The sequence below is a fragment of the Coregonus lavaretus genome (genome assembly GCF_964263955.1).
Source record: "Coregonus lavaretus genome assembly, chromosome: 19".
Lineage (NCBI taxonomy): Eukaryota > Metazoa > Chordata > Actinopteri > Salmoniformes > Salmonidae > Coregonus > Coregonus lavaretus.
Genome location: NC_140006.1, coordinates 37,003,865 through 37,075,953, shown reverse-complemented (window position 1 = coordinate 37,075,953; position 72,089 = coordinate 37,003,865). Strand labels below are relative to the sequence as shown.

The 72,089-nt window shown below is 43.7% G+C and overlaps 2 protein-coding genes and 1 long non-coding RNA gene across 3 annotated transcripts; all 3 read left to right on the top strand.

Annotated features, from left to right (window-relative positions):
* The first annotated feature begins 16,229 nt into the window (after positions 1–16,229).
* LOC311147037 (small ribosomal subunit protein eS28) lies at positions 16,230–20,002 on the top strand. The gene is made up of 4 exons (XM_084183644.1): positions 16,230–16,301; positions 16,585–16,632; positions 18,808–18,930; positions 19,879–20,002. The coding sequence occupies exons 1-3, from the start codon at positions 16,263–16,265 to the stop codon at positions 18,928–18,930; spliced, it is 210 nt and encodes a 69-aa protein (XP_084039770.1). The 5' UTR covers positions 16,230–16,262; the 3' UTR covers positions 19,879–20,002.
* A 29,350-nt stretch (positions 20,003–49,352) lies between these two features.
* On the top strand, positions 49,353–57,352 carry LOC311146796 (angiopoietin-related protein 4-like). The gene is made up of 7 exons (XM_084183384.1): positions 49,353–49,999; positions 51,075–51,185; positions 51,297–51,387; positions 54,382–54,495; positions 54,932–55,027; positions 55,511–55,789; positions 55,938–57,352. Exons 1-7 carry the CDS (start codon positions 49,478–49,480, stop codon positions 56,120–56,122), a joined length of 1,398 nt encoding a protein of 465 aa, XP_084039510.1. The 5' UTR covers positions 49,353–49,477; the 3' UTR covers positions 56,123–57,352.
* Positions 57,353–65,687: 8,335 nt separating this feature from the next.
* On the top strand, positions 65,688–67,075 carry LOC311146489. The gene is made up of 2 exons (XR_014614685.1): positions 65,688–66,139; positions 66,501–67,075. It is a non-coding gene; the product is annotated as an uncharacterized lncRNA (long non-coding RNA).
* Positions 67,076–72,089: the final 5,014 nt, after the last annotated feature.

The following is a 72,089-nucleotide window of genomic DNA, read 5'->3' as shown; positions in this document are numbered from 1 at the left end:
ACACACGACAGACAAAAATCAATAACACACAACACCTGACAAACACAACGAAAACTAAATAGGACACTAATGACACTAAATGAAAACAGGTGTGACAACAATCAGACAAAAGCAAACGAACATGAAACATACAACGGTGGCAGCTAGTATTCCGGAGACAACGAACGCCGAAGCCTGCCCGAACAAGGGAGAGAGGCAGCCTCGGCCGAAACCGTGACAGTACCCCCCCTTGACGCGCGGCTCCAGACGTGCGCCGACTCCGGCCTCGGGGACGACCCGGAGGACGCGGAGCAGGGTGCGTCGGGTGCCCACGATGGAATTCCGTCAGGAGAGACGGGTCCAAAATGTCTCTCCTCGGCACCCAGCACCGCTCCTCCGGACCGTACCCCTCCCACTCCACTAGATACTGGAGACCCCCCATCCGACGTCTCGAATCCAAGATGGACCTCACGGAGTACGCCGGTGCCCCCTCGATGTCCAATGGGGGCGGAGGAGTCTCCCTGATCTCACTTTCTTGGAGTGGGCCAGCTACCACCGGCCTGAGAAGGGACACATGGAACGAGGGGTTAATACTTTTATATTCAACAGGTAGCTGTAATTTATAACACACCTCGTTCAACCTTCCCAGGACTTTAAATGGCCCTACAAACCGCCGACCCAGTTTCCGACAGGGCAGGCGGAGGGGCAGGTTCCTGGTAGAGAGCCAGACTCGATCACCAGGTGCGTACACCGGTCCCTCACTGCGGTGGAGATCGGCGCTCGCCTTATGACGTCGGAGGGCCCGCTGCAGGTGGACGTGTGCAGCGTTCCATGTCTCCTCCGAGCGCCTCGCCCACTCATCCACCGCAGGAGCCTCGATCTGGCTCTGCTGCCAGGGTGCCAGAACCGGCTGGTAACCTAACACACATTGGAAAGGGGTTAGGTTAGTGGAGGAATGGCGTAGGGAATTCTGGGCCATTTCGGCCCAGGGAACGTACCTTGCCCACTCCTCCGGCCGGTCCTGGCAGTATGTTCTAAGAAACCTGCCCACATCCTGGTTTACACGTTCCACCTGCCCATTACTCTCCGGGTGGTAACCCGAGGTGAGGCTCACCGAGACCCCCAACCGCTCCATAAAGGCCCTCCAGACTCTGGAGGTAAATTGGGGACCTCGATCAGACACAATATCCTCGGGTACCCCGTAGTGCCGGAACACATGGGTGAATAGGGCTTCGGCAGTTTGCAGGGCGGTAGGAAGGCCCGGCATGGGGAGCAAACGACAGGCCTTAGAAAACCGGTCCACAACGACCAGTATAGCGGTATTCCCCTGTGAAGGAGGAAGGTCAGTAAGGAAATCCACCGAGAGGTGGGACCATGGTCGTTGTGGCACGGGCAGGGGTAGTAACTTACCCCTAGGCAGATGTCTAGGCGCCTTACACTGGGCGCACACCGAGCAGGAGGAAACATAAACCCTCACATCCCTTGCCAACGTGGGCCACCAGTACTTGGCACTAAGACAGTGCACTGTCCGGCCGATACCCGGATGTCCAGAGGAGGGTGACGTGTGAGCCCAATAGATCAATCGATCCCGAACCTCGAGCGGAACGTACTTCCGACCCTCCGGGCACTGTGGTGGACTAGGGTCGGTGCGTAACGCCCGCTCGAGCTCAGCATCGACCTCCCACACTACCGGTGCCACCAGACACGACTCCGGCAGTATGGGAGTGGGCTCCACGGACCTCTCCTCCGTGTCATACCGCCGAGACAGCGCATCTGCCTTACCGTTCTGGGACCCAGGGATGTACGTGATCTTAAACGTAAACCGGGTCAAAAACATATTCCATCTAGCCTGCCGAGGGTTTAGCCTCCTCGCTGCCCGGATGTACTCCAGGTTACGGTGGTCCGTCAAAATGAGGAAAGGGTGTTGAGCCCCCTCAAGCCAGTGCCTCCACACCTTTAGGGCCTGTACCACGGCTAACAGCTCCCTGTCCCCTACGTCATAGTTTCGCTCCGCCGGACTGAGCTTCTTGGAATAAAAAGCACAGGGGCGGAGTTTAGGTGGCGCGCCTGATCTTTGTGAAAGCACGGCTCCTATACCGGCCTCAGACGCGTCCACCTCTACCTGAAATGGTAAAGAGGGATCCGGATGCGCCAGCACTGGAGCCGAGGTAAACAGGTCCTTCAGCCTCCCGAATGCCCTGTCCGCCTCGGCAGACCACTGCAGACGCACCGGGCCCCCCTTCAAGAGAGACGTGATGGGAGCTGCCACCTGTCCAAAACCCCGGATAAACCTCCGGTAGTAATTCGCAAACCCCAAAAACTGCTGCACCTCCTTCACAGTGGTTGGTGTTTGCCAATTACGCACGGCTGACACCCGGTCTACCTCCATCTTCACCCCTGACGCAGACAACTGATACCCCAAAAAGGAGACCGACTCCTGGAAAAACAGACACTTCTCTGCCTTAACATACAGGTCGTGCTCCACCAGCCTCCGCAACACTCTGCGCACCAGGGCCACATGCTCGACACGGGTAGGCGAGTACACGAGAATGTCATCTATGTACACCACGACCCCCTGCCCCTGCATGTCCCTGAAGATCTCATCCACGAATGATTGGAAAACTGACGGAGCGTTCATCAACCCGTATGGCATGACAAGATACTCGTAATGGCCCGAGGTGGTACTAAAGGCTGTCTTCCATTCATCGCCCTCCCTGATGCGCACCAAGTTGTACGCGCTCCTGAGATCTAATTTAGTGAAGAAACGCGCCCCATGCAAGGACTCAGTCATGGTCGCAATCAGCGGGAGTGGATAACTGTACTTCACCGTGATCTGATTGAGACCACGGTAATCGATGCATGGGCGCAAACCACCATCCTTCTTCTTCACAAAAAAGAAACTCGAGGATGCAGGGGAAGTGGAAGGCCGTATGTATCCTTGTCTCAGAGATTCGTCTATGTAAGTCTCCATAGCTTTCTTCTCCTCCTGAGACAGAGGATACACATGGCTCCGTGGGAGCGCAGCTCCTGCCTGGAGGTCTATCGCACAATCTCCCTGCCTATGGGGCGGCAACTGCGCTGCCCTCGACTTACTAAACGCAATAGCCAAATCCCCATACTCAGGGGGAACGTGCAATGCGGGCACCTGGTTTGGACTCTCCACCGAGGTAGCCCCTACGGAAACGCCTAAACATCTACCCACACACTGGGCAGACCACTCCATCAGAGCCCTCTCCTGCCACGAAATAGATGGGTTATGGGTACTCAACCAGGGCATGCCCAGCACCACCGGATACGCAGGAGAGTCAATCAGAAATAGCTGAATCATCTCCTGATGACCCCCCTGCGCACACATCCTAAGTGGCGCAGTGACCTCCCTGATCAAGCACGCACCCAACGGACGGCTATCTAGGGCATGAACGGGGAAAGGGACATCAACAGGAAGAAGGGGAATCCCTAAAGCTAAACAAAATTTCTTATCAATAAAATTCCCAGCCGCGCCTGAATCTACCAGCGCCTTATGCTGGGAATGAGGTGCTACCTGTGGAAAACTCACAGGCAACAGAAATGTGCAATAGAGAGCTCTGGGTGAGTGGGGCGCCTACTCACCTGGAAGGAATCCCCAGTGCGGGACCTGTCGTCCTCTCCCCTAGGAGGCCATCCCCAGCACCTAGCCGCGGTGTGTCCTCCCCGACCACAGTTGGTGCAGGGGATGGACCCCCTAGTAAGCCGACCCCTCCTCTCTCTAGCGCCAGCACCCCCGAGCTCCATGGGACACGGCTCGGAGGCGCTGGAGGGTGAAATGGACGGACCCCCCTCGGAACGTCCGCGGGTAGCTAGTAGGTTATCCAGCCTGATGGACATGTCGACCAACTGGTCGAACGAGAGGCTGGTGTCCCTACAAGCCAGCTCCCTACGGACGTCCTCTCGTAGACTACACCTGTAGTGATCGACGAGAGCCCGATCATTCCACCCTGCATCTGCCGCTAGAGTACGGAATTCGAGGGCGAACTCTTGCGCGCTCCTCCTCCCCTGCCGGAGGAAGACCAGACGCTCCCCCGCCGCTTTCCCCTCCGGGGGATGGTCAAACACCGCCCTGAAGCGGCGGGAGAACTCGTCGTACGTGATGGTGTCCGCGTCGATCTTCCTCCACTCCGCGTTGGCCCATTCCAATGCCTTCCCGGAAAGGCAGGAGATCAGGGCGGACACGCTCTCATGTCCCGAGGGCGCCGGGTGCACGGTGGCCAGGTACAGCTCCACCTGGAGAAGGAATCCCTGACACCCGGCCGCGGTTCCATCGTAGGACCTCGGGAGCGAGAGTCGGACTCCTCGGTGTTCCGGTGCTGGAATGGGCGGACTGCCCGATGGTGCTGGCAGGGAGGGTGGCGGTGGAGGCGTTCCCCAGCCTCGAATGGTGGTGATCACCTCCTGCAGTGCGGTCCCCATCTGCAGGATCTGGTCCCGAACCTGGTCCTCCAGCGTCGTCAGGGCTGCTGCGGCTCCTGCTGATTCCATTTTAAGGTGTGTTATTCTGTCACGCGTGCTGTAGGTGGGTGTAGTGGTGGAATCAAACGCAGGACACCGAAGTATAGTCCAACAGACTTTAGTAACTCTCCAACAAGGAAATTACGAGAACACTTGCCCGTAGGCGAAATAACGCACGAAGGCGAACAAAACAAATGCGCACTACACAGGTGCGTAAACACTCCACGCAGTGGAGGGAAGCTCAACCGAGCGAAATAGCGAACATCAGCCCTACACACGACAGACAAAAATCAATAACACACAACACCTGACAAACACAACGAGAACTAAATAGGACACTAATGACACTAAATGAAAACAGGTGTGACAACAATCAGACAAAAGCAAACGAACATGAAACATACAACGGTGGCAGCTAGTATTCCGGAGACAACGAACGCCGAAGCCTGCCCGAACAAGGGAGAGAGGCAGCCTCGGCCGAAACCGTGACACATGTTGTGTTCATATTTTTGTTCAGTATATACAGTGCTGCTTGAAAGTATGTGAACCCCGATTACAGATTTAGCTTTGCATTCATCTGGATGGGTAACACCAAACTGACCAGGTTTCCTATCTCTATTTATCAGAGTCCCGTCCAAACTCTTTCCTAACGATCTCTCCTTTGATTGGTTCATTCTACTTACCTACTTGATTTAACCAACGCAACATGGGGTTCACTTATTTTTGCACCTGCAAACAACAAACACAGAGTTACATATGGAATAAAAAAACGTACAGTCAATAACACAATATAAAATCTATATACAGTGTGTGCACATGTAGTAAGTTATGGAGGTAAGGCAATAAACAGCCATAGTGCAAAATAATTACAATTTAGTATTAACACTGGAGTGATAAATGTGCAGAAGATGATGTGCAAATAGAGATACTGGGGTGCAAATAAGCAAAATAAATAACAATGTAAATAACAATATGGGGATGAGGTAGTTGGGTGGGCTAATTAAAGATGGGCTGTGTACAGGTGCAGTGATCGGTAAGCTGCTCTGACAACAGATGCTTAAAGTTAGTGAGGGAGATAAGTGTATCCAGCTTCAGAGATTTTTGCAGTTCGTTCCAGTCATTTGCAGCAGAGAACTGGAAGGAATGGCGGCCAAAGGAGGTGTTGGCTTTGGGGATGACCAGTGAGATATACCTGCTGGAACGCATACTACGGCTGGGTGTTGCTATGGTGACCAATGATCTAAGATAAGGCAGGGATTTGCCTAGAAGTGATTTATAGATGACCTGGAGCCAGTGGGTTTGGCGACAAATATGTAGTGAGGGCCAGCCAATGAGAGCGTACAGGTCACAATGGTGGGTAGTATATGGGGCTTTGGTGACAAAACAGATGGCACTGTGATAGACTACATGCAATTTGCTGAGTAGAGTGTTGGAAGATATTTAGTAAATGACATCGCCGAAGTCAAGGATTGGTAGGATAGTCAGTTTTACGAGGGCATGTTTAGCAGCATGAGTGAAGGAGGCTTTGTTGCGAAATAGGAAGCCGATTCTAGATTTAACTTTGGATTGGAGAGGCTTAATGTGAGTCTGGAAGGAGAGTTTACGATCTAACCAGACACCTAGGTATTTGTAGTTGTCCACATATTCTAAGTCAGACCCGCCGAGAGTAGTGATTCTAGTCGGGCGGGCGGGTGCAAGCAGCGTTCGATTGAAGAGCATGCATTTAGTTTTACTAGCGATTAATAGCAGTTGGAGGCCACGGAAGGAGTGTTGTATGGCATTGAAGCTCGTTTGGAGGTTTGTTAACACAGTGTTCAATGAAGGGCCAGATGTATACAAAATGGTGTCGTCTGCGTAGAGGTGGATCTGAGAGTCAACAGCAGCAAGAGCGACATCATTGATATACACAGAGAATAGAGTCGGCCCTAGAATTGAACCCTGTGGCACCCCCATAGAGACTGCCAGAGGTCCAGACAACAGGCCATCCGATTTGACACATTGAACTCTATCTGAGAAGTAGTTGGTGAACCAGGCGAGGCAGTCATTTGAGAAACCAAGGTTATTTAGTCTGCCAATAAGAATGCGGTGATTGACAGAGTCAAAAGCCTTGGCCAGGTCGATGAAGACGGCTGCAGAGTACTGTCTTTTATCGATTGCGGTTATTATATCGTTTAGGACCTTGAGCGTGGCTGAGGTGCACCCATGACCAGCTCGGAAACCAGATTGCATAGCGGAGAAGGTACGGAGGGATTCTAAATGGTCGGTGATCTGTTTTTTAACTTGGCTTTCAAATACTTTTGAAAGGCAGGGCAGGATGGATATGGGTCTGTAACAGTTTGGATCTAGAGTGTCACCCCCTTTGAAGAGGGGGATGACCGCGGCAGCTTTCCAATCTCTGGGGATCTCAGACGATACGAAAGAGAGGTTGAACAGGCTAGTAATAGGGGTTGCGACAATTTCGGCGTCTAATTTCAGAAAGAAAGGGTCCAGATTGTCTAGCCCAGCTGATTTGTAGGGGTCCAGATTTAGCAGCTACAGTGGGGAAAAAAAATATTTAGTCAGCCACCAATTGTGCAAGTTCTCCCACTTAAAAAAATGAGAAAGGCCTGTAATTTTCATCATAGGTACACGTCAACTATGACAGACAAAATGAGGAAAAAAATATCCAGAAAATCACATTGTAGGATTCTTTATGAATTTATTTGCAAATTATGGTGGAAAATAAGTATTTGGTCAATAACAAAAGTTTCTCAATACTTTGTTATATACCCTTTGTTGGCAATGACACAGGTCAAACGTTTTCTGTAAGTCTTCACAAGGTTTTCACACACTGTTGCTGGTATTTTGGCCCATTCCTCCATGCAGATCTCCTCTAGAGCAGTGATGTTTTGGGGCTGTCGCTGGGCAACACGGACTTTCAACTCCCTCCAAAGATTTTCTATGGGGTTGAGATCTGGAGACTGGCTAGGCCACTCCAGGACCTTGAAATGCTTCTTATGAAGCCACTCCTTCGTTGCCCGGGCGGTGTGTTTGGGATCATTGTCATGCTGAAAGACCCAGCCACGTTTCATCTTCAATGCCCTTGCTGATAGAAGGAGGTTTTCACTCAAAATCTCACGATACATGGCCCCATTCATTCTTTCCTTTACACGGATCAGTCGTCCTGGTCCCTTTGCAGAAAAACAGCCCCAAAGCATGATGTTTCCACCCCCATGCTTCACAGTAGGTATGGTGTTCTTTGGATGCAACTCAGCATTCTTTGTCCTCCAAACACGACGAGTTGAGTTTTTACCAAAAAGTTATATTTTGGTTTCATCTGACCATATGACATTCTCCCAATCCTCTTCTGGATCATCCAAATGCACTCTAGCAAACTTCAGACGGGCCTGGACATGTACTGGCTTAAGCAGGGGGACACGTCTTGCACTGCAGGATTTGAGTCCCTGGCGGCGTAGTGTGTTACTGATGGTAGGCTTTGTTACTTTGGTCCCAGCTCTCTGCAGGTCATTCACTAGGTCCCCCCGTGTGTTTCTGGGATTTTTGGTCACCGTTCTTGTGATCATTTTGACCCCACGGGGTGAGATCTTGCGTGGAGCCCCAGATCGAGGGAGATTATCAGTGGTTTTGTATGTCTTCCATTTCCTAATAATTGCTCCCACAGTTGATTTCTTCAAACCAAGCTGCTTACCTATTGCAGATTCAGTCTTCCCAGCCTGGTGCAGGTCTACAATTTTGTTTCTGGTGTCCTTTGACAGCTCTTTGGTCTTGGCCATAGTGGAGTTTGGAGTGTGACTGTTTGAGGTTGTGGACAGGTGTCTTTTATACTGATAACAAGTTCAAACAAGTGCCATTAATACAGGTAACGAGTGGAGGACAGAGGAGCCTCTTAAAGAAGAAGTTACAGGTCTGTGAGAGACAGAAATCTTGCTTGTTTGTAGGTGACCAAATACTTATTTTCCACCATAATTTGCAAATAAATTCATTAAAAATCCTACAATGTAATTTTCAGGATATTTTTTCTCAATTTGTCTGTCATAGTTGACGTGTACCTATGATGAAAATAACAGGCCTCTCTCATCTTTTTAAGTGGGAGAACTTGCACAATTGGTGGCTGACTAAATACTTTTTTCCCCACTGTATTTCAGGACATCAGCTATCTGAATTTGGGTGAAGAAGAAGCAGGGGGGGGGGGGGGGGGGGGCATGAGCAAATTGCAGCGGAGGGTGCAGAGCTGGTGGCCGGGGTAGGGGTAGCCAGGTGGAACGCATGGCCAGCCGTAGCAAAATGCTTATTGAAATTCTCGATTATCGTAGATTTATCGGTGGTGACAGTGTTTCCTAGCCTCAGTGCAGTGGGTAGCTGGGAGGAGGTGCTCTTATTCTCCATGGACTTTACAGTGTCCCAATACTTTTTGGAGTTAGTGGTACAGGATGCACATTTCTGTTTGAAAAAGCTAGCCTTTGCTTTCCTAACTGCTTGTGTATATTGGATCCTGACTTCCCTGAAAAGTTGCATATCGCGGGGGCTCTTCGATGCTAATGCAGTACGCCACAGGATGTTTTTGTGCTGGTCAAGGGCAGTCAAGTCTGGGGTGAACCAGGGGCTATATTTGTTCTTAGTTCTGAATTTTTTGAATGGGGCATGCTTACTTTTGAAGAACATCCAGGTATCCTCTACTGACGGAATGAGATCAATATCCATCCAGGATACCCGGGCCAGGTCAATTAGAAAGGCCTGCTCGCTGAAGTGTTTTAGGGAGCGTTTGACAGAGATGAGGGGTGATCGTTTGACCGCGGACCCATTACGGACGCAGGCAATGAGGCAGTGATCGCTGAGATGCTGGTTGAAGACAGCGGAGGTGTATTTAGAGGGTAAATGAGTCAGGATGATATCTATGAGGGTGCCCATGTTAACGGATTTAGGATTGTACCTGGTAGGTTCCTTGATAATTTGTGTGAGATTGAGGGCATCTAGTTTAGATTGTAGGACGGCCGGGGTGTTAAGCATATCCCAGTTTAGGTCACCAAGCAATACGAACTCTGAGGATAGATGGGGGGCAATCAATTCACATATGGTGTTCAGGGCACAGCTGGGGGCTGAGGGGTGTCTGTAGCAAGCTGCAACAGTGAGAGACTTATTTCTGGAAAGGTGGATTTTTAGAAGTAGAAGCTCAAACTGTTTGGGCACAGACCTGGATAGTATGATAGAGCTCTGCAGGCTATCTCTACAGTAGATTGCAACTCCGCCCCCTTTGGCAGTTCTATCTAGACGGAAAATGTTGTAGTTGGGAATGGACATTTCAGAATCTTTGGTGGCCTTCCTAAACCAGGATTCAGACACTGCTAGAACATCAGGGCTGGCTGAGTGTGCTAACACAGTCAATAACTCAAACTTAGGGAGGAGGCTTCTGATGTTAATATGCAAGAAACCAAGGCTTTTGCGATTACAGAAGTCAACAAATTATAGCGCCTGGGGAGCAGGAGTGATACTGGGGGCTACAGGGCCTGGGTTAACATCTACATCACCAGAGGAACAGAGGAGGAATAGAATAAGGATACGGCTAAAGGCTTTAAGAACTGGTCTTCTAGTGCGTACAGAGAAGAGGGGCAGGTTTCCGGGCGTTGTAGAATTGATTCAGGGCATTATGTACAGACAAGAATATGGAAGGATATGAGTACAGTGGAGGTACACCTAAACATTGGGTAAATATGAAAGAGATAGCATCACTGGAGGTACCGATTGAGCCGGTCTCCGTGTGTATGGGGGGGTGGGACAAAGGAGCTCTCTGAGGGTGGTTGAGCTGAACTTGGGGCCCTACAGTGAAATTGTATAGTAAGAACTAACCCAAACCGCAAATGGCTAAGCATATTGACATGGGAGAGAGGCATAACGCAATCACAGGTGTTATTCGAGAGGGCTAAGACAACAACTGGTAATGGCGACGAAAGTTTGGGCTGAGGCTAAACAGATAAACAGGATGGGGTAACGTGTAAAGGAACAGTCCAGCAGGCATTAGCTGTGTAGCTGAGTGATCATAAGGTCCAGTGAACAGCACTAAGTAAGTCCGGGAGAAGATCGTAGGCTGAAAAGCACAGGCGAGCAGGAGGCACGGTTGTTGATTACGCGTGCTAGCGGGCCGGGGCTAGCAGATGGATCTTCGTGGTCGTCGCAACGGGAAGCCTGTTGAAACCACATCAGACGATTACGTTGGCAGACCTGTCGTGATGGATCAGTGGGGCTCCGTGTCAACACTAGGAGGTCCCGTCCGGTTGACAGAGAGGTAGATAGCCGGGAGATGGGCCTGGCTCGAGGCTAGCTCAAGGCTAACTGGGACTAGCTTCGGACAGTGGTGATTAGCCAACAACAACAACAGCCACTCGGATGCAGCTAGCTAGTTGTGATGATCCGGTGTTAAGGTCCAGTGATTCCGGCAGAAAATCCGATATGCTCTGGCTCGATAGCGCGATGTGCAGACTGTGCAGACTGGCCGATAATTGTCCAGGCTAGAGCTGGCTGGTAGGTAGTGCAGGCCACGGACAATGGTGAAGAACGCTAACGGTGGCTAATAGCAAGTAGCTAGTTGGCTGGCTAGCTGGCTAGTTTCAGCCAGAGGTTCTGGATAAAAGTAAATAATAAAATCCGTTCCACATTGGGTGAGGCGGGTTGCAGGAAAGTATATTTAGTTAACGGGTGGAAAGTGAGATTGAGAAATATATACGAAAATATATACGAAAAAGACAAACAGGACACCAGAACACTAGGACACTAGAAACAGGCTATTTACATGAGAACACTATAGAAAACACAAACGCACTGCTACGCCATCTTGGATTGTGGTCATCATTAAGGGAACCATGAATTCTGAGGTATACACAGGAGATTCTTGAACAGAACATCAAGTCATCAGTCAAGGAGCTAAAGCTGGGCCGAAAATGGGTCTTACAACAAGACAAAGACCCAAAGCATTCAAGCAAATCTACCAAAGAATGGCTCAGGAGAATTTTTTTTTTTTTTTTTTTCACCTTTATTTAACCAGGTAAGCCAGTTGAGAACAGGTTCTCATTTACAACTGCGACCTGGCCAAGATAAAGCAAAGTAGTGCAATAAAAAACAACACAGAGTTACATATGGGGTAAAAAACATAAAGTCAGAAATACAACAGAAAATATATATACAGTGTGTGCAAATGTAGCAAGTTATGGAGGTAAGGCAATAAATAGGCTATAGTGCAGAATAATTACAATAGTATTAACACTGGAATGCTAGATGTGCAAGAGATTATGTGCAAATAGAGATACTGGGGTGCAAAAGAGCAAAATAAATAACAATATAGGGATGAGGTAGTTGGGTGGGCTAATTTCAGATGGGCTGTGTACAGGTGCAGTGATCGGTAAGGTGCTCTGACAACTGATGCTTAAAGTTATTGAGGGAGATAAGAGTCTCCAGCTTCAGAGATTTTTGCAATTCGTTCCAGTCATTGGCAGCAGAGAACTGGAAGGAATGGCGGCCAAAGGAGGTGTTGGCTTTGGGAATGACCAGTGAGATATACCTGCTGGAGCGCAGACTACGGGTGGGTGCTGCTATGGTGACCAATGAGCTAAGATAAGGCGGGGATTTGCCTAGCAGTGATTTATAGATGGCCTGGAGCCAGTGGGTTTGACGACGAACATGTAGTGAGAAAGAAGATTTGTGTTTTGGATTGGCCAAGTCAAAGTCCTGACCTAAATCCAATTGAGATGCTGTGGCAGGACCTGAAGCGGGCAGTTCAAACCTCACTCAATTGGCTGAGTTCTGTAGGGAGGAGTGGGCAAAAAATCCCTCAAAACAGATGTCAGAGACTGATTACTGGCTAAAGGAGACGTTTAATCCAAGTTATCGCTGCTAATGGAGGTGCCACAAGCTATTGACTGAATGGGTTCACATATTTTTGCACACATCAAATCTGAGTTTCTGTTAAATAAACCACTTTTGTTAAATAAACAATGAAAATATATCATTTTTTTGTTTCTGTCATTTACTTGGAATGTCTTTATTACGAATTGGGGTTTAGATGAGGATTGTATTTTAATTTTAATATTTTATAGCAAAATAATGACCTGCCCTGTAGGGTTCACATACTTTCAAGCAGCACTGTATATATATATATATATATATACACTGAACAAAAATATAAACAACATTATTTGGATGGCGCCGGAGAAGATGGCTGCCGTTTTACAGCCCTCTAACCAATTGTACTATTATGTGTGTTTTTCCACGTTATTTGTAATTTATTTTGTACATAATGTTTCTGCTATCGTCTCTTATAACCAAAAAGAGCTTCTGGATATCAGGACAGCGATAACTTACCTCGTATTGGACTAAGATTTTTTCTTCAACGAGGCGGCCGTGAAGGATATCCTACAGACACCCGAAAAGGCCCAAATCCCCGTCATTCGCATGAGGAAGAGACGGAGATATCGTGGACGTAGGTTGGGGTGCCTTGTAAGGATCCGACGGCGAGCGAGTAAACTGCCTCTCCCATCAATCCTATTAGCCAATCTTCAATAATTTGAGAATAAATTGGATGACCTAAGATTACGGTTATCCTACCAACGGGACATTAAAAACTGTAATATCTTATGTTTCACTGAGTCGTGGCTGAAAGACGACATGGACAGCATACAGCTAGCGGGCTATACGCTACATCGGCAGGAAAGAACAGCTGACTCCAGTAAGACAAGGGGTGGCGGTCTGTGTATATTTGTAAACAACAGCTGGTGCACAAAATAAAATACCAAGGAAGTCTCTAGGTTTTGCTCGCCTGAGGTAGAGTATCTTATGATAAGCTGTAGACCACAATATTTACCAAGAGAGTTTTCATCTATATTTTTCATAGCTGTCTATTTACCACCACAAACCAATGCTGGCATTAAGATTGCACTGAATGAGCTGTATAAGGCCATAAGTCAACAGGAAAACGCTCATCCAGAGGCAGCGCTCCTAGTGGCCGGGGACTTTAATGCAGGGAAACTTAAATCCGTTCTACCTCATTTCTACCAGCATGTTAAATGTGCAGCCAGAGGAAAAAAAAACTCTAGACCACCTTTACTCCACACACAGAGACGTATACAAAGCTCTCCCTCGCCCTCCATTTGGCAAATCTGACCATAACTCTATCCTCCTGATTCCTGCTTATAAGCAAAAACTAAAGCAGGAAGCACCAGTGACTCGGTTAATAAAAAAGTGGTCAGATGACGCAGATGCTAAGCTACGGGACTGTTTTGCTAGCACAGACTGGAATATGTTCCGGGATTCTTTAGATAGCATTGAGGAGTACACCACATCAGTCACTGGCTTCATCAATAAGTGCATCGATGATGTCGTCCCCACAGTGACCGTACGTACATACCCCAACCAGAAGCCATGGATTACAGGAAACATCCGCACTGAGCTAAAGGTTAGAGCTGCCGCTTTCAAGGAGCGGGACTCTAACCCGGACGCTTATAAGAAATTTTGCTATGCCCTCCGACGAACCATCAAACAGGCAAAGAGTCAATACAGGACTAAGATTGATTCCATACACACACAAAGCTTACTTCTCTTAAATGTTGTGCACAAATTTGTTTACATTCCTGTTAGTGAGCATTTCTCCTTTGCCAATATAATCCATCCACCTGACAGGTGTGGCACATCAAGAAGCTGATTAAACAGCATGATCATTACACAAGTGCACCTTGTGCTGGGGACAATAAAAGGCCACTCTAAAATGTGCAGTTTTGTCACACAACACAATGCCACAGATGTCTCAAGTTTTGAGGGAGCGTGCAACTGGCATGCTGACTGCAAGAATGTCCACCAGAGCTGTTGCCAGAGAATGTAATGTTAATTTCTCTACCATAAGCCGCCTCCAATGTCATTTTAGAGAATTTGGCAGTACATCCAACCGGACTCACAACCCCAGACCACGTGTAACCATGCCAGCCCAGGACCTCCACATCCGGCTTCTTCACCTGCGGGATGGTCTGAGACGAGCCACCAGGACAGCTGATGAAACTGTGGGTTTGCACAACCAAAGAATTTCTGCACAAACTGTCAGAAACTGTCTCAGGGAAGCTCATCTGCATGCTCGTCGTCCTCACCAGGGTCTTGACCTGACTGCAGTTTGGCGTTGTAACCGACTTTAGTGGGCAAATGCTTAGTGGTCACTGGCACACTGGAGAAGTGTGCTGTTCACGGATGAATCCCGGTTTCAACTGTACCAGGCAGATGGCTGACAGCGTGTATGGCATCGTGTGGGCAAGCGGTTTGCTGATGTCAACTTTGGGAACAGGGTTCCCCATGGTGGCGGTGGGGTTATGGTATGGGCAGGCTTAAGCTATGGACAACAAACACAATTGCATTTTATCGATGGCAATTTGAATACACAGAGATACCGTGACGAGATCCCTGGGCCCATTGCCGTGCCATTCATCCACCGCCATCACCTCATGTTTCAGCATGATAATGCACGGCCCCATGTTGCAAGGATCTGTACACAATTCCTGGGAGCTGAAAATATCAAATTTCTTCCATGCCCTGCATACTCACAAGACAACAACACCTATTGAGCATGTTTGGGATGCTCTGGATCGACGTGTACGTCAGCATGTTCCATTTCCCGCCAATATCCAGCAACTTCACACAGCCATTAAAGAGGAGTGGGACAACATTCCACAGGCCTCAATCAACAGCCTGATCAACTCACTGCGAAGGAGATGTGTATTGCTGCATGAGGCAAATGGTGGTCACACCAGATACTGACTGGTTTTCTGATCCATGCCCCTAAAGTATCTGTGACGAACAGAGGAACAGATGCATATCTGTATTCCCAGTCATGTGAAATCCATAGATTATGGCTTAATTTATTTATTTAAATTGACTGATTTCCTTATATGAACTGTAACTCAGCAAAATCTTTGAAATTCTTGCATGTTGCGTTTATATTTTTGTTCAATGTATTTTTGCTCATAAAACTCAGGCCACATAAAATCACCTGCGGGACAAATTTGACCCGCGGGCCGCCAGTTGGGGTACCCTGATTTAGGGTAATAATGGGCTTATGTACCGATTACATTAGCATAACGTTCAAGCCAATATAGGCTATTACTGTTGTCCAGTAGTAGCCTAAACATTTTTATTGATAGACTGTATATTTGTAAGTGGCATTACAAGTGCATTTGTTATGTCTAGTCTTTAGAAATTCTACTTCCTATCGATGTAAAATACTCCACATAATGCTTTAATTCGTTTATCAGGCTTTGTCTTTGCGATTTTAAAATACAGCTATAAAACATGCAACTAGAATTAGAAATCAAAGGCAGTACATTGATTATTCAGATAATCAGAGATGGTTCATCCCAGTTCCCCACCCCCTATTTTACGGAGTGGAATGAACAGAGATAATCAAATATCTATGTTGCCGCTTTCAAGTAGTAGTCAAAACTCGGAAATGTCCGACCTGTTAACTAGTTGAGCTCAGCACATGTATTACTACAAAAAATTAGCACGTCGGAAATGTCAGAGTTTCCTAGTTCAGACTAGCACGTGAATGCGGCATGAATTAACCAGTTTACCGGAACCGGAAATGTACACTTCTTTTAAATAGGCGAGGTTTTTAATTCAGGGAGATGTATTTTTAAACGCAGGTCATGTAAAATATTAGATGAATAAAATATAAAGTGGGTAGATTTATTAAAAGTTAAAAATATTTTGGATTACAGTTTGAATATATACTGTACTCGCACCACGTGACTTCCTTTCCGGTCTAACCTGACAATATGGACGCCAGCCGCGTGCAGCCGATCAAGCTTGCTAGAGTAAGAAAACCTAATCCTTTGTGAAATATCTTAAATGAATGAATGTGTGAATTCGTAAATACGCATTGTTTAATTTGAGCTCATTTTTTGTTAAGTTACTGCCACGTTTATACTTGAACGGAGCATCGGGCCTCATTGCTCGGTGGCCTGCGCGTGCTGGAGGTGCTACAGCAGCCATTTGCTAGCTACTGTAGCTAACACTCCCTAACTGAAGAACAGACACTTTTTTACCCCCCTCCCGTTACCTCAGTTGTGTAATTGGCTGTTTCAATTTCTTCCCCAGGTCACCAAGGTGCTCGGGAGAACGGGTTCCCAGGGACAGTGTACCCAGGTATGTTACTACATTCTGAAAAAGCAAGCATTAACTAGTTAACGTGAGTTAAAGTATTGGCTTGTTAGCCAACCCAACCAGTTGAGAAGAATGTCGATGGCAAGTTAGCTAATGTGGTGATGCCTTATGCAGAAAACTAGTCCTTCAGCTCACATTCTGTAGTTATTCTGGCAATGACACATGCTAATGTCTAAGATTGTCATGTATAGATAGGCATGCGAGGTCACTAGTCGGACAGCTAGCAATGTAGCATGTCATGGTAAACCAAAGTATTGACAGATGTTGTGCATCTCATCCCTGAGAAACTATACTGAACAAAAAATATAAACGCAACATGTAAAGTGTTGGGCCCATGTTTCATGAACTGAAATAAAAGATCCCAGAAATGTACCATGCCCACAAAAAGCTTCTCGCAAATGTTGTGCACAAATTTGTTTACCACCCTGTTATTGAGCATTTCTCCTTTGCCAAGATAATGCTTCCACCTTCCAGGTGTGGCACATCAAGAAGCTGATTAAACAGCATTATCATTACACAGGTGCACCTTGTGCTGGGGACAAAAGGCCACTCTAAAATGTTTTTTCACAACACAATGCCACAGATGTCAAGTTGAGGGAGTGTGTAATTGGCATGCTGTTGTCAGAGAATTGAATGCTAATTTCTCTACCATAAGCGGTCTCAAACATCATTTTAGAGAATTTGGCTTTACGTCCAACAAGCCTCACAACCGCAGACCACGTGTAACCTCGACAGCCCAAGACCTCCACATCCAGCTTCTTCACCTTCGGGATGGTCTGAGACCAGCCGCCCAGACGGTTGATGAAACTTTAGGTTTGCGCAACCGAATAATTTCTGCGTAACTGTCAGAAACACACAGGGAAGCTCATCTACGTGCTCCTCGTCCTCACCAGGATCTTGACCTGACTGCGGTTTGGCGTCGTAACAGCCTTCAGTGGCCAAATGGTCACCTTCTATTGCCACTGGCACACTGTAGAACCAATCCCTGACAACCCATACTTCACAACATCTAAATGACAAATGAAGGAATAACCTTACTACTTCAGTCAAATGACCGTGAAACACACTCAGGACTTTCCCATTCTTGGCAATACAATGACGCATCGATCTTACTCTAGGTTGAGGAATACCCATCGCAAAAAGCAAATATGAACACAGATTTCTGCGTCTTTCACAAAGGGCTGTCGCACAGAACTGAACGTTCTTAGCATGGCACTTGCTTTACGTTTGGGCTCATATTGCATAAGTATCAACGTACAGTATTGGGATTTTTTAGACATGGTTAACTGCCACATTGTTTTCAAATGATTAATGTATTTTGACAAACATTTACATTTAGTGAACATTTTTGTATAGTTCTCGCATAGCGTCCATTGATTGTCGCGTCACCTAACACCCTAGTTACGTGGTCCTCTGTAGCTCAGCTGGTAGAGCACGGCGCTTGTAACGGTAGTGGGTTCGATCCCCGGGACCACCCATACAAAAAAAATTAAAATAATGTATGCACGCATGACTAAGTCACTTTGGATAAAAGCGTCTGCTAAATGGCATATTATATTATTATATTAAAACTGTAAACAAGTGTAGAGTCCGTGGATGTTGAATGTTCTAATGCAGGGGTTCCAAACTTTTTTGGCCCACGACCCCATTTTGATAACATTTTCATGACCCCACATGTTCATTATTATTTTATTATGTAATCAACAGCCAATGTTTACTTTTTAATGTGGGCTATGACAGTCTATTACAAATCAGTCTGACAGTATTTCAATCTGAATACAGTATGGTGTGAAGTGACTGAAATGCATCAAAGGTATTGGTATCAGGCAATGTTGTATGATCTGTGTTTCCACCCAGTCTGATTTAGTGCCTGGTCTTGTCCACTCGGTTCTAAGGGCTTGTGGGCATAGTAGAGGGAAACGTTACGTACTCGTTGCAAAGTCTTTCAGTGATAGGGTCATATTCTGTAGCTTAAACCGTTGAAAAGATGAGCTGCATTTGTAGGAATAAAACTGAAACCGCTGTTTATTTACGACTGCATCTAGCGGCTACCAGAGGTTACTGACTTAATCCCGGTTCTATGAACCAAGCGCAAATTCTCTCGTGACCCCTAGTTTGGGAAACCCTGTTCTAATGTATCCTGCCTGTCTCTTTCAGGTCCGTGTGGAGTTCATGGATGACAGCAACCGGTCCATCATCAGGAACGTGAAGGGGCCAGTCAGAGAAGGCGATGTGTTGACACTTCTGGAATCTGAAAGGGAAGCCAGGAGGCTGCGATAGGTGTGTACTATTGTCCATACAAAGCAGGGGCAGGCAACTAGATTCAGCCACAGGCCAATTTGTCAGACCAAATGGTCAGGTGGCCTAAACATAATTATTTTTACGCTGCAAATTGACGACAAGTAAGGCCGAAAAGATTTTGTATTTAAAAGAACAATCATTCATACCTTGGTTACATTGAAACACTATCGCATTGTCTTTTATTTTTGGTAATACTTTAAAACATTTTTTGCTTAATTCCTGTTAATTTTAATATTTTTCCACTTAACTTTATTTTAAACTGATTTTAAAATGTAAAGTATAGCAAGGGCCTTCAAATGTACTCCTAGAAAGCAGTTGTGTGCACATGGTTTTGCTTTAGCCTTATCACACCTGATTCAGTTAATCCAGGTGCAGTTGCGTAGAACCGGGTGTGTTGAAGTAGGACTGGAACAATCCTGCAGGAGTGGGTCCCATTCCTGAAGTATAATATTTTTGGTCGGCTTTTAGACTACCACCAGTGCAAGTACACTCACTGATGTCAGCTTCTGGTGGCAAGAACATTGCCTAAGGGAACTATAAACCAAGGCTGCTGGCCATGGCCCTCGAGGGAACTCAGAACGACTCACTACAACCACTATAAAATTACTGCTTTATAGTATGTAAATAATAATAATAAAATAATAATATGCCATTTAGCAGATGCTTTTATCCAAAGCGACTTAGTCATGCGTGCATACATTTTTGTGTATGGGTGGTCCCGGGGATCGAACCCACTACCCTGGCGTTACAAGCGCAGTGCTCTACCAGCTGAGCTACAGATGGTGTAGGTGGACTGGGAAATCATTCAGCTCTATTTCCATATGTATCATCTCAGGGACACGTTAATGAGGCCTTAGGTCTGTTATTTAGCTTTTTCAAAATGGTAGTTGTGTGTAAATTAATGAATTCTCACCTCTTTCCTTGCAGTGGCCAGGGAAGATGTGAGATGCCAAACCAACGCCTGTGGCGCTAACACCCCATCAGTTCACCTGCAATGGCCCCACATCTCACTTGTGCAAAGTTTATTAAATAAAATGTTGTTCAAGGTGAAGATTTGTTTTTCTGTTCAATGGCCGATGTGTGTAGACGTGTTCTGGACCAACTTTGAGATCTGTAGGTGGAAGTTTATTTTAATGTTGTTTTTGAATATGGTGTGGATGCCAACGCCTGTGATTGATTATCCTATTACAACATACAATTCACACCTAGTACTGCAAAAAAATATATATACAGGTGCCAAAGTAGAATTTGATTGTAATGCTTTGTCAGAAAAGGCAGCATACAGAAATACATGGTACAGGGGATGAAGTAGCAGCTGTCATCACTGGAACCATGTACTGTACATTGTCTCTGGAATGTGCTGCTGTGTTTGATTTTTCAAAATGAACCATGCCCCTGGTCAGTCCTGTAGATTTGAAAGGATTGGATTGGGTGAAATCTTCACCATATTGCTTACACCTATTTAATAGTTTCAGATCTACATGGGTAGGTAGGAGGGGAAAGGGCTGATTTCAGCCTGTACTTGCGACTATAGGGGAAAAACAGTGGACCAGTGCCACTAGAAATAGTGTTTCTTCATTGGATTGGAATATTTATGAAGTGGAATGTGATATCAGCTTGTACATCATGGAAGACTTTACTGTTTTAGTTAGGATTCGGTCAGGCTATAAAACTCAGCCAAACGTCCTTAGTGCGCCAATATCTAGCATGATTGTAGAGCAAGGGTAGCCTCGCAAGCCACCCTGATCTCGCAAGTTTACACGAATGCTTCACTGGACCCGTGCAGTGAACCATTCATGGAAGCGCGTGAGATCAGGGTGGCTTGTAAGGGTTCCATGATAGCCTTTACCTATCCTTTTACATCAGATCAAGGTTTCCTTCAGGGAAGGAAGGCTGTGTTAACGTAGGGCATTGGCCTACGAAAGGGGATATTCCTGATACCATACTACAGTATAGTGCTGACATTGGTGTGTCCCAATTGTGTTAACCGGCTGTAAGCGTACGAGTTATGCGCGTTTGGAGCAATTCTGGCTGTTTCCAAGGCTCAGCCAATCGTTGACATAACAGAATGCAGCACGCGACTGAAGAGAGAAGAGACAACCAACTTGCCAGTTACAGCATCAGCGCGCGCACTAGAAAGACAGCGGAGAGTGGAAAGGCAGTTTGCCAGTTACAGCAGCACGTCCCCAGAACTATAACGAAGAGGTAGGTGAGAAGGTGTTTAAGCGTACTTCATGAGCTGTAACCGAAAAACTGCCGTTTGGAAAGTTTGAGGTGAGAGACAGTGTGGTGGAAGTATTGTTAAGTATCTTGCTAGCTGTATCGAATTCTCGTTAGCTAGCCAGAGAAATGTTGAGCAACATTAGCCAACTTAACTGATCAAATAATTGAGTTTATGGTTTGAAAATTTGCTGACTAATAGTCAGACAGCTAACGTTACATCAGATGAGCTAACGTTAGTAACCTAACCAATTCGCTATAGTATTAACTGGTAGACGATTTACCGTTCCTCAAGTTATAACGCGCTAGTTGCTTACTGGACCCTGGCAATCTGAAATGTTAACTAGCTAACGAACTAACTACTATCTGTGAACTAATGTTTTCCCTCTACAGTATGTGGTTAATTTTCAGAATGGGAGAATTAGGTGAAAATGAGGCGTTGCTTGTTAAACAAGTGGATTCGGGGATCAAGTGTAGCTGCCTGGAGCTGGGCTTGGTTTAAGCTGGATGCCAGAGGTGAAGGGAAGACCACACTTTTTCAATACGGTGGATAAGAAGGGGTATGCCAGGTGTACTCTGCCTGAAAGAGATCAGTTATGCCAACAAAGGGTCTCATGCTCTGCTGCTGGCACATTGTAGAACAGATGTCCACAGGCAAAGTGTACAATGTAATAATATGCAGTGTAGCCCAAAGATATTGCCTTTGTTGTGTTGAATTTGACAGTAACACTTGTGAGTGAGGGGGGATTCTAGAATGTTTTGCTCAGTGAACATAATTTTTTGCACACGTAGTCTTGTGCACATAATCGATGTCTACTGTAGTGGCCACTATAATAGAGCAAAAATAGAATGCCTTTTTGTTTCATTCTATTTCTACTTGAAGATGTTTTCCCCCCCAAGTGCAGTATTTAGATGTGTGTGGTCACAAGCGTTCTATTATAAAGGCTGTCATGGCTAACTGCAATATTAGTGTATTGTTTTTTCTCAAGACTTGAGTGTAATTTGCAGTAATGTCTAGGCATCAAATAACATTGGATTGCTTTCTTAATTTTTTTTTAGCTGTGAGTTAGGTTCACATTAACCACTTTTTATTTTACACACAGAGACGGATCATGTAGATCATATTATTTGTTGTTTAATTACTTAAAACCTGCATTTCCCACAAGCAGGGATTTTTTTTGCATGTTTCAGTGCAACAAAAAAAAAGTGTCACCTTTTTGGGCCCTCACCAGTTTTCATCCCTGGGCCAGACGTGTTATATTTTTGCTTGCCCTTATAGCCCTTAGCCATACGCACATTTTGAGTTTCACTGCTCCAGAATCTTAAATAAAAAACTTTACGCCCAAATCTTATTTACTTTACTATAATTTCCCCAAACATTTATCCTACCCTTTATTCTTGAATGTTTATTGACAAACCACTATCATTGCAGAAGTTGACACCATATATTGCAGGTTGTTGTAGCAACATGAGTTGCCAAATAGTTATAACATGATGTCACAGAACTACCCTGTTGACTACCCTGTTGGTGCCGTTGGGGTTATTCATAATGTTGAAAGATCAAGTTCATGTTGAGTTAGCTTATGTCCAGTAGAGGGAAGCCTCATTCCTAGTTTAACTCCAGGAGGACTATTTTCAGTGTGGTCCGCAGATGGAATTTTGTTGACTGCCACAGGGTTATTTTTACACCAATTTGTTACATGAACAATCACTACCTTACAGAACTCATAAACTCCCTATTTGCAACATTTAGGGCCCGATTCAAGCAAACATTCAAAAGGCTGCAGAAAATACAACCTTTCATCAAAATGCAAGTGTGTTTTGGGTTGTTTCACACAGTAAACAGTGACTTACATAAGTTGTGAAGTGCACCAACATTATTTTTCAGCAGTGCAGGTTTGAATTCCAGTCTCAGTGGGCAGTTTGAGTGATCTCAAAGTATTCCTTTTGCTGTGTACCTTTTCAACACCTCTGGTTGGTTGGTGGTGAAAATGCTTTCTATTCTGTAGCAGCAACACTTACGTCTGACCTATTTCCAACAACTACTGTAGCTGGATGTACTGTTTGTGGTATCTATTATGTATTTTAAGACCAAAATTGCATATATTAATGCCATCTAAATGAAGCTTCAGTGACTATTGTTATTATGGTTCCTGATACTGTGACAAATGTCACATATTCCTTTAAATCATTTATGTCTGAACTCCGTTGTCTATCATTGCCTTTCATGCTTTTGTATGTCTCATTCATCTTATCTGATCAAATGTGATTTTGTTGTCTTCTGGTAAATAAGGATGATTATCTGATTCATTACTTTCATAATGTGAGCTCTTATGTACGTTTATCACAATGCTGTGTCTTGTTCAAGAGCGGGCATTTGGCGAATGTGGAAACCATTTTGAAAAGGATGACAGAAAGGACTTGACAGCGTAATTAACTATTTGCTGCTGTCTAGACTTGTACAGCAATGCACCTGTTCTGTGGATCAACAGCTCGACATAAACAACAATGACCTATTCCCAGTTTATACCCAGTGTCCTGGTGCAACTTGCACTCAGAAAGACTAAGTTGAAACCCAAAGTGATTTACTTCCAAACTATTACGGCCCCTCTCACTGGCATACATTTACAAATGGACTGGATCAACTTTTGGTGTTCATTCCTGAAGTAATATTTAAACTTACAAAACGACTAGGTTGTGTGAGTTTACCCCACTTTTAGGTTCACATATCATGGGGTCTTGAGTTATAATAATAATAATATGCCATTTAGCAGACGCTTTTATCCAAAGCGTGCATACATAAAAAAAAAAAAAAAAAATTTGTATGGGTGGTCCCGGGGATCGAACCCACTACCTTGGCGTTACAAGCGCCGTGCTCTACCAGCTGAGCTACTGAGTTCTCCCTAATCATGTGACCTGACCAGGAAAAAGAGCCATACGTTTCCCTAATCAGGTTATGGTAAATAAAAACTCAGGTCCTTAAAGACCCACTTCAGCCTCCCTAGTACCTTATTTATCAACCAAATTTACTTAACAGAAGGTGCATTTCAGTAGCTGGTGCAGGGTTCCTCATTAAATGGCCTTTCCTCTATTTTCCAAGGGGGGAGGCCGACGACAACAGAGTGCATCCATCAGGCCAACTCCTTGAATTGCCAACTCCTTAAAGATACAGTATGCAGAAAATCGTGGCGCGATTTCCTGGTTGCCAAAATTCGATTAATTTTTTTCTCTCAAAACAAGCAAGTATAGTGTAGAGAATGATTGTACCATCTAAACCGATGTGAAATATATTTTCAATAACAAACTATTGTATTTTCAGCTGTTTGAAGCTGGTGTACGAAACCGAAAGTAAAAGAAGCAAAAAAACGAAACAGAATTAGTGCACATAGAACAGATCTACCGCTTCTTAGACTTGCGTTCAATGAGAATGACAGATCTATGACACACATTTCTATGTGAATTTGGTCAGGTAGCCCAAAAAGTTACATACTGCAGCTTTACATTTCGCAATTGTGTCAAAAAATCTATATATATTTTACTCAAAATATATATATTTTTACTCTTAAGTATGTGTACTTTACTGTATTTATACTTGTAATATCTGTTTTCAACAGGAAAAGTTCTAAATAGCTGGAGTGAATCTTTAATAATGAAGTTTTGATCAATAAAACCATCTACAATTATTGAAACTACATCTATCAATTCTAGATTTACCTCAGAGAGGAAAACGGGCCAGGAACCAAAAGGTTGCTGGTTCGAATCCCCGAGCCGACTAGGTGTTAAATCTGTCGGTGCCCTTGAGCAAGGCACTTAAACCTAGTTGCTCTGGATAAGAGCATCTGCTAAATTACAAAAATAAATGCAAACATACTATATGTTACGAATTTGCTAAATGTATATGTTACAAATTCTATGTAGGTGGGTAACGTTAGCTAGCTGGCTAACGTTAGCTAAGCTAGGGGTTAGGGTTTACTTTAGGAGTTAGGTTAAAGGGTTAGCTAAATTTAAGGTTAGGGAAAGGGTTAGCTAGCATGCTAAGTAGTTGCAAAGTAGCTGCTAATTAGCTGAAGTTGTCCATGATGAGATTCGAACTTGCAACCTTTGGGTTGCTAGATGTCCGCTTTATACAAGTCATTTGTAGAAAGGGAATTAGAGGAATTGTTATGATCTTTCCTATGCTAAGTAGACTAAAGTTGTAGTTTAAAATGTATTGGACTGTAGGCTAGGGTTTCAGTCAAATAGCTACTGATTTGAAAACCGTGGCAGCCTACCTGTGTTGATTTCGATAATAGGCATATAGCTTAGGCAGGCTGCAGCTGGAAAACTCAAGAAACTCAGATTTCGAGAGAAAATACAACTGTTTATCATGGCTTTTCAACACAATTACGCTGGCATACGTTACACAGTGTATGTGAATTAACGCTTGCTACTCTCGCAGGCAAATTTCATGCTTTTGGCCGACGTCTTCCAGTGTGATTTGAGCTTTAGTCAACAAAATCTCCAAAAGGGGTGAAAACAACAAGGTGTCAGCTAACTTCTAATCACTCCACACCAATCCTATCTGAACTCCCCCCCACAACAGCTCCATATCAAGGCAACTCCCTGTTTGTCTACAGGCCTTCAGTACAGAGCAGGAGAAAAAACAGCTGGGTGACTTGTCTGGAGGGTATGTCATAGTCACATCACGACATCAACAATACAATGCCAACCGCAGTAGGTGGAAAACACCATGAAAACTGGGGCTGAGGTACTTGTTGAGACAAGTTATCTCATGAAGTAATGTTTACTGTGCTCTCTGTATATGAGGTTTGTACATTGAGGTACAACTCCTGTGTTATGCTGTTTTTCAATTAATTCAACATAACCGGTTGCCCAGGCTTCAACATAATTATAAGGCAATAGCAAACAAAAACAGCATAGACCCACACTCTGGCCCTAGATAAACCAACATTATACACCCTATTGTATCACAGACGTTTGGAGACTTAAAAGTAATGATGTACAAATTGTAAGACATTGTCTAATGGAGATTAATTGATGTAAAACTAGCATAATCCGACCAATAGATGGATACTACGCAAGGGGTGAAAAGCCCCCCCCAACCTACTTCTCGGGTTTCCTCCAAACATATGTTGATTACCTTGTTTGGAAGCCAGACAGGTGTGTATTAAGATTCATCAATGCTAAAATTGGATGCTGTGCCAATATCACACCCCATCAATTTTATTTTATTAATTTTTTATTTCACCTTTATTTAACCAGGTAAACCAGTTGAGAACAAGTTCTCATTTACAACTGCGACCTGGCCAAGATAAAGCAAAGCAGTGCGATAAAAACAACAACCAGAGTTACATATGGGGTAAAACAAAACAAAGTCAAAAATACAACAGAAATAAATATATATACAGTGTGTGCAAATGTAGCAAGTTATGGAGGTAAGGCAATAAATAGGCTATAGTGCAAAATAATTACAATTAGTATTAACACTGGAATGATAGATGTGCAAGAGATGATGTGCAAATAGAGATACTGGGGTACAAATGAGCAAAATAAATAACAATATAGGGATGAGGTAGTTGGGCGGGCTAATTTCAGATGGGCTGTGTACAGGTGCAGTGATCGGTAAGGTGCTCTGACAACTGATGCTTAAAGTTAGTGAGGGAGATAAGTGTCTCCAGCTTCAGAGATTTTTGCAATTTGTTCCAGTCATTGGCAGCAGAGAACTGGAAGGAATGGCGGCCAAAGGAGGTGTTGGCTTTGGGGATGACCAGTGAGATATACCTGCTGGAGCGCAGACTACGGGTGGGTGTTGCTATGGTGACCAATGAGCTAAGATAAGGCGGGGATTTGCCTAGCAGTGATTTATAGATGGCCTGGAGCCAGTGGGTTTGGCGACGAATATGTAGTGAGGACCAGCCAACAAGAGCGTACAGGTCACAGTGGTGGGTAGTATATGGGGCTTTGGAGACAAAACGGATGGCACTGTGATAGACTACATCCAATTTGCTGAGTAGAGTGTTGGAGGCTATTTTGTAAATGACATCGCCGAAGTCAAGGATCGGTAGGATAGTCAGTTTTACGAGGGCATGTTTGGCAGCATGAGTGAAGGAGGCTTTGTTGCGAAATAGGAAACCGATTCTAGATTTAACTTTGGATTGGAGATTCTTAATGTGAGTCTGGAAGGAGAGTTTACAGTCTAACCAGACACTTAGATATTTGTAGTTGTCCACATACTCTAGGTCAGACCCGTCGAGAGTAGTGATTCTAGTCGGGTGGGCGGGTGCAAGCAGCGTTCGGTTGAAGAGCATGCATTTAGTTTTACTAGTGTTTAAGAGCAGCTGGAGGCTACTGAAGGAGTGTTGTATGGCATTGAAGCTCGTTTGGAGGTTTGTTAACACAGTGTCCAATGAAGGGCCAGATGTATACAAAATGGTGTCGTCTGCATAGAGGTGGATCTGAGAGTCACCAGCAGCAAGAGCGACGTCATTGATATACACAGAGAAAAGAGTCGGCCCAAGAATTGAACCCTGTGGCACCCCCATAGAGACTGCCATAGGTCCAGACAACAGGCCCTCCGATTTGACACATTGAACTCTGTCTGAGAAGTAGTTGGTGAACCAGGCGAGGCAGTCATTTGAGAAACCAAGGCTATTTAGTCTGCCAATAAGAATGCGGTGGTTGACAGAGTCGAAAGCCTTGGCCAGGTCAATGAAAACGGCTGCACAGTACTGTCTATTATCGATCGCGGTTATAATATCGTTTAGGACCTTGAGCGTGGCTGAAGTGCACCCATGACCAGCTCGGAAACCGGATTGCATAGCGGAGAAGGTACGGTGGGATTCGAAATGGTCGGTGATCTGTTTGTTGACTTGGCTTTCAAAAACTTTTGAAAGGCAGGGCAGGATGGATATGGGTCTGTAACAGTTTGGATCTAGAGTGTCACCCCCTTTGAAGAGGGGGATGACCGCGGCAGCTTTCCAATCTCTGGGGATCTCAGACGTTACGAAAGAGAGGTTGAACAGGCTAGTAATAGGGGTTGCGACAATTTCGGCGGCTAGTTTTAGAAAGAAAGGGTCCAGATTGTCTAGCCCAGATGATTTGTAGGGGTCCAGATTTTGCAGCTCTTTCAGAACATCAGCTGTCTGGATTTGTGTGAAGGAGAAGCGGGGGGGGCATGGGAAAGTTGCAGCGGAGGGTGCAGAGCTGGTGGCCGGGGTAGTGGTAGCCAGGTGGAAAGCATGGCAAGCCGTAGCAAAATGCTTGTTGAAATTCTCGATTATTGTAGATTTATCGGTGGTGATAGTGTTTCCTAGCCTCAGTGCAGTGGGCAGCTGGGAGGAAGTGCTCTTATTTTCCATGGACTTTAGTGTCCCAAAACTTTTTGGAGTTAGTGCTACAGGATGCAAATTTCTGTTTGAAAAAGTTAGCCTTTGCTTTATTTGATGCTAATGCAGTACGCCACAGGATGTTTTTGTGCTGGTCAAGGGCAGTCAAGTCTGAGGAGAACCAGGGGCTATATCTGTTCTTAGTTCTGTATTTTTTGAATGGGGCATGTTTATTTAAGATTGAGAGGAAATTACTTTTAAAGAACAACCAGGCATCCTCTACTGACGGAATGAGATCTATATCCATCCAGGATACCTGGGCCAGGTCAATTAGGAAGGCCTGCTCGCTGAAGTGTTTTTGGGAGCGTTTGACAGTGATGAGGGGTGGTCGTTTGACCGCGGACCCGTTACGGACGCAGGCAATAAGGCAGTGATCGCTGAGATCCTGGTTGAAGACAGCGGAGGTGTATTTAGAGGGTAAGTTAGTCAGGATGATATCTATGAGGGTACCCATGTTTACGGATTTAGGGTTGTACCTGGTAGGTTCTTTGATAATTTGTGTGAGATTGAGGGCATCTAGTTTAGATTGTAGGATGGCCGGGGTGTTAAGCATATCCCAATTTAGGTCACCAAGCAGTACGAACTCTGAGGATAGATGGGGGGCAATCAATTCACATATGGTGTCCAGGGCACAGCTGGGGGCTGAGGGGGGTCTGTAGCAAGCGGCAACAGTGAGAGATTTATTTCTGGAAAGGTGGATTTTTAGAAGTAGTAGCTCAAACTGTTTGGGCACAGACCTGGATAGTGTGATAGAGCTCTGCAGGCTACCCCCTTTGGCAGTTCTATCTAGACGGAAAATGTTATAGTTGGGGATGGACATTTCAGAATTTTTGGTGGCCTTCCTAAGCCAGGATTCAGACACTGCTAGAACATCAGGGTTGGCGGAGTGTGCTAACGCAGTTAATAACTCAAACTTAGGAAGGAGGCTTCTGATATTTACGTGCAGAAAACCAAGACTTTTACGGTTACAGAAGTCAACAAATGATAGCTCCTGGGGAGTAGGAGTGATACTGGGGGCTGCAGGGCCTGGGTTAGCCTCTACATCACCAGAGGAACAGAGGAGGACTAGAATAAGGATACGACTAAAGGCTTTAAGAACTGGTCTTCTAGTGCGTTGGGTACATAGAATAAAGGGGGCAGTTCTCCGGGCGTTGTAGAAAAGATTCAGGGCATTATGTACAGAAAAGGATATGGAAGGATATGAGTACAGTTCAGGTAACCCTAAGCGTTGGGTAACAATGAAAGAGATAGCATCACTGGAGGCACCGATTGAGCCGGTCTCGGCGTGTATGGGGGGTGGAACAAAGGAACTATTTGAGGCAGTTTGAGAGGGACTAGGGGTTCTACAGTGAAATTGTATAATAAGAACTAACCCAAACAGCAATAGGCAAGGCATAATTGACATGGGAGAGAGGCATAAAGCAGTCACAGGTGTTATTAGAGAGAGCTAAGACAACAACTGGTAATAGCGATAACGTTTGGGCTGAGGCTAAACAGAATAAACAGGACAGGGTACCGTGTAAAGGAACAGTCCAGCAATGCTAAAATGTGACTCTGTGTTACTAGAGAAATTATATTTCCCCATTGCATACAGAGGACATTTGGGAAGAGGCATCTATGGAACTTGGCAGAGGCTTTGTCACCCTCATGCTGTGTAGCAGGACCTCCTGGGGAAGAGGGGCCTCTGATTTACTGCCCTGACAGTGACCCCGGTCAAGGTGCTCACATTTACTAATAGGGCCCTTAGGACTACAGAGAAAGGCCTTCAGACAATCACCTCCGAGGGAACTAGTGGACATTCACTGGTTCTCTAAACTGCAGTGCACCCTTAAGCACAGAGCATCCATTTCCTGCCACTAATTGCAGCACAACCTGGTTAAATTAAGCTCCAAGATGGAGTCCAAGTTCACACAGCTTGGGGGCATAAGCAAAGCACATTAAATAAGTAGAAAGACAAGCGAAACAGGCAGGATCACAAATTTCCATTGACACCATGTCATGCACAGGAACTTCCACATAAGGATGTGCTGAACTTTTACTAGCCCAGTAACCTGTAAATAACTTCAGCCTAAATCTGCCGACTTCGATCCTGTGTGCAGTAGATTAACAATTGTGTGTGACCATGTGAAGGACATTAAGAATGGGGGAGAGAAAATGTGTATGTCCTCAACATGTGACCATAATCTCTAGTGGACAGACTATGTACACATAAATGTTACCATAGATCTGTCATAATACAACGGGATGCGTGAGACAACTAGCACCATTAATTTCATTGCTTTGGACAAATCATGATTTTGCAGGTGTTAGCATCTTTTGAATTTCGGAAGGGGAGGGGACATTTTGCCCATAGACCTGTCCCTAACTTGCAAAGAAACAGGGTGAAGTTCTGGTTCCGATCCTCGTTCTATCTCTTCTCTTAATAAGTATGGACCCAGAAATTAATCGAGCATCTGACCAATTACGCAATACTTTAGTTCTGGATTAACCAAGGTTAGTGTGACCATGACACAGTAGGAATGAGGAAGAGCACTATAGGACTTCAGCACCAGCCACAGAAATAAATAATTTCCTCATAGCATTCAGACTTTTTGCTTCTCACTGGCTCATACAAATACCACGCAGATAGGTCAATGAAATGTAGAGCAATTTATTTGCAGTCCCCTACGTCGCATATGTTGGATCAGTTTCCTAGAATTCCCACTACTCAACAAAGTGGTAGTGCAAAGAGCAGGTGCAAAGAGTGACTGCCTGCTGGAACCACGAGGCAGGGTCAGACATGTTGCTGTTAGGCCTGTTTTCGTGCTATGGAGAGTGTAAAAAAGAGCCTCCCTTCTTTAGTAAACACTGCTGTGATGAAGCCGATGAACGGTGTCCTCTGTGCTGCCTGAAGCCAAAACCACTTAATTGCCATAACAGGGAGTTTGGAGCTGAACAAGAAGGACTCACTTTGTTTGGCATTCCAGCGACTGGGCAAAGCGTTGAAACTTTGTTATCAGCCACATTGCGGTCGTACTTGGTGTGGAGTGGCTTGAGTGTCAATGAGGAGAAATAACTGTCTGTTCATCAGAACTTCCAAAAAAAGCTTGTTTTCCTCTCAGTTGTTGTATTCCAGGCCTTGTGCTGAGGGTCCAAAAGGTTTGTTCACGCCAAAATAAAGCAAGAGAAAGTGGTTACTCGAATGCAATGGAAATTCAGCAATGAAATGTTAAGTGTATTATGTTCATAATCAATGTTGGACTTCATTTCGTACCAATCTAATGATTGTGCTAGGTCAAATAGCCAAGAGAGTTCAAGCAGGGATTGACGCGCAATGCTGTAATTTCATGACCTTAAAAAATATCGAAATACTGCAATAAAATGACATCATCCCAACAGCTGGGTCAATATTGGGCCTGAAAAAGCAAATATAATTTCACAATTTATGAGCGGACGTTCTGGGGAGTGTCATAGTGACCTTTCCAATTAGCATGGATACTCTGACATGTAACCACTGGTATATTAATTAAAACAGATATAAATTATGTAGGTCTACTGAAAAAACCACTCCACTGATCCTGACCTTATCCTTCCCATCCAAGCTAGATGCCCTCAACCTCACGCAAATTATCAACGAACCTACCAGGTACAACCCTAAATCCGTAAACATGGGTACCCTCATAGATATCATCCTGACTAACATACCCTCTAAATACACCTCAGCTGTCTTCAACCAGGATCTCAGCGATCACTGCCTTATTGCCTGCGTCCGTAACGGGTCCGCGGTCAAACGACCACCCCTCATCACTGTCAAACGCTCCCTAAAACACTTTAGCGAGCAGGCCTTCCTAATTGACCTGGCCCAGGTATCCTGGATGGATATAGATCTCATTCCGTCAGTAGAAGATGCCTGGTTGTTCCTTAAAAGTAATTTCCTCTCAATCTTAAATAAACATGCCCCATTCAAAAAATACAGAACTAAGAACCGATATAGCCCCTGGTTCTCCTCAGACTTGACTGCCCTTGACAAGCACAAAAACATCCTGTGGCGTACAGCATTAGCATCAAATAGCCCCCGCGATATGCAACTTTTCAGGGAAGTTAGGAACCAATATACACAAGCAGTCAGGAAAGCAAAGGCTAACTTTTTCAAACAGAAATTTGCATCCTGTAGCACTAACTCCAAAAAGTTTTGGGACACTGTAAAGTCCATGGAGAACAAGAGCACTTCCTCCCAGCTGCCCACTGCACTGAGGCTAGGAAACACTATCACCACTGATAAATCTACAATAATCGAGAATTTCAACAAGCATTTTGCTACAGCTGGCCATGCTTTCCATCTGGCTACCACTACCCCGGCCACCAACTCGGCACCCTCTGCTGCAACTTGCCCATGCCCCCCCCGCTTCTCCTTCACACAAATTCAGACAGCTGATGTTTTGAAAGCGCTGCAAAATCTGGACCCCTACAAATCAGCTGGGCTAGACAATCTGGACCCTTTCTTTCTAAAACTAGCCGCCGAAATTGTCGCAACCCCTATTACTAGTCTGTTCAACCTCTCTTTCATAACGTCTGAGATCCCCAGAGATTGGAAAGCTGCCGCGGTCATCCCCCTCTTCAAAGGGGGTGACACTCTAGATCCAAACTGCTACAGACCTATATCCATCCTGCCCTGCCTTTCGAAAGTATTTGAAAGCCAAGTTAACAAACAGATCACCGACCATTTCGAATACCACCGTACCTTCTCCGCTATGCAATCCGGTTTCCGAGCTGGTCATGGGTGCACTTCAGCCACGCTCAAGGTCCTAAACGATATTATAACCGCGATTGATAATAGACAGTACTGTGCAGCCGTCTTCATCGACCTGGCCAAGGCTTTCGACTCTGTCAACCACCGCATTCTTATTGGCAGACTAAATAGCCTTGGTTTCTCAAATGACTGCCTCGCCTGGTTCACCAACTACTTCTCAGATAGAGTTCAGTGTGTCAAATTGGAGGGCCTGTTGTCTGGACCTTGGCAGTCTCTATGGGGGTGCCACAGGGTTCAATTCTTGGGCCGACACTTTTCTCCGTGTATATCAATGATGTCGCTCTTGCTGCTGGTGACTCTCAGATCCACCTCTACGCAGACGACACCATTTTGTATACATCTGGCCCTTCATTGGACACTGTGTTAACAAACCTCCAAACGAGCTTCAATGCCATACAACAATCCTTCAGTAGCCTCCAACTGCTCTTAAACACTAGTAAAACTAAATGCATGCTTTTCAATCGAACGCTGCTGGCACCCGCCCACCCGACTAGAATCACCACTCTCGACGGGTCTGACCTAGAGTATGTGGACAACTACAAATACCTAGGTGTCTGGTTAGACTGTAAACTCAACTTCCAGACTCACATAAAGAATCTCCAATCCAAAGTTAAATCTAGAATCGGCTTCCTATTTCGCAACAAAGCCTCCTTCACTCATGCTGCCAAACATGCCCTCGTAAAACTGACTATCCTACCGATCCTTGACTTCGGCGATGTCATTTACAAAATAGCCTCCAACACTCTACTCAGCAAATTGGATGTAGTCTATCACAGTGCCATCCGTTTTGTCTCCAAAGCCCCATACACTACCCACCACTGTGACCTGTACGCTCTTGTTGGCTGGTCCTCACTACATGTTCGTCGTCAAACCCACTGGCTCCAGGCCATCTATAAATCACTGCTAGGCAAATCCCCGCCTTATCTTAGCTCATTGGTCACCATAGCAGCACCCACCCGTAGTCTGCGCTCCAGCAGGTATATCTCACTGGTCATTCCCAAAGCCAACACCTCCTTTGGCCGCCATTCCTTCCAGTTCTCTGCTGCCAATGACTGGAACGAATTGCAAAAATCTCTGAAGCTGGAGACTCTTATCTCCCTCAATAACTTTAAGCATCAGTTGTCAGAGCACCTTACCGATCACTGCACCTGTACACAGCCCATCTGAAATTAGCCCACCCAACTACCTCATCCCTATATTGTTATTTATTTTGCTCTTTTGCACCCCAGTATCTCTATTTGCACATAATCTCTTGCACATCTAGCATTCCAGTGTTAATACTATTGTAATTATTTTGCACTATAGCCTATTTATTGCCTTACCTCCATAACTTGCTACATTTGCACACACTGTATATATATTTTCTGTTGTATTTTTGACTTTATGTTTTTTACCCCATATGTAACTCTGTGTTGTTTTTATTGCACTGCTTTGCTTTATCTTGGCCAGGTCGCAGTTGTAAATGAGAACCTGTTCTCAACTGGCTTACCTGGTTAAATAAAGGTTAAATAAAAAAATAAAAATGTAACCGGTTTTTGTGTGTTCCTGATTCCTTTATTGGGTCTGAAACTAACACATAACGTTGCTGTTTTCCTGTTTGCGATTAAGGTTATTTCTTTCCATTAGAGATTAAGGGTGAGATCTACTACTAAGCATTTTCCACTGGGCAAAAACTATTAATTTGTTTCCAAGTTACTTCAACAAAACAATTAAATGTGATGACGTTGAAACAACGTGGAAAACTGATTGGATTTGCAAAAAGTCATCAATATAAGATCATTTTCATATTTTTTTCACCAAACGTTTAACCTAAACCCAGTGACAGGGTGGTATTTTTTGTTTAATTCACGCTAGTTGACAACTCAACCAAATGTAAATCAAAACTAAACATTGAACTGATTGTCTGTGCCCAGTGGATTGTGCCAGTGCAAAGGTTATTTACAGGTGGAAGCAAAGGAGACACCCTTTTTTTTTTTACACACAAAATTAATATTTATTTCACCTTTGATTTTTGCCTATTATGTTTTATTCCGTCTGGCTAGTATACCAGGTGCAGACTTTGAACTGGTCCTAACCTTTTGCAAATATGGTCAAGGGTCTCGCAGTAGATCTGATGACCTTAGACGAGAGCTTTCATATCATCCAAAATAGGTCCTGAGCAGGACCAATCCTCCAAGTGAATCACTCATGGGGAATTCTCTGTGCTTTTTTTTTTTTTTGTCATTTAGCAGACGCTCTTATCCAGAGCGACTTACAGGAGCATTTAGGGTTAAGTGCCTTGCTCAAGGGCACATCAACAGATCTTTCACCTAGTAGGCTCGGGGATTAGAACCAGCGACCTTTCGGTTACTGGCACAACGCTCTTAACCACTAAGCTACCTGCCGCCCAATCAATCAATCAATCAATCAATCAATCAATCAATCAATCAATCAATGAATGAATGAATGAATTTAGTCTGGTGAACTTTGCTCACTAACAGGGGACGTAAACAAATTTGTGCACAACATTTAAGAGAAATAAGGTTTTTGTGCGTTTGGAACATTTCTGCTAACTTTTATTTCAGCTCATGAAACATGGGACCAACACTTTACATGTTGCATTTATATTTTTGTTCATTCCAGATGCAATTTCCACCAGCTCAGCTATGTAGTTTAAGCTCAAGGTAGATAAAACAACCCTTCTATAACATGTCAGATCCAGGAAATGTTATGATTTGGTCTGTACTAAACAGTTAGGCCTGTCCCAAAATGCTGTCCCAAATAAACATAACATAACAATTCAAACACATGCTCTTTATTTACAGTTAGCAAATGGGTTTAGAAGGAGCCCAATTGAGCTCCAACTTTGACCCTGGGCCTGAAGTAAACAAGCTGTCGAGCCCTTCATAGAGTAGCCTGTACTTCATGTTGATTATACGGTTGTACATATTTTAGACTTAAATGTATTTATGTGGTGTATCATGTCCCCCCACGTTAAGATATTCGGCTTTATTGCAGGGTATTAACTCTGGAATGTCTCACATGTAAACCGCTTACTGTATGTTTACTAATTTTACTGTCCACAAAGATCACGTTGCCTAGTGCATCTATATCTATAGTATACAGTGGGGGAAAAAGTATTTAGTCAGCCACCAATTGTGCAAGTTCTCCCACTTAAAAAGATGAGAGAGGCCTGTAATTTTCATCATAGGTACATGTCAACTATGACAGACAAATTGAGAAAAAAAAATCCAGAAAATCACATTGTAGGATTTTTAATGAATTTATTTGCAAATTATGGTGGAAAATAAGTATTTGGTCACCTACAAACAAGCAAGATTTCTGGCTCTCACAGACCTGTAACTTCTTCTTTAAGAGGCTCCTCTGTCCTCCACTTGTTACCTGTATTAATGGCACCTGTTTGAACTTGTTATCAGTATAAAAGACACCTGTCCACAACCTCAAACAGTCACACTCCAAACTCCACTATGGCCAAGACCAAAGAGCTGTCAAAGGACACCAGAAACAAAATTGTAGACCTGCACCAGGCTGGGAAGACTGAATCTGCAATAGTTAAGCAGCTTGGTTTGAAGAAATCAACTGTGGGAGCAATTATTAGGAAATGGAAGACATACAAGATCACTGATAATCTCCCTCGAACTGGGGCTCCACGCAAGATCTCACCCCGTGGGGTCAAAATGATCAAAAGAACGGTGAGCAAAAATCCCAGAACCACACCTGCAGAGAGCTGGGACCAAAGTAACAAAGCCTACCATCAGTAACACACTACGCCGCCAGGGACTCAAATCCTGCAGTGCCAGACGTGTCCCCCTGCTTAAGCCAGTACATGTCTAGGCCCGTCTGAAGTTTGCTAGAGTGCATTTGGATGATCCAGAAGAGGATTGGGAGAATGTCATATGGTCAGATGAAACCAAAATAGAACTTTTTGGTAAAAACTCAACTCGTCGTGTTTGGAGGACAAAGAATGCTTAGTGACTGCTCTAGAGGAGCAGTCACACTGCTCTAGAGGAGATCTGCATGGAGGAATGGGCCAAAATACCAGCAACAGTGTGTGAAAACCTTGTGAAGACTTACAGAAAACATTTGACCTGTGTCATTGCCAACAAAGGGTATATAACAAAGTATTGAGAAACTTCTGTTATTGACCAAATACTTATTTTCCACCATAATTTGCAAATTAATTCATTAAAAATCCTACAATGTGATTTTCTGGATTTTTTTTCTTCTCATTTTGTCTGTCATAGTTGACGTGTACCTATGATGAAAATTACAGGCCTCTCATCTTTTTAAGTGGGAGAACTTGCACAATTGGTGGCTGACTAAATACTTTTTTTCCCCACTGTATGTGCAAGAAGCTGATACATGAAAAGACACCGACGTTTACATTTTACAGTACATTTACAGTAAATTAAATGTACAGTAAATGTGTCATTTAGCACAGGGTTTTTGCCCTAGCACTACACAGCTGATTCAAATAATCAAAAGCTTGATGATGAGGTTACTTGAATTAGCTGTGTAGTGCTAGGGCAAAAACCAAAATATGCACCCAAGGGGGGCCCCAGGACCAAGTTTGAGAAACCCTAATTTGGCAGCCACTCTTATCCAGAGCAACTAGGGTTAAGTGCCTTGCTCAAGGACACATCAACATATTTTTCACCTAGTCAACTCAGGGATTCAAACCAGCAGCCTTTCAGTTACTGGCCCAAAGCGCTTAACCGTTAGGCTACCTGTTTCTGCAAAACTTAAGTTAAAACACCCACACACTATCTACCGTCACTTCGTCTTGTAAGCATGTTTTCCAGTAAGCATGCCAGTAAACCCTGGGCATCCTGGCACTTGACACAACCAAGCTGAAAAACAGCTGTTGCCCATGCTTACTGGGGGTACCTCTGAGCGTGCAGGGTGCATGCTGCGTTGGCCCCTGTGCCATGTTCAGACGTGCCAAGCCTGTGCCATCCCTTAATGAATCAGCCAATGACATTGGAGGTGACCCTGGGACAGCGCATCGCTGCTGTGCACACACAGACATGGCATCCATTTGGCAGCCAAACATGACCTGAGCAAATACCACCAAGAGGGTCACAGGGCCGACATCCAGCCACGCGGCATGTTTGAGCGAGGTGGCGTGGGGTCCAAAAGGGGCGCCAGTTTAGTTTCAGAAATGCCTTCATTTTATAGTTTGCTATTTAGCTGGTCTATACTTAGAAATTACTTGGTAAAATGCATACTACCTAATAATGACCTAATAATTACTTTGTGCTATCTTACCAGAAAACGCATTCTGTCTTGTGATTTCAAAACCCTCCATAGATGCATTGGGTCAACATTTCTTTAACCGTTGAGCATCAAAATGTAAAGCTAATCATTCAGGAGTCAGAGTGCACATGCACTTTTTGGAATGATTTCAAACTTTTGTATGACTTTTATACAAAGAGTTGTAATCACTATTATGAATAATTATTATTCTCAACTAAGGTGTGTGAGGTGATGGTATGTAAGGACAGAGGAGGGCAGGCTGACCGGCACGTTCTGCTGAGGCACATGGCATAGTAAGCTGTGAAGGGTGGTATGGTACTATATTATTAAGATGTTGCACCGTTTTGGTATTTTGGAACGTTATAAGTATCGTCGTTTCTTTTTTACATAATTGTATGCAACATTATGTCAGTACTCCCAGAGTTTTTACAAGTATTGCGAACATAAATGTACTCTAATCCTCACATTTCCTATGTTAAAAACGGAAACGATATCCTATACGGTTAAGTTTGGATTATTCTGTTCACCTCTACAAGGTGTCGAAAGTGTTCGACAGGGATGTTGGCCCATGTTGACTCCAGTGTTTCCCACAGTTGTCAAGTTGGCTGGACGTCCTTTGGGTGGTGCACCATTCTTGATACACACAGGAAACTGTTGAGCGTGAAAAACTCAGCAGCGTTGCAGTTCTTAACACAAACCGGTGCACCTGGCACCTACTACCATACCCCGTTCAAAGGCACTTAAATATTTTGTCTTGCCCATTTACCCTCTGAATTGCACACATACAGTGGGGAAAAAAAGTATTTAGTCAGCCACCAATTGTGCAAGTTCTCCCACTTAAAAAGATGAGAGAGGCCTGTAATTTTCATCATAGGTACACGTCAACTATGACAGACAAAATGAGAAAAGAAATCCAGAAAATCACATTTTAGGATTTTTAATGAATTTATTTGCAAATTATGGTGGAAAATAAGTATTTGGTCAATAACAAAAGTTTCTCAATACTTTGTTATATACCCTTTGTTGGCAATGACACAGGTCAAACGTTTTCTGTAAGTCTTCACAAGGTTTTCACACACTGTTGCTGGTATTTTGGCCCATTCCTCCAAGCAGATCTCCTCTAGGGCAGTGATGTTTTGGGGCTGTCGCTGGGCAACACGGACTTTCAACTCCCTCCAAAGATTTTCTATGGAGTTGAGATCTGGAGACTGGCTAGGCCACTCCAGGACCTTGAAATGCTTCTTACGAAGCCACTCCTTCGTTGCCCGGGCGGTGTGTTTGGGATCATTGTCATGCTGAAAGACCCAGCCACGTTTCATCTTCAATGCCCTTGCTGATGGAAGGAGGCCCCATTCATTCTTTCCTTTACACGGATCAGTCGTCCTGGTCCCTTTGCAGAAAAACAGCCCAAAACCATGATGTTTCCACCCCATCTTCACAGTAGGTATGGTGTTCTTTGGATGCAACTCAGCATTCTTTGTCCTCCAAACACGACGAGTTGAGTTTTTACCAAAAAGTTATATTTTGGTTTCATCTGACCATATGACATTCTCCCAATCCTCTTCTGGATCATCCAAATGCACTCTAGCAAACTTCAGACGGGCCTGGACATGTACTGGCTTAAGCAGGGGGACACATCTGGCACTGCAGGATTTGAGTCCCTGGCGGCGTAGTGTGTTACTGATGGTAGGCTTTGTTACTTTGGTCCCAGCTCTCTGCAGGTCATTCACTAGGTTCCCCCTTGTGGTTCTGGGATTTTTGCTCACCGTTCTTGTGATCATTTTGACCCCACGGGGTGAGATCTTGCGTGGAGCCCCAGATCGAGGGAGATTATCAGTGGTCTTGTATGTCTTCCATTTCCTAATAATTGCTCCCACAGTTGATTTCTTCAAACCAAGCTGCTTACCTATTGCAGATTCAGTCTTCCCAGCCTGGTGCAGGTCTACAATTTTGTTTCTGGTGTCCTTTGACAGCTCTTTGGTCTTGGCCATAGTGGAGTTTGGAGTGTGACTGTTTGAGGTTGTGGACAGGTGTCTTTTTATACTGATAACAAGTTCAAACAGGTGCCATTAATACAGGTAACGAGTGGAGGACAGAGGAGCCTCTTAAAGAAGTTGTTAAAGGTCTGTGAGAGCCAGAAATCTTGCTTGTTTGCAGGTGACCAAATACTTATTTTCCACCATAATTTGCAAATAAATTCATTAAAAATCCTACAATGTGATTTTCTGGATTTTTTTTCCTCAATTTGTCTGTCATAGTTGACGTGTACCTATGATGAAAATTACAGGCCTCTCATCTTTTTAAGTGGGAGAACTTGCGCAATTGGTGGCTGACTAAGTACTTTTTTTCCCCACTGTACACAATGCATGCTCTGGATAAGAGCGTCTGCTAAATGACTAAAATGTCAATGTAAATGTCTCAATTGTCTCAAAGCTTAGAATCCTTCTTTAACCTGTCTCCTCCCCTTCATCTACACTGATTGAAGTAGATTTAACAAGTGACATCAATAAGGTATCATAGCTTTCACCTGGATTCACCTGTGTCATGGAAAGAGCAGGTGTTCTTAATGTGTTGGGGCTGTGAGGGGAACGGCACCTCCGTACCTTCAGGCTCTGATCAGTCCCTACACCCAAACGAGGGCATTGCGTTCATCCACCTCTGGCCTGCTGGCTCCCCTTCCTCTGCGGAAGCATAGTTCCCGCTCAGCCCAGTCAAAACTGTTCGCTGCTCTGGCACCCCAATGGTGGAACAAGCTCCCTCACGACAGCGGAGTCACTCACCACCTTCCGGAGACATTTGAAACCCCACCTCTTTAAGGAATACCTGGGATAGGATAAAGTAATCCTTCTACCCCCCCAAATTTTTTTTTTTTTAAATAAAAATAACAAATTTGTAAAGTGGTTATCCCACTAGCTATAGGGTGAATGCACCAATTTGTAATTCGCTCTGGATAAGAGCGTCTGCTAAATGACGTAAATGTAATGTAAATGTAAATGTGTTGTAAACTCAGTGTATATACTGTATATATTCTGTGACCTAGGTTACATCTTTAAACGGAGCATGTTACATGCCTCACATATGGACTTTAAGAGGAGGTGGTACATAAGAGGTTACAAAAGCAAATCTGAGAGGGATTTTGGCACAATGAACTCAAAGAAGCAGCGGTCAAACGTTGAAGAGCGAGCCTCTGAGGTGGGTTCCTACACACTGGGGACCGTTCCCGTCGAAGATAGACACAGGAAATCCTCTCTCTCGCCACTGCTGCTTGGGAGGTGCCGAGTACGCAGGAGTGATTCAATATTTCTCAGGATGAGGGGAAAACAAGTCCTGGCTTCGATGTGGTGTGGTATTTAGACTGAGGATAGAGAAGTAGGACAACCACGGATGTGGCCCCTCGGCCTCTTCCGAATTTTTGTGTACATTGGCATGGATTTCCACCACAAGAGGGCAGGAGTGTGTTTTTCCTTGCATGACCCTCCAACTTGGCTTACTCTAAGCTTAGCTCTGCACGTTTTCCTACACCTTCTTGTTTGAGAGAATATGTGGGAGATAAAAAAAAAAAGAGTAATAATAATAATTGATTGCATTTATATAGCGCCTTTCCACCTATAGTAGGTTCTCAAAGCGCTTTACATAGTAAGGTGGGAAACTCTTCCACCACCAATGTCTAGCACTCATTTGGGTGATGCATGGCAACCATTTTGTGCCAGAACACTCACCACACATCAGCTATCATGGTGGAGAGGTGAGGAGTGATATATGCCAATGACTAAGGCAGCGTTTACACAGGCAGCCCAATTGTGATATTTTTTTTTCACTAATTGGTATTTTGACTAATCAGATCATCTTTGAAAAATAACTTATGTGAAAAGATCTGATGTGCTTGGTCAAAAGACCAATTGGGGGGGGGGGATCACAATTGGGATGCCTGTGTAAACGCAGGCTCTGTGCTGTTTTTGTATTCCCAACACCACAAAATTAGCACTGACTCACCTGAACATTTCACATTTTAGTCATTTAGCAGACGCTCTTATCCAGAGCGACTTACAGTTAGTGAGTGCATACATTTTCATACTGGCCCCCCGTGGGAATTGAACCCACAACCTTGGTGTTGCAAGCGCCATGCTCTACCAACTGAGCTACACGGAACATCATGTGCCATTTGAACCTGAACAACAGTTTTGTAATCTCAGGATGTTTTCATTTACAAAATGAGCAAATGAGATCATCCGTTGATCTGATCCTGTATTAAACAACATAATAACATTATTGGGTAGTTATCCCATCAACAATGATGTCATACATCATACATGAAATACACTGAACAAAAATATAAACGCAACATGTAAAGTGTCGGGTCCCATGTTTCATGAGCTGAATTAAAAAATCCCAGACAGTTCTGTCACACAACACAATGCCACAGATGTCTCAGGTTTTGAGGGAGCGTGCAATTGGCACGCTGACTGCAGGAATGTCCACCAGAGCTGTTGCCAGAGAATGTCATGTTCATTTCTCTACCATAAACTGCCTCCAACGTCATTTTACATTTTAGAGAATTTGGCAGTACATCCAACCGTGGTGCTGAGGAGTAGTTCTGTCTGTAATAAAGCCCTTTTGTGGGGGAAAAAAAATTCTGATTGGGTGGGCCTGGCTGCCAAGTGGGTGGGCCTATGCCCACCCATGGCTGCACCCCTACCCAGTCATGTGCATTCCATAGATTAGGGCCTAATGAATTTACTTAAATTGACTGATTTCCTTATATGAACTGTAACTCAGTAAAATCTTTGAAATTGTTGCATGTTTATAAGATGCTGCCTGCCTCATAACATCCATACTTACCCGAATAGAGCAGAACAATCTTTAGCTGAACATGAGAATTGTCACGATCGTCTAAGGAGGAGGACCAATGCGCAGCGTTGAAGGTGAACATATTTATTTAGAGAATGATCACACGATCAAAACAACAGACGATAACGTGATGTCTACGGTTTAACACAAACCAAATAAGAACAAGAAACCACAAATAATGAATGCCTAACGGCTACCTAAGTATGACTCCCAATCAGAGACAACGAGCTACAGCCGTCTCTGATTGGGAGCCACCCTGGCCAACATAGATCTACAACAACTAGAACATAAACCAATGAAAACTCACACCCTGGCTCAACATACTAGAGTCCCCAGAGCCAGGGCGTGACAAGAATAATGTGACCAGAGAATAATTCAAGTTGACAGCTCAGATATCCAAACACATCCTTCTTTTCCCAACTGCCCATCCTTCTAATTACATGTACTCTGCCATACTTTCAATAACAGCAAAGAAGAGTGTAAACTACACAGTACATATTTTCCACGTCACACCCTCTTAATGAGCATCCAAGTGTTACGTAGCAACATTGGAAGTTAAGAGCAACCCCTGTGATATATTAATTAGAGGAGGACTCCCGTGATTACTAGACTCCCAAACTGTTCAATCACAAGACAGTCACGAGTCCGGTTGTTCAGCCACTGTGACTACTCATCCAGCATCAACACAGTCGGTCTGCTCCTCACCCGAATCCCATTCAAAACTCACCTTTCACTAAGCCCCAGAGCCACTGCATCCTAAGTACTGTGGAAGGAGATGTTGCGTCTCGTCGTCACGAGACAAACGGGTAACTGCCAAATTAAAGTAAACATATGACTAAATGAGGGATACAAAGTATATTGAAAACAGGTGCTTCCACACAGGTGTGGTTCCTGAGTTAATTAAGCTATTAACATCCCAATATGCTTAGGGTCATGTATAAAAATGCCCAGTTCCCCATTATTTTGGCTACCATGGCTAGAAGAAGAGATCTCAGTGACTGAAAGAGGGGTCTCAAAGGGGGTTTTAAGTGTGTGTGTGTGTGTTAGTCACCAGATCCCAACCCAATTGAACACTTATGGGAGATTCTGGAGTGGTGCAGAGACAATGTTTTCCACCACCATCAACAAAACAACAAATGATGGAATTTCTTATGGAAGAATGTCGCATCCCTTGTAGAATCTATGCCAAGGCGCATTGAAGCTGTTCTAGCGGCTCGTGGTGGGCCAACGCCCTGACACTTTATGACACTTTAAACCTGTTTTTTTGGTTTGTCATTATGGGGTATTGTGTGTAGATTGAGGGACAAAAATGATTTAATAAATTTTAGAATAAGGCTGTAACGTAACAAAATGTGGAAAAAGTCAAGGCGTCTGAATACGTTCCCAATGCACTGTACCTAGGCAGGACACTTCCTGACAATACAGCATTAGTCATCTGACAGACAATTAGGAGGATGAATCCATCCATTGAATATCAATTAATTAATTTAGTTACTCAATTCTAATTTAAGATGTTATTTTTGAACATTTTGTCCAGTTGTAAGGTTAAAAAAATACATATTTGTGTAAACATTGAGAAATAAAGATTAAACAAATAAAGACAATCTCATATCCATGGAAACTGGGGTCCACCATTTCAACATTCATTTTGAGCATGTGGTATATGTGAATGACTGTGGGGCTTCAGTGGGCCATACAGATGTTCTGCATTTAGAATCTAGGTAAAAGGTCATCATGCTGAGGGAGCGGCCATTTTGGAATTGAATAAGCAGCTGTAGGTGTGGTTCCGGTGATGATCAGTCACAGACGGTTGGAAGGCGCCAGATTCCCGTAGCCTCCAGCATCATTGACTTTGCATAGTTAAAACCCCTGTTTAGTCTGTCTCCTAGGAATGTCCTGATTATAACTATTGACGTAGACTATTGAGTCCTTCCTTCCTTGGTTTATATTTTGTATGCTGGTTCTCTTCCATAATGTAAATAATACTGAAATCAATAGAATCTTGTTTGGTTAGGGACAACAATGTTAAAGAGTAAGGTGATTCTTCCTGGAAACAACTTAAACATTACATTCTGACAGTCACTTATGATAAAAACAGGGCTTGAGGTATTAATTCAAAGTACATGTTTCATTGTGGAATGGTAATTAAACTGTAGGAACAAACTGTCGTTTCCAAGACAGGAAAGGTTGACTTATTGCAGCTGTCATTTGTCATTCCTCTCGCAATCACTGCCAAAAATATATTGGACCCAATATAAGAAACTAACTAAATATAGGCAATATAATAACAGGGGAAAACATCTGTAAAACATATTTAAAGCCAACATTTAACACTGAATGAATGACCCTTCTGTGGTTAGAACATTCTGTGATTCGTGACACAGTCCATCAGTCACATTCAGTGAAACACCTGCTTAATTTCTAAATAACCTTTTGCATTGCAGAACCACATGGTCAAACAGTAAGTAGTGGGCAACTTCCTCTCCCCTCTGGCTTCCAGAAAACCTGCCGTGTTTCAGATGTTAGCAGGCCCAGTCATGGCGCAGGGTGCGTGATCCAGCAGGAAGGGAGTGGAAGGCTTGGGGACCCTTCCAGTCCCCAAAAGCAGCGCTCTGTCCTTTACACCCCCAAATCCCCAGGACCCCTTTCCTCCTCACTCCATCGGTAATGTCCCAGAAGCACACGCACATTCCTTCCATTTTAAAATTAGTAACCAGTTAGTATTTTAGTTCAATTTGTGTTAACATTATTCAATATTACTAGTCTTGAGATACAGTATGACCGCACGTTTGTGGTTAGGCTACAATGTTCTTGCATGTTCCTGCCACAGACAAATAGTTGTCCGCTTTTCCGGCTCTTCAAAAGCCTTCAGCAACACATCTGTTTCCATTTCAACTAGTCTCTGTCAGTTACTCTGACCTTAATAAATACATCTTATTTGATAACTCATTTGGCGTAGGCAAATCGTACAAAAGCAAATTGTTTTTAAAATGTTATTTTGAGTAAATCTACATCCTTCCTAAGATTGGGCAACAAAAGCCTATTTTTTAGCTGAAAGAGATTGTTCTTTGACTGTCTTCATAAACTCCCTGAGCCTTAATCAAACTAATGGATGTTTGTTACATTTCAGCAACGTTAGTAATGATTCATGGTTCAGCTGCAGTGATTTTCCCTGCCAAGCACAGTAGGAAGTCTCCCGGTTACCTTTCACCTACTTAGCCTCTGGCGCAGACAAGAGAGGGTTAACTTATTTTCTTTGTGGTCTGGCCCCAGGTCATGAATCGCCTACGTGCTCCCCGTGCTCTCCGTGCTCCCCGGCACGGGTGTTACATCTGAATGTTGGGAATTGCCTTAAGGTGGGCATTTTCTGTGTGTGAACTTTCCCCTAATTCTCACACAGCTCCTACCTCACAGCAAGACTTAACAGAGGAGAACCTCAGGCCAAATCATACAGCACGTTCCTCCTGACGTCCAACACAGTGCCAATGACTTCACACAACCGGCTTCACTTTATCCCAGCCATACAATTAGGCTGGCTCAAATATATTTTTATCCGATAGTGTTTTCTCTGTACTTTGATGGATGTGTTTTCTAATAAGCACTCAAATCTACAAATCTACACATGCAATGATAATGAGTTTATTAAGAAGTACAGTCAGGTACATAATTATTGGCAAAACCTTAACAAGGCCCCCAGGACCAGTGGAAACAAAATAGCCCCATAACATCAAAGATCCATCACCATATTGTACTGTAGGTATGAGGTACTTCTCTGCATATGCTTCTGTTTTTTAATGCCAAACCCACCACTGGTGTGGCCAAAGAGATCTATTTTCATGTAATCTAACCATAGCACCGGCAGGAGTTTGATAAACGGCATTGGCACTTGGTTTGGAGCCACGTTTTTTTTAGCATACAATATAGCTCAGTATTTGTATTATACATTTTTTGCTAATCGTTATCAAGGGTGCCAATAATTATGGACCTGACTGTCCTTCATTAAACTAAGTACAATCAGTTATTTTTCTTTATGGAGGACGCAAGACAGAATCTTTATTCACACACTGGACACATTTTGTCAAATTAGCTAAGCACATTCATATGCAATGTAATATTTTGAGCTATTAAAGCCTTGGGTAAATGACTGCGGCCCACTGATTTATCAAAAAACATTTATCTTGTTCATTAAATTTTTTGTTAAACTTCTATTTTGACAGGGAGTCATGCTGAGACCAAGGTCTCTTTTACATAAGAGCGCTGTAGTTAAAAAAAGATTAACAAAAATATACACATCAATGCACTACGAAAAGCAAAAAAATAGATACATAAAACACAATCATAGAAAAAAACACATTCTTCAGTAAAAAGGTCCTCAATATGAATTGCTCTCGAGGCAACATCATCAAATTTTAGATTATTCCACAAGGTGCTAAAAAACTAAAAGCAGATTTACCTAACTCAGTGGAGATGGAGGGGATCTCCTGAGTTAGCCATCCCTGAGACCGGTCTGATAGCTCTGTAGGTTAACAATGAAGTGAGGTACGGCGGAAGTTTGTGTAAGAGGGCTTTATAAACAAAAATAGTGCAATTCATCAATCTACGAGACTTAAAATAGGGACAGCTTACTTTATGATACAGAAAGCATTGATGTGTACTGTGCGCTATTATAAACTGTGTCCACTGGCTTCAGTACAGTGGCAGCTGCATTCATATAGACCAGGGGTATTCAACTCTTACCCTATGAGGTCTAGAGCCTGCTGGTTTTCTGTTCTACCTGATCATTATTTGTACACCTGGTGTCCCAGGTCTAAATCAGTCCCTGATTAGAGGGAACAATGAAAAAATGGTGTGGAACTGGCTTCGAGGTCCAGAGTTGAGTATGAGGGATATAGACGATATTGCTATAACGAGCATGAATGTCGACTGAATGATTTGTTTTCTAATATTTAATGAAAGGCATGCCCTATTCCTCTAAAGGAAGCCCATTTTTATTCTTAACTTCTTAACTAACTCATCAATAGACACTGTATTTGCTTTTTTACCTTAAGTTTGTTTTTGTTGTTAAATCATAGCTTTTCGTCAATCCAGATGCCCAAATATGTATATGTGGGGACACGATCAATGTGGGCACCATCCAATGTACATATGCATAAATAATCAGATACATTTTTAAGCATTATGGAAAATAACATACACTTAGTTTTACCTGTAATAACTACCTAACCCCTTTATAGGAAGTAATGGTAACTTGTGTCATTGTTATTATGTTCAAGTCACACCATAACATTATCACACCATAACATTATTATAACATTATCACACCATAACATTATCACACCACAATATTATCATAACATTATCACACCATAACATTATCAACAACAAAGTTACGGATGTAAGTATCACTCGGCATAGGCTTTCCTATCTTGTTTGAAGTGATATCAACCATTTCTTTGTTACATCATTATGTTTATCACACAAAGTGAGTTAATCTATCCTTTACCGTACAGCTGTGTGATTGTCAATGTAAGTGCACTGACATGTCTGAACCCCTTTTCTGGGTACTGAATGATAGAAACGGTATAGTGATAGTAGAAACATTATAGTGACAGTAGCTAGATGTATTTGCACATAAAGCTGTCTTTTATTGTACGGCTGTGCATGTCAATGTGCAATAATTTGACTGAAATCTCTTTGATTACTGTATTCTACAGGTAGTGATGAAAACTGGCTTCATTGTTACATCATGTGCTCCCCTCTCACGCCTCCGCTTGACATAAAGAGTTAACTGAGCGGGGGAGAAACCTGAGAGCAGCTCTCCCCCCTCTGCTCGGCCAGCCAATCAGATCAGCCAGCCGGCTGGAGTTGAAGGGCTCTGAAAGTATAAAACCAAAGTGCTCTGCACAGAGCGGTAGGAGCTTGAGCTCAAGTAACGAACTGGGAAGAGAAGGGTGCTTCTGCAAACCACCTGACTGAAAAATTACCAAAGAACCCGAGCCAACGAACAAACAAAGGAAAGCAGGCAACAATGAAGAGAACACTAGCAACCGTGACTCTATGCCTGGTCATTCTGATGGCCACCGGCAACCCCTTCGAGAGGAGAGGAGGCTCGGCCGCGGGCAGGAAGGAGAAGAGGATGCAGTATGCGGCGTGGGACGACGTGAACGTGATCGCCCACGGCCTGCTCCAGCTGGGTCAGGGCCTCAAGGAGCATGTGGACAAAACCAAGGGCCAGATGAGAGACATCACTGCCAAGCTGAAGGTCTTCAACGGCACCGCGGCAGACCTGGGCAAGGAGAGCCAGAGGCTGCAGGCGGAGGGCGAGGCGTTGAAGGCCAGGGCCAGGGGGCTGGAGGACAGGGAGGTCCAGGTGCTCAACGAGACTGCTGAGCTGAGGGAGAAGACAGAGGAGATGCAGCAGGAGAGGAAGAGGGTGGATGAGAGGATAAACAAGCTGGAGGAGAAGATGGACGGCATGCTGCAGGGCGAGGGGCTGCCCGACATGGACACGGGCAACGCAGGCAACTACAGCCACGCAAGCATCATTCAGGTAAGGAGGGAATCCATGACTCTATTTGGTGATTCTTTGTGTTTGGAAAAAAAGCTAGGATACAATTGTGCATTTGGCGTGAAGGAAGGGAAGCAAATGACTTGAGATAAAAAAGTGATTACTGACAAGACAGACTGTAAGCGAACTGCTGCATGTCTACCCCTTCGTGAGCTTACTTCTCTGCAGTTGCCATTGTATCCATCAATTTCTGATTGCTTAAATTCTGATTGCTTCAGTTGTATGAAGGCATTACCATGCAATGCTTTTTGCAGTGAGCAGCCTGTCATATTCATTTACTGTGATAACATGACAAAACACCACAGCAAATAGATTAATAGATTAACATTAAGTAGTGCTTAATACAGTAGGCTATTGGTATTATACTTTCTCCTACATTAGTCATGCATAATAGTTTGGCAAATGGCCTATTTGCTAATGTTCAGAGGAACAACTGGAGGGGCACAATAGATGCCCTTTGATGGACAAGAACAGTTGGTCTGGGATTATGTCCATTGACTCAAAGGGGACTGAACGATATTCAGCCTGAAGCACTGTCTGAAGGCACGCCAGTGGGTGTGTTAACTAGCGTGCATTGTGCTGGAGTGCGTGGACTACGTGCTAAACGTTGGCCAGACAAAGGAACTGCACGCATTCGTTTCAGAACGTGTGAATAATTGTTTTACCATATTTGGAACATGGTCCAGGTGAGGAAAATGGAACACTTGATTTAAAGATGGTGTGTAGCGGCTATAGCACCTGAAATCTAAAAAGATAATTTCTTGTTCTGACATGAACTTTTTTGTGGGATGGAAAACCCCGCGTTATTATGTAACCAAACCACCGGGTTGGAAAATACAAAAGCTGTTGAATGTGCTCGGATAGGCTATGTGAAATTCGGCCCCATTCAAATTACAAGCACATAGTAGGCTATATGTTATGGTCTAAAAACAAAGTCAAAACACAGTTCACAATATCGGCTTTGTGGTGGGCTATTCCTATGTTATAAGAAACCTAGGCTAATTACAATTAGGTCACATGAGAAAGACTAACAGGGTACCTGTCTGTTTTCTTTCAGTGGATGTTGGAAGCTCAGAATAAACGTATTGATGACCTGGTCAACAGAATCCAACTCCAGCAAGATAAACTTGAAAAGCAGAACGTGCGCATCAGGACCCTGCAACACCAGGTATGATACATTTTGTGAATATCACTGACCCATGTATGATTATTTTAACATTTCATTGAGGCAATTATTTATTATGACTTATTTAAAACTTCGTTTTCCTTGCTCACTCAGATACAGCTGAAAAAAGAGAGACCAGCATTCAGGCGTAAACCAGAAGAGGCCGTTCAAAATGGCAGCATTGAGCAGCGCGACTCACCCATCGGTAAGTTTTTTATTTTTTATTTATTTAACCTTTATTTAACCAGGTAGGCCAGTTGAGAACAAGTTCTCATTTACAACTGCGACCTGGCCAAGATAAAGCAAAGCAGTGCGATAAAAACAACAACACAGAGTTAAGTAAAGCTAAGCTTCGTGTCAAATCCGTTGTTTAAATTGATGCCCAGACAAATACTGTCCTCCCAAGCCATCTGCTTTGTGACAATAAGATACTTAAGATATCAAGTTTAACTGGAGTGGTTTCTAAATGATGTGAAGGGTTGACAGTAATTATCAGATAATTGTGAGCGCGCATCTATCTTCCCTAACCGCGCGAAAAATTATGCACAGGTGATTGGCCATGCCAATTAATGCACCTACCAACGACTGACAATGTACATTACTTGTATGAAGGAATGCTTTCATTGGGTTCCCAGAAAATATAATATATTCACAGTATAAAGAAAAAGATCACAGTAGTACATTGAGTTAGGTTACACCCTGTCTTACTTAATACAGTAGTACAGTAATTGTAAAAGTGATCATGATGTCCTCGAACTACACCCAAGCCAAGCAGCTATTAACATCTGAACTGTACTACAGTGGCCAACTCATAATGTGGGCTTTCATCAGAGCTGTATGGAGCTTGATCATGGCCAAGTTCAGACACTAGTTCCAGGGTTTCTGGCAATGGAACAATGATTGACTCATGGCAAGTTCCTGTTTAGTGCTTTAGCGGGGGTCTGGTCTCACTAAAAAGTCAGCATTGAGGGATATGAATGAATCAATAGGCCTATACAGGATATTTGAGTCATGATTTCACTCTGAATGTGACCGATGAAAACCATGTCACTTTATGGATGTTGGTCAGATATGTGATTGACCTACTCAGAGTTGATTGAAAAAGAAAGTAACATTGTTATACATACCATTTCAGTATATTGCCTCTCAATCAAAAGCACTCGTGGTTCTATCAAAATAGTGGGTTTTACACCATTTCCCACTGTCTGATAGCCACTGAGGGAAGTAGGTGAAAGGTGAACCCACAGGCCCAGAACTGTGAGATGCAGTCATCCAGCAGAACACAATGAGTCGTCTCATGGCAAATTCTGACATCAGCAGGATTTCAGGAATTCTATAAAAGAAACAAGTCCTCTGGCTGGACTCCAACTGGGGGAGAGTTCAGCAGTCTCGGACAGTGTTAACTCAGGATCACAGCCCCAGCACAGAGGGATAACTCACAGATCAGACGGAGCTTGGGGCGGAGGAGGGAGACTTTGCAAATCTAGTATGCGACACTCTTAGAAAGAAAGGTGCTATCTAGAACCTAAAAGGGTTCTTCGGCTGTCCCCATAGGAGAACCCTCTGAATAACCCTTTTTGGTTCCAGGGAGAACTTTTTTGGTTTCAGGTAGAACCCTTTTGAGTTCCATGTAGAACCCTTTACACAGAGGGTTCTACATAGAACCCAAAATAGTTATACCTGGAACAAAAAAGGGGTTCTCCTATGGGGACAGCCGAAGAACCCTTTTGGAACCCTTTTTATTAAGAGTGTCTGTTCCTCAGATTAGGTCATTTGGCCCAGAGACAGAAAAAGTCATGAAAGAAAGCAAAAGGAGTCTGTCTAATTTAGTCTGGTGAACTTTGTACACACATCCTTTGTTGTTTTGAAGGCACTGACTGCCTACCTCATTGCTCCCTCCTTCCAGCCGTCCCATTTTTTTCTCCTCACCATAAAACAGTGGTACATCCCTCAAGAATGTGCAACCTTTCCCCCAGATCTGTCAGAGTAGTCAGAAGTCCCTCTTCTCCCCTCCTCCATCCATCCTTCCCCACTCCCCATCCCTGTAGACCGCTGCCTCTCCGGCCGTAGATGAATTAGAAGTGTGCCAAAGTTGAGGGGAACCCCTGACTCCAAGGCAAACCGTGACCACAACCACGCACCGCTAATCAATAGAGTTCATGCTTCGCCCCGAAAGGGTTATTCCAGAAGAGTGATGCATTGTGGCCCCGTAGTCTGCTCTTATGTTTGTACTTGTAAAATCAATAGCAACCAAGTCAAACCAATATCAATCAAACCAAAACCAATATTGATTGATTGATTGGCCCCAATTCAATAAAAAGATTTAATCATAGTTTAGGCGATTGGTGCAGATGAAGAGCATCATAGCCGATGAACATATGCAGTATCTATCAAGTTGGCATCATATAAACTTGAACCCTTTTCTGGAAAAGATTAAGGGTGTGCACCAACTCATGCCTCACCAGGCACATGACAGCCACTGGGCCTCCCAGACCTTTTGTTGATGCTGCCTCTCCCATTCACGTCACAGCAGCCAATCGGTATTAAGCAAGGAGCTCTCTTTTGTTCAGACTAGAGCACAACACATTAACTCTTTGTCTTTCTTAGGTTTACAACTACTGATAAACCCACTTCACGATAAGACCCCTTTATTTGCAAACATTCAGCATTCACAGACCTGGAGAGCTACAATGAAGAAGCCAATGATAGGGATCCCAGATAGGGAAACCAGATGTATCCTGATTCCTGAACATCTGACCTAGATATGAAGTGAAAGGTAAACATGTTATGCAATAATGTCTCTACAAAATAAAATGTTAAAAACAGTAATATTTGATTACTTCTGCTTGGACCCACCCAACCCCCACTTCCTTACACACAAGTGTGAATTCCCTCAGTAGAAAACAAGTGGAGTTGGTAGAAAGGCAGAGTGGACTTTTGCCCCATAGCTCACAAACAAGCTCCATGTTGGCTGCTGTCTGACATAACTGTCTGAAGTTCAAGGCGCTTGAGATAAGAAACCAGGGTTTTTGTTTTCTAGTTGAATGAGTCATTTATAAATAGGATATTTGTGCCAGTGAAGGGGAAAGGCCAAAGCACTGTTAGAACACAGACCTTGACGACGTGTACTGATACTGAGATACGAAGTGTGGGCAAAATGTTTGTGAACCGTGTTGTGTTTTTGTCTTTGTTCTTTCAGAGATGGCCTCAGACTGCCATGAGCTGTTCCTGAGAGGCGAGACGGCCAGCGGAGTGTACAACATTCAGCCATTAAACTCCCAATCCTTTGAAGTCTTTTGCGAAATGACAGCCGGTATGTGGAGTTAGCCAGGATTATGCCCTTGTGTTCTGTTCTATTCACAGGGCTTAGCTAACAATTGTTAAAGTGACGCTCCAGACCTTCTGTATAATTTCAGCCAGTATTTTTTATAGTGGTGCTCACGAACCAAAACGTATCCCAGTTTTTTGTGTACCACGTCATCCAATTGTGCACTACGTCACAATTCGTATAATATTTTACGAATTTGTTGTTAAGATCCCGGACTGCATCTTTAACTAGTCCGACAACTAATTGCTAACTTCAGGCAAAAGAATAGCTCAAAAGCCTCTATAGGGTCAGGTCACCGTATAAGGTTACCCTATAGCTTAGTTTATGAACACATTGTATCCGTACATGTACGACAGTTGGCTGTAGTAAATCGCTTATGGTCAAGACTAATCCCACTGCTCTTCCTCTTTCCTCTCTACAGAAGGTGGCTGGACCGTGATCCAGAGGCGCCAGGATGGCTCAGTTGACTTTGACCAGCTATGGCAGGCCTACCAGAGCGGCTTTGGCAGTCTGAATGGTAAATATATCCTCTGTTGTCTTTTCTCATCTCCCTCACTAAAATTCCTCTGGAGCTAGCTAGCGAGGTCACACCGAGGTTCGGACAGTACCACCCACAGCCACATCATAGAGCAGTACAGCGCAGAGCACTTGACCCGAAACCTCCCAGTTCAGTTTGATTAACAAGCAGTGATACTAACACTAATACAGGATTGTAGATGTCAAGATCGAGGGATCAGGTAGATCTTGATATGGCAGGTTTGGCATTAACAACCATCTAATCTCCAGCTTTAATGTCACTGGTGTCTTTAGGTGCCAGAAGTGACCAAATCGCATGTTCTATTCCTGTTAAATTCAATTAAGTGATTACCAGCCCTGTTACGATCAGATCCTTTAAATTAACAAAGACACTGAGATATCTGGACACATGTATGCAGACTTTGCACATGCTACCACAGCCACTGATCAGGTTTTAACCCCTGTTTGATCTCTCTCTCTCTAGGTGAGTTCTGGCTTGGTCTTGAGAAGATGCACGCTGTGACCAAAGACACAGACTACATCCTCAAGGTCAAGTTCTCCGACTGGAGGGACGATTCTGAGACTATCCAGTACCCCATCCGTCTGGGCGGGGAGGAGAGCCATTACGCCCTCCACATCCAGAAGACCTCCAACGGCAACCTGGAGAGCGCCCTGGCCACCAAGGCCTCCGGCCTGCCCTTCTCCACCCCCGACCAAGACAATGACCAGAAGAACGACACCAACTGCGCCAAACACCTCTCTGGTACGTCTCCTCTTTTTCAAAGTTCAAAGTTATTATTTGGCTGAATTCCATCTAAGATTTATTTAGTCTAAGGTTTATCTCTCAATAACTCAAATTCGGAATGTAGCACCAATGCCAATCTAACCAGATGTTTGCTCTCTTTCTCCAGGTGGCTGGTGGTTCAGCAACTGCGGACGTTCCAACCTGAACGGCCGCTACTTCATGAGCCCTCCTCCCAAGCAGAGGCATCAGAGGAAGCAGGGGGTCTTCTGGAAGACCTGGCATGGACACTACTATCCCCTGAAGACCACCGTCATGATGATCGCCCCCGCCGTGATCGAGAACAAGTCATAGAGGAGAGACGCTCAGCATTCTCCAGACTTTTCTCCTCTTGAACTAAAACACTGTTAGAGGCGGTTGGCCGATGAGTTGGGTAAGCTACCCAGTCAGTCCTGGACTCACCCAGTGAGACTTCCAATAGAGCTAAGGCCATCATAAAAGCCAAAATAACTCATACTTGAATGGGCTCCATGTTTCCAAAGCTCTGTTTTTCAAAAGTCTTCAAGTCTCTCAGCTAGAGACACAACCGAACAATGCAGAAATGTATGTTTAAGATGTGAAGAAGTACATGTATATGTGAATCTAGCAGTGGAAAGTTAGCAAGGGTGTTTCACCACAGCTGTGGTATGAGCTCACTCTTAATCACTGTTTAAAAGCAACGCTGGGTCTCTGACTGCATCAATGAATGGAACAGATTGAGGCGAGTTCCAACATGTGTTTTGTGTTCAAGAAACCAAGCATTTTCCACATTAAGACCCATCTGACAGAGGTTTCTGAATGCAAGAGCTCTCCCAGAGGTTCAACTGTGATTTCTAGCTAGAACACAGTTTTGTCAGCATGAACACTGCCCTCCACTGTAGTTGTACAAGCGGGGCAACTCTAGAGAGTTTCTTAATCCGATTGTATGGACCAAATGGTGACTGAAACAATTAGTTGTTTTTCCACATGAAAGTAATGCCATTAGCTATCCAAAGGCATTATGTAAAGAAATAATCACTGTAAACTAGAATTACAGAATTACAGGACGTAATGAGACAGAATGTGTGTGAAGTATTTTCAGCAATGGTGGTTTCATTGTCTAAATTTAAAGTTCCTCTATGGAGCAAACACCATTCCAGCCTTTGTACAATGTAACACTACTTTTCCTGCAGTTTTATTTTGAATCAAAGTAAGCTCACGCTCCACTGTTGTGTTCTCGTGGAGATTTTGTATCCTTCAGTCACATTGACTGTCCTTAAAATGACCAGAGTCATCTATTTCTGTATATAGTGTATGATGAATGAATGTCGACTGTCTCTTCAGAACCTTTACTGTAACTTGTTGTAAAATTCTCTAGTGTTTTTGTCGATGACTTGAGTTTTTTTGCCTTTTATTTATAAGTTGTAAAGAATCTTTATATATTTCTGCTATCGCCTGTTTGTAATTTATATTGTCTATTTCATGTTTTCCAGTTGTGTAAAATTGCTGTTGTTTTTTAAAGAGAAAATAAACTGATCTTTGGCATGAACCAGCCAATGAAAATGATTTAAAGAAAAATGCTTTCTCTGTCAGATCTCTGATCAAACACACTGATTCAGCTGGAAATACAATCCAGAAGTGAGCCAATGACCCGAATTGAGTGTCAAATCCCTTACAAAAAGACCACATGAAGAAATCACGTGGTTGTCGGACACGTGAAATATATACATCTTTTTTTTTACGGACGTGTGAAGTTTCACATGTAGTGGTTTTCCCTCGTGAAAACAGAAATCCCCACGTGACATTTCTTTTCACATGTTTGTCTTTCACCACTTCCAGCTACATCTAGTCTCCCATCATGGGACCGACCTTGCAATATTATTATGTTACTTTTGAGTTTGTGTTTTGCTATTAATATCATTATTTTTGTTTGCAATACGAATTTTGTTCTCGACTGTAGAAGTTTTGCTTGATATTAATGAAACAAAAGTAACTCACTCACTAAAGGATTGCACCATATACAGTGGGGGAAAAAAGTATTTAGTCAGCCACCAATTGTGCAAGTTCTCCCACTTAAAAAGATGAGAGAGGCCTGTAATTTTCATCATAGGTACACGTCAACTATGACAGACAAATTGAGAATTTTTTTCCCAGAAAATAACATTGTAGGATTTTTTATGAATTTATTTGCAAATAATGGTGGAAAATAAGTATTTGGTCAATAACAAAAGTTTCTCAATACTTTGTTATATACCCTTTGTTGGCAATGACACAGGTCAAACGTTTTCTGTAAGTCTTCACAAGGTTTTCACACACTGTTGCTGGTATTTTGGCCCATTCCTCCATGCAGATCTCCTCTAGAGCAGTGATGTTTTGGGGCTGTCGCTGGGCAACACAGACTTTCAACTCCCTCCAAAGATTTTCTATGGGGTTGAGATCTGGAGACTGGCTAGGCCACTCCAGGACCTTGAAATGCTTCTTACGAAGCCACTCCTTCGTTGCCCGGGCGGTGTGTTTGGGATCATTGTCATGCTGAAAGACCCAGCCACGTTTCATCTTCAATGCCCTTGCTGATGGAAGGAGGTTTTCACTCAAAATCTCACAATACATGGCCCCATTCATTCTTTCCTATACACGGATCAGTCGTCCTGGTCCATTTGCAGAAAAACAGCCCCAAAGCATGATGTTTCCACCCCCATGCTTCACAGTAGGTATGGTGTTCTTTGGATGCAACTCAGCATTCTTTGTCCTCCAAACACGACGAGTTTAGTTTTTACCAAAAAGTTCTATTTTGGTTTCATCTGACCATATGACATTCACCCAATCCTCTTCTGGATCATCCAAATGCACTCTAGCAAACTTCAGACGGGCCTGGACATGTACTGGCTTAAGCAGGGGGACACGTCTGGCACTGCAGGATTTGAGTCCCTGGTAGCGTAGTGTTTTACTGATGGTAGGCTTTGTTACTTTGGTCCCAGCTCTCTGCAGGTCATTCACTAGGTCCCCCCGTGTGGTTCTGGGATTTTTGCTCACCGTTCTTGTGATCATTTTGACCCCACGGGGTGAGATCTTGCGTGGAGCCCCAGCTCGAGGGAGATTATCAGTGGTCTTGTATGTCTTCCATTTCCTAATAATTGCTCCCACAGTTGATTTCTTCAAACCAAGCTGCTTACCTATTGCAGATTCAGTCTTCCCAGCCTGGTGCAGGTCTACAATTTTGTTTCTGGTGTCCTTTGACAGCTCTTTGGTCTTGGCCATAGTGGAGTTTGGAGTGTGACTGTTTGAGGTTGTGGACAGGTGTCTTTTATACTGATAACAAGTTCAAACAGGTGCCATTAATACAGGTAAAGAGTGGAGGACAGAGGAGCCTCTTAAAGAAGAAGTTACAGGTCTGTGAGAGCCAGAAATCTTGCTTGTTTGTAGGTGACCAAATACTTATTTTCCACCATAATTTGCAAATAAATTCATTAAAAATCCTACAATGTGATCTTCTGGATTTTTTCCCCTCAGTTTGTCTGTCATAGTTGATATGTACCTATGATGAAAATTACAGGCCTCTCTCATCTGCACAATTGGTGGCTGACTAAATACTTTTTTCCCCCACTGTAATAACACTATTACTCTATTCAAGGGGCAGTAAGCAGTTGCTACAGTATGTCCATTTTTGGACTTAAATTCATGATTTGTACCCATTTGATTCTTGAAGAATATAACTTATAAAACATATGCTTTATGAACTTAGTTCAACTGTCGTATCCCATCAGAACCCAAAATATAAGCTTGTTTTATTCCAACGTTTGTAAACAAAGTAAATGTAAACAAACACTATACAGCCTCAAAACATGGTTAAAACTATAATTTAGATATAATGGATGGTCAGTCCTTGCATCCATTGCTCTTTCTATGAATTTGAGAGAGGTTACATTTTTCAAATTCATAGACAGAACGATGGATGCTAGGACTGAACATCCATGATATAGAAATTATAGTTTTAATCATGTTTTTAGGCTATACAGTGGTTGTTTAAATTTATACGTTGTATTCTTCAAGAATGAATGGGTAGATATCATTAATTTATAAGTCCAAAAATGGATGTTGCAACTAAATATTGCCTCTTTAACCCCCTGTAAGTCTAATATGGTCATACTTCGGATCGTTTAGCAATCAGAATTAAAATTTTAGGACCCCTTTAGGTAACAAAAAATATATAAAACAATTATTTGATAGATATTGAATTTGCCCTTTACTACTACAGTGAGGGAAAAAAGTATTTGATCCCCTACTGATTTTGTACGTTTGCCCACTATAATTTTAATGGTAGGTTTATTTGAACAGTGAGAGACAGAATAACAACAAACAAATCCAGAAAAACGCATGTCAAAAATGTTATAAATTGATTTGCATTTTAATGAGGGAAATAAGTATTTGACCCTTCTGCAAAACATGACTTAGTACTTGGTGGCAAAACCCTTGTTGGCAATCACAGAGGTCAGACGTTTCTTGTAGTTGGCCACCAGGTTTACACACATCTCAGGAGAGATTTTGTCCCACTCCTCTTTGCAGATCTTCTCCAAGTCATTAAGGTTTCGAGGCTGACGTTTGGCAAATCGAACCTTCAGCTCCCTCCACAGATGTTCTATTGGATTAAGGTCTGGAGACTGGCTAGGCCACTCCAGGACCTTAATGTGCTTCTTCTTGAGCCACTCCTTTGTTGCCTTGGCCGTGTGTTTTGGGTCATTGTCATGCTGGAATACCCATCCACGACCCATTTTCAATGCCCTGGCTGAGGGAAGGAGGTTCTCACCCAAGATTTGATGGTAAATGGCCCCATTCATCGTCCCTTTGATGCGGTGAAGTTGTCCTGTCCCCTTAGCAGAAAAACACCCCCAAAGCATAATGTTTCCACCTCCATGTTTGACGGTGTTCTTGGCAGCATTCCTCCTCCTCCAAACACAGCGAGTTGAGTTGATGCCAAAGAGCTCCATTTTGGTCTCATCTGACCACAACACCTTCACCCAGTTCTCCTCTGAATCGTTCAGATGTTCATTGGCAAACTTCAGACGGGCATGTATATGTGCTTTCTTGAGCAGGGGGACCTTGCGGGCGCTGCAGGATTTCAGTCCTTTACGGCGTAGTGTGTTACCAATTGTTTTCTTGGTGACTATGGTCCCAGCTGCCTTGAGATCATTGACAAGATCCTCCCGTGTAGTTCTGGGCTGATTCCTCACCGTTCTCATGATCATTGCAACTCCACAAGGTGAGATCTTGCATGGAGCCCCAGGCCAAGGGAGATTGACAGTTCTTTTGTATTTCTTCCATTTGCGAATAATCGCACAAACTGTTGTCACCTTCTCACCAAGCGGCTTGGCGATGGTCTTGTAGCCCATTCCAGCCTTGTGTAGGTCTACAATCTTGTCCCTGACATCCTTGGAGAGCTCTTTGGTCTTGGCCATGGTGGAGAGTTTGGAATCTGATTGAGTGATTGCTTCTGTGGACAGGTGTCTTTTATACAGGTAACAAACTGAGATTAGGAGCACTCCCTTTCAGAGTGTGCTCCTAATCTCAGCTCGTTACCTGCATAAAAGACACCTGGGAGCCAGAAATCTTTCTGATTGAGAGGGGGTGAAATACTTATTTCCCTCAATACAATGCAAATAAATTTATAACATTTTTGACATGCGTTTTTCTGGATTTGTTTGTTGTTATTCTGTCTCTCACTGTTCAAATAAGCCTACCATTAAAATTATAGACTGATCATTTCTTTGTCAGTGGGCAAACGTACAAAATCAGCAGGGGATCAAATACTTTTTTCCCTCACTGTATAGCCCAGAGAAACGCATTGAATAACACATTCATGGAAAAAAAAGACTGTCAAAAAATTAATCATAACAAACAAGGTTTTGAAGTGTCTGCCCTATAACTAGGAGATATAAGAAAGATCAGGAAATGTTTTACGTTTTTTATTCTTTACACATATTTAACCCCTTAAATATGTGGGATTATTTAAAGGAAAACTCCACCCTAAAACTATCTTTTGGTATTTGTTTCATTAGTCCATTGTTGATATAGTCCCAAAATGTTTGCATGTCAGCAATCAAGTTTTCAAGATATATAACTTTGAAAAACCAGAAACACAGCTGGTATTATGCATTTTGCATCATATGATGCATCATTACCGGCTGTATTTCTGTATTTTGAAAGTGGGTGGAATTTGCCTTTAAGATACTCTTTGAAGAGGTAGGGTTTCAGATGTTTTCGGAAGATGGGCAGGGACTCTGCTGTCCTAGCTTCAGTGGGAAACTGGTTGCACCATTGGGGTGCCAGGACAGAGGAGCTCTGCATGGACTTCGCTTTGTGCACAGGGGCATTGTCATGCTGAAACAGGAATGTCATTGTATGTTATAGCGTTAAGATTTCCCTTCACTGGAACTAAGGGGCCTAGCCCGAACCATTATTCCTCCTCCACCAAACTTTACAGTTGGCGCTATGGATTCGGGCAGGTAGCGTTCTCCTTGCATCCGCCAAACCCAGATGAATCCGTGGGACTGCCAGATGGTGAAGCGTGATTCATCACTCCAGAGAACGAGTTTCCACTGCTCCAGAGTCCAATGGCGGCGAGCTTTACACCACTCCAGCCGACGCTTGGCATTGCGCATATTGATCTTAGGCTTGTGTGCGCTGCTCGGACATTGAAACCCATTTCATGAAGCTCCCGACGAACAGTTCGGTAGTGAGTGTTGCAACCGAGGACAGACAATTTGTATGCGTTTCGCGCTTCAGCACTCGGCAGTCCCATTCTGTGAGCTTGTGTGGCCTACCACTTCGCAGCTAAGCCGTTGTTGCTCCTAGACATTTCCACTTCACAATAACAGCACTTACAGTTGACCGGGGCAGCTCTAGCAGGGCAGAAATTTGATGAACTGGCTTGTTGGAAAGGTGGCTTCCTATGATGGTGCCACGTTGAAGTCACTGAGCTCTTCAGTAAGGCCATTCTAGTGCAAATGTTTGTCTATTGAGGTTACATGGCTGTGTGCTTGATTTTATCCACCTGTCAGCAACGGGTGAGGCAGAAATAGCCAAATCCACTAATTTGAAGGGGTGTCCACGTACTTACCATGTGTACATACCATGTAGTGTACTCTTCAAAGAGGTAGGGGGAAACTTGTTCCACCATTGGGGTGCCAGGACAGAGAAGAGCATTGACTGGGCTGAGCGGGAGCTGCCCTCACACAGGATTTGGAGGGCCAAGAGACCAGAGGTAGTGGAACGGAGTTGGGATGTCTTGAAGCCTGTCTGGTTAGGGTCAAGAAGATCGTTCTGAGCGAGATAACGAGAGAGTTGGACAGAAACAGCACACTCAAGTGTTGTGGTCAACCTAATTCCACCGGTGGAAACATTGCTACTGCAACATGCTCTACAACATTCGGAGAGTACGACCCTGCCTTACACAGGAAGCGGCACAGGTCCTAATCCAGGCACTTGTCATCTCCCGTCTGGATTACTGCAACTCGCTGTTGGCTGGGCTCCCTGCCTGTGCCATTAAACCCCTACAACTCATCCAGAATGCCGCAGCCCGTCTGGTGTTCAACCTTCCCAAGTTCTCTCACGTCACCCCCCTCCTCCGCACACTCCACTGGCTTCCAGTTGAAGCTCGCATCCGTTACAAGACCATGGTGCTTGCCTATGGAGCAGTGAGGGGAACGGCACCTCCGTACCTTCAGGCTCTGATCAGTCCCTACACCCAAACGAGGGCATTGCGTTCATCCACCTCTGGCCTGCTGGCTCCCCTTCCTCTGCGGAAGCATAGTTCCCGCTCAGCCCAGTCAAAACTGTTCGCTGCTCTGGCACCCCAATGGTGGAACAAGCTCCCTCACGACGCCAGGACAGCGGAGTCACTCACCACCTTCCGGAGACATTTGAAACCCCACCTCTTTAAGGAATACCTGGGATAGGATAAAGTAATCCTTCTACCCCCCCCCCTCCCCCCCAAATTTTTTTTTATTGTAAAGTGGTTAACCCACTGGCTATAGGGTGAATGCACCAATTTGTAAGTCGCTCTGGATAAGAGCGTCTGCTAAATGACTTAAATGTTAAATGTTAAATGTTATGTTTACAAGATATTTTCACGTGAGGAAAATGACATTATTTCAACCCCACATGTGAATTTGCAATTTCACATGTTGAGATTCTTACATGGGAAACTGCAAATTAGTTTTTCACATGTGGAATTACAAGTTCACATGTGAAAAACAATCACATGCAAAAACATCTAATTTACAATTTCATATGTGAAAAACTTTCACATGTGGAATTGCATATCCGATTTTCACATGTGAACATTTTTAACATGTGAAAACTCAAATTTTACATGTGAAGCTGCAATTCACATGTGAGATGAAAACATATTATTCTCCTCATGTGAAAAGATGGTGTTAACATGTGAACTCGAAATGTAATACATGTGATGTATTATTTAATGTGTAAAACTTAAGGTCAACATGTGGAAACAGCTATTTTACGTGTATTTTTTTTGTAAAGGATTCCTCAAGAATGTACAAACTTTCCCCTAGATCTGTCAGAATAGTCGGAAGTCCCTCTTCTCCCCTCCTCCATCCCTCCTTCCCCGCTCCCCATCCCTGTAGACCGCTGCCTCTCCGGCCGTAGATGAATTAGAAGTGTGCCAAAATTGAGGGAAACTGCGACCACAAACACCTACCGCTAATTAATAGAATTCAATAGAGTCTGCTCTCATGTTTGTACTTGAAAACAAATAGCAACCAAGTCAAACCAATATCAATCAAACCAAAACCAATATTGATTGATTGATTGGCTCCAATCAATTAAAATATTTAATCATAGTTTAGGCGATTGGTGCAGATGAAGAGCATCATAGCCGATGAACATATGCAGTATCTATCAAGTCGGCATCATATAAACTTGAACCCTTTTCTGGAAAAGATTAAGGGTGTGCACCAACTCATGCCTCACCAGGCACATGACAGCCACTGGGCCTCCCAGACCTTTTGTTGATGCTGCCTGGCTGTCTCTCTCCCATTCTAGTCAGTGATGTAGAAATGCATGGCCACTGCATGCACAGGGAATGCTCAGAGAGTGCTAGGAGCCTGCTGTCCCTATAGCACTCCCTGTGCATGCAGTGGCCATGCATTCCTACGTCACTGACTGGCTGCTGTGCACTTGTGGGAGGTATGTCAAACAGGAGGGGAGGAGGAGGAGAGGGGAACATGAAGGCAGGAGAGGAGGGGGTAGTGGAATGCGAGGAGAGGCACATGTAATCAATAGGCTAGGCAGCTGAGGGGGAAGTCCGCTTGGGAACTGGGAGAAAGGTCATGTTTACTACTAAGCAAGGAGCTCTCTTTTGTTCAGACTAGAGCACAACACATTACTCTTTATCTTTCTTAGGTTTACAACTACTGATAAACCCATTTCACGATAAGGCCCCTTTATTTGCAAACATTCAGCATTCACAGACCTGGAGAGCTACAATGAAGAAGCCAATGATAGGGATCCCAGATAGGGAAACCAGATGTATCCTGATTCCTGAACATCTGACCTAGATATGAAGTGAAAGATAGACATGTTATGCAATAATGTCTCTACAAAATAAAATGTTAAAAACAGGAATATTTGACTACTTCTGCTTGGACCCACCCAACCCCCACTTCCTTACACACAAGTGTGAATTCCCTCAGTAGAAAACAAGTGGAGTTGGTAGAAAGGCAGAGTGGACTTTTGCACCATAGCTCACAAACAAGCTCCATGTTGGCTGCTGGCCTACCGACATAACAGTCTGAAGTTCAAGCCGCAACGAGATAAGAAACTATAGTCATTTATAAATAGGAGTTTTGTGCAAGTGTAGGGGAAAGGCAAAAGCACTGTTAGAACACAGACCTTGATAACGTGTCCTGATACTGACTGTCTGAGGTACAAAGTCTGGACAAAGAGTTTGTGAACCGTGTTGTGTTTTTGTTTTGATCCCTCTCTCTCTCTAGGTGAGTTCCGGCTTGGTCTTGAGAAGATGCACGCTGTGGCCAAAGACGCAGAATACATCCTTAACATCAAGTTCTCCGACTGGAGGGGTGATTCTGAGACCATACAGTACCCCATCTGTCTAGGCGGGGAGGAGAGCCCCTACACCCTCCACATCCAGAAGACCTCCAATGACAACCTGGAGAGCGCCCTGGCCTGCCCTTCTCCATCCGCGACCAAGACAATGACCAGAAGATCTCAGTATATATACACCTGTTCTGAAAGGCCCCAGAGTCTGCAACACCACTAAGCAAGGGGCACCACCAAGCAAGCGGCACCATGAAGACCAAGGAGCTCTCCAAACAGGTCAGGGACAAAGTTGTGGAGAAGTACAGATCAGAGTTGGGTTATAAAAAAATATCAGAAACTTTGAACATCCCTCACTGTTATGCACGCTCAAGTTTTCTATTTTTTTGTCTTATTTCTTGTTTGTTTCACACAAAAAATATGTTGCATCTTCAAAGTGGTATGCATGTTGTGTAAATCAAATGATACAACCCCCAAAAATATCCATTTTAATTCCAGGTTGTAAGACAACAAAATAGGAAAAAGGCCAAGGGGGGTGAATACTTTCGCAAGCATCTGCATAAGATTTATCTCACGATAACTCAAATTCGGAATGTAGCACCAATGCCAATCTAACCAAATGTTTGCTCTCTTTCTCCAGGTGGCTGGTGGTTCAGCAACTGCGGACACTCCAACCTGAACGGCCGCTACTTCATGAGCCCTCCTCCCAAGCAGAGGCATCAGAGGAAGCAGGGGTCTTCTGGAAGACCTGGCATGGACACTACTATCCCCTGAAGACCACCGTCATGATGATCGCCCCCGCCGTGATCGAGAACAAGTCATAGAGGAGAGACGCTCAGCATTCTCCAGACTTTTCTCCTCTTGAACTAAAACACTGTTAGAGGCGGTTGGCCGATGAGTTGGGTAAGCTACCCAGTCAGTCCTGGACTCACCCAGTGAGACTTCCAATAGAGCTAAGGCCATCATAAAAGCCAAAATAACTCATACTTGAATGGGCTCCATGTTTCCAATGCTCTGTTTTTCAAAAGTCTTCAAGTCTCTCAGCTAGAGACAAAATGTATGTTTAAGATGTTAAGAAGTACATGTACAGTCGTGGTCAAATGTTTTGAGAATGACACAAGTATTGGTCTTCACAAAGTTCATTGCTTCAGTGTTATGAGATATTTTTGTCAGATGTTACTATGGTATACTGAAGTATAAAATACCTCTGCAATCCGCCCTGGCATGCTGTCAATTAACTTCTGGGCCACATCCTGACTGATGGCAGCCCATTCTTGCATAATCAATGCTTGGAGTTTGTCAGAATTTGTGGGTTTTTGTTTGTCCACCCGCCTCTTGAGGATCGACCACAAGTTCTCAATGGGATTAAGGTCTGGGGAGTTTCCTGGCCATGGACCCAAAATGTCGATGTTTTGTTCCCCAAGCCACTTAGTCATCCCTTTTGCCTTATGGCAAGGTGCTCCATCATGCTGGAAAAGGCATTGTTCGTCACCAAACTGTTCTTGGATGGTTGGGAGAAGTTGCTCTCGGAGGATGTGTTGGTACCATTCTTTATTCATGGCTGTGTTCTTAGGCAAAGTTGTGAGTGAGTCCACTCCCTTGGCTGAGAAGCAACCCCACACATGAATGGTCTCAGGATGCTTTACTGTTGGCATGACACAGGACTGATGGTAGAGTTCACCTTGTCTTCTCCGGACAAGGTGTTTTCCGGATGCCCCAAACAATCGGAAAGGGGATTCATCAGAGAAAATGACTTTATCCCAGTCCTCAGCAGTCCAATTCCTGTACCTTTTGCAGAATATCAGTCTGTCCCTGATGTTTTTCCTGGAGAGAAGTGGCTTCTTTGCTGCCCTTCTTGACACCAGGCCATCCTCCAAAAGTATTCGCCTCACTGTGCGTGCAGTTGCACTCACACCTGCCTGCTGCCATTCCTGAGCAAGCTCTGCACTGGTGGTGCCCCGATCCCGCAGCTGAATCAACTTTAGGAGACGGTCCTGGCGCTTGCTGGACTTTCTTGGGTGCCCTGACGCCTTCTTCACAACAATTGAACCTCTCTCCTTGAAGTTCTTGATGATCTGATAAATGGTTGATTTAGGTGCAATCTTACTAGCAGCAATATCCTTGCCTGTGAAGGCCTTTTTGTGCAAAGCAATGATGACAGCACGTGTTTCCTTGCAGGTAACCATGGTTAACAGAGGAAGAACAATGATTTCAAGCACCACCCTCCTTTTAAAGCTTCCAGTCTGTTATTCTAACTCAATCAGCATGACAGAGTGATCTCCAGCCTTGTCCTCGTCAACACTCTCACCTGTGTTAACGAGAGAATCACTGACATGATGGCAGCTGGTCCTTTTGTGGCAGGGCTGAAATGCAGTGGAAATGTTTTTTAGGAATTAAATTCATTTTCATGGCAAAGAGGGACTTTGCAATTAATTGCAATTCATTTGATCACTCTTCATGACATTCTGGAGTATATGCAAATTGCCATCATGAAAACTGAGGCAGCAGACTTTGTGAAAATTAGTATTTGTGTCACTCTCAAAACTTTTGACCACGACTGTACATGTGAATCTAGCAGTGGAAAGTTAGCAAGGGTGTTTCACCACAGCTGTGGTATGAGCTCACTCTTAATCACTGTTTAAAAACAATGCTGGGCCTCTCAGACTGTTAGTGCATCAGCCTTGGGACTAATGAATGGAATAGAATGAGGTGAGTTCCAACATGTTTTGTGTTGCATGAAACCAAGCATTTTCCACATGTTAAGACCCATCTGACGGAGGTTTCTGAATGGTTAGAGGTCTCCCAGAGGTTGAACACTGCCCTCTTTGGCTCGAACCAGCCAATAAAATCATTTTGCTGTCTGATCTCTGATTAAACACACTGATGCAGCGGGAGAAACAATTCAGAAGTGAGCCAATAGCCAAAATGGAGTAACATTCAAATGAACATAGTAGCCAACTAAAAAAAACGGTAAAATGAACATAGTAGCCAACTCGAAAACATAACTGGAAAATGAACATATTAGTTCATTAATTCTCAACGTATTGTGACGTGGAATCTATGTGGAAAATACATTGGATTTGAAAAAGTCATCAACTGTTGTTTTGAGGGGGAAATTTCAACCACAGTATTATCTCATCATGGTAACCAGATGTTGATATTTGGTTGCGTTGACAAACAAACACAATTCAGTATTGATGACTTTGCAAAAGCTAAATATACAGTACCAGTCAAAAGTTTGGACACACCTACTCATTGAAAGGTCTTTCTTTATTTTTTTACTATTTTCTACATTGTAGAATAATAGTGAAGACATCAAAACTATGAAATAACACATATGGAATCATGTAGTAACCAAAAAAGTGTTAAACAAATACAAATATATTTTATATTTGGGATTCTTCAAAGTAGCCACCCTTTCCCTTGATGACAGCTTTGCACACTCTTGGCATTCTCCCAACCAGCTTCATGAGGTAGTCCCCTGGAATGCATTTCAATTAACAGGTGTGCCTTGTTAAAAGTTAATTTTGGAATTTATTTCCTTCTTAATGCGTTTGAGCCAATCAGTTGTGTTGTGACAAGGCAGGGGGGTGTATACAGAAGATAGCCCTATTTGGCAAAAGACCAAGTCCATATTATGGCAAGAACAGCTCAAATAAGCAAAGAGAAACAACAGTCCATCATTACTTTAAGACATGAAGGTCAGTCAATCTGGAAAATTTCAAGAACTATTAATGTTTCTTCAAGTGCAGTCGCAAAAACCATCAAGTGCTATGATGAAACTAGCTCTCATGAGGACCGCCACAGGAAAGGAAGACCCAGAGTTACCTCTGCTGCAGAGGATAAGTTCATTAGAGTTACCAGCCACATAAATTGCAGCCCAAATAAATGCTTCACAGAGTTCAAGTAACAGACACATCTCAACATCAACTGTTCAGAGGAGACTGTGTGAATCAGGCCTTCATGGTTGAATTGCTGCAAAGAAACCACTACTAAAGGACACCAATAAGAAGAAGAGACTTGCATGGGCAAAGAAACACGAGCAATGGACATTAGACCGGTGGAAATCTATCCTTTGGTTGGATGAGTCCAAATTTGAGATTTTTGGTTTGGGATGAGTCGGACCGCAGAGTGAAGGAAAGGCAGCCAACAAGTGCTCAGCATATGTGGGAACTCCTTCAAGACTGTTGGAAAAGCATTCCAGGTGAAGCTGGTTGAGAGTATGCCAAGAGTGTGCAAAGCTGTCATCAAGGGAAAGGGTGGCTACTTTGAAGAATCCCAAATATAAAATATATTTGTATTTGTTTAACACTTTTTTGGTTACTACATGATTCCATATGTGTTATTTCATAGTTGTGATGTTTTCACTATTATTCTACAATGTAGAAAATAGTAAAAATGAAGAAAACCCCTTGAATGAGTAGGTGTGTCCAAACGTTTGACTGGTACTGTATATACACACACTCCGGACTCCGACATTGCTCGTCCTAATATATTTCTTAATTCCCTTCTTTTACTTTTGAGATTTGTGTGTATTGTTGTGTATTGTTAGATATTACTGTACTGTTGGAGCTAGGAACACAAGCATTTCACTACACCCACAATAACATTTGCTAAATATGTGTATGCGACCTATAAACTTTGATTTGATGAAAGACTATCATTCATGTTGTTGATGTTAGTTCTGTGTGTGCAGTTAAGGTCAAGGCATGCTGCTTTGCTTTGATCCAGCTGCAGCTTTGCTAGGTCTTTCTAGAACACAGAACATATTTTTAATGTGTAGATGTGTGAGAAAAAAATAATATTTAATCAATTTTGAATTGAGGCTGTAACGCAACAAAATGTGGAATAAGTCAAGGGGTATAAATACTTTCTGAAGGCACTGTATCTGTTTGCTGTTGCATAGTAAGGCTGAGTAAGGGTTCTTCCAATTAGTTTTATTGACGGAAAATTAGCTGATACAACTGAGTTCAAACATGATTATCAAATCAATGTGTGGTATTTGCCCTCATTTCAATTATTTGCATATTACCAAGCTTGATAATATTGCATGTTATCAAGCCTTCAGTACTGAAGCCATTCCATCATCGTAAAAAGTAGTGAGAGCACACGCCTGGCTCTTGATTTGCATTTCCCATTTTTCCACCACAGTGAGGAAAGAAAATTTCTCCAATTCACTTTACATTCTGGCCCTCATAAAATCTGTATGGAATACCTGAGGGAAGCAAACAACTCTCCCTAGGCAGGCTAGGGTTGAGATTGAGCCAAGTTATAGTAGAGCAGCAGTGTCTTGGAGGCACCATGCAGGTGTACCTCTCGTATTCCCCAAAATTAGCAGTTAAGTCATCTTACAGCGAGCTAGGTCCAGTGGCTTACTTCCGTCAGCTTCAATGTCTCACACAAAGAAATCTGGTCAGGTGTCAGGCTTACTGCTAATGTGCTTTATAACACCTTCAGAGAGAGTGAGGGACAGGAAGGAACGTCCAATGCCCAATGTCTTACTGTTCGTGATTGACCTATATCAAATGCTTGGTTGAGTTTTCCTTATTCAATCTTGTTCTGAGGGCAGCTCTGCCTCGAGGGCAGAGCGATTTACATACTGCCTGGGTGCCTGGGTGTGATTCGAGCCAATTGTTTATTATCTTGCTGTGACACTCAGGCTTTTATGCTGACTTTCAAGCGTCATAATTCACTTTCTGTAGGGACCACAAACATACGGAAAATACATTGAGATGCATTTTCCGTAGAGGATGTCAAATGAAATATGTTGTGTTTTTTATCAATAAAAAGGTAGCCAAAGGGTAAAAGCTTACTTTGATTATCCATTTGATATTTAAAAAATATATACAATTAAATTAATAAAGGTTGAGTTCCCATTTCCAGCTGCACCCGACTGCATCACTAACATGTGCTCAAAATGGCTGCTAAATCTTCATGCAGCAGAGCCTACAGAGGCTACTCAGTAACATCAAGGCAGCTGTAACATCAATCACTTCCAAGCACCCTTGCTTCCAGCGAGCTCATCTATTAAATGCCAGCATTGATCACTGGTATCCATGGCAACCGTTTCTCCAAAGGGAAGGTGGATAGCATAGAGCAGAGTAATGTATTAACATCCTATCTTAATTTATGGCTCTGGCATAGAGACCCTATTAAATTCCTAATTCTATGGTGGATAGCATATCAACCCTCTGTACCCGCAGGAAGACTCAATGATTAAAGGCACAGA

Bases quoted from the DNA above. Each gene is read 5' to 3' on its own strand.
- LOC311146796 (XM_084183384.1), top strand. From the start codon at position 49,478: ATGAAGAGAACACTAGCAACCGTGACTCTATGCCTGGTCATTCTGATG. The intron at 55,028-55,510 runs GTAAATATATCC...CTCTCTCTCTAG, and splicing joins CGGCTTTGGCAGTCTGAATG to GTGAGTTCTGGCTTGGTCTT. The intron at 55,790-55,937 runs GTACGTCTCCTC...CTCTTTCTCCAG, and splicing joins CTGCGCCAAACACCTCTCTG to GTGGCTGGTGGTTCAGCAAC.
- LOC311147037 (XM_084183644.1), top strand. From the start codon at position 16,263: ATGGACGCCAGCCGCGTGCAGCCGATCAAGCTTGCTAGA. The intron at 16,302-16,584 runs GTAAGAAAACCT...TTTCTTCCCCAG, and splicing joins AGCCGATCAAGCTTGCTAGA to GTCACCAAGGTGCTCGGGAG. The intron at 16,633-18,807 runs GTATGTTACTAC...TGTCTCTTTCAG, and splicing joins CCCAGGGACAGTGTACCCAG to GTCCGTGTGGAGTTCATGGA.